This window comes from Anser anser, assembly GCF_964211835.1.
Source record: "Anser anser genome assembly, chromosome: 1".
In the NCBI taxonomy this organism is placed as follows: Eukaryota; Metazoa; Chordata; class Aves; order Anseriformes; family Anatidae; genus Anser; species Anser anser.
In genome coordinates this window covers 212092583-212162915 of record NC_139720.1, presented here as the reverse complement: position 1 = coordinate 212162915, position 70333 = coordinate 212092583, and the positions used below count along the sequence as shown (strand labels likewise).

Below are 70333 nucleotides of genomic sequence, written 5' to 3'. Positions count from 1 at the left end.
AATAAAACCAAACTCCTCACCAAAGAGAATTATCCGAGGGCAGTGGCCTTCCCTTTCCCGATCTCCACCCCAGCCCCAAGCAGAGGAGCTCATCAAGAGATCAGGTCCCCCCCAGGGCTGGCAGCTTTGCTGCTCTGCCCAAGGAATTCATCTTGTAAGGGGAAATTTTTCATATTACATGAAGATGAAGAATATATAGAAGGGGAGGAAGGCAGAAGATTTGGCAATGGGCTTCAGACGTTACAGCCTCACGTCAGACAGTGGCCACCCTGTAGCCTGAAGGATGGGAGAAGACACCAAAAAAGCAAGGGACCTTACAGGCTTTATCTACGCCTGTAAAACCAGTGCAAGGGCTGTCACGTATCGCAGAGTGAATGGGGAAAAATATATGTATATATTTCAATCACAAGCCCAGGGCAGGGAGGAAAGGACTGATCCAGCAGCAGGTGTCAGCAAGAAGCAGGAATGAGTTTCTGTGCAACACAAGTGCTTTGGGGAGAGGAGAACTGGATTAAACTCACCCTGGAAATGACCAAAGCGATACGTACAGAGAAAGCAAGATCTTTTATCCGTTCCCTCTGTGTGCAGTTACTCCTCTTCAGAGCCACTCGCTATCCCACAGGACTACAGAAGCTTGTATCACTTAATGCATCGCTTGTAAGCACCCAGTGACGATAACATGAAAACCCATCCCATCCGACAGAGCTGTCTGGTGACAGTGAATTCTCCAACCCTCCCTCAGCCCCGAGTTAAGAAATGCAGCAGTCCTTTTATTAAAAATCAGGATACAGTTCAACATAACGCCAGTGTTTACACCCGATCTCTCTAGTAGTTCCAGGATCGCTGTTGTTTTACATATCATTACCAACCAAAGGAGTCAGTAGCATAAAGATATCAGTTCACTCGCTCATTTCAAAAAAAAAATAATAAAATGAATGCCCCTATGCTTCCAAGGAAACACTGTCCATGATCAGTTTGTTTTCTGTTGGCCTTGGTCTAAGAAGCAAGAGTTTTCACCATCATCTTGCAGGCAGATCTTATCTTCCTAAGAGCAATTGTTCTGTTTGCTTTCTCTTACAGGGCAGGTCTCCACGAAGCCTGACAGCACTAATAAAATAACCCTAAAAGAAATCCCAGTTGATTTTTCCTGTGATTTTTCTAGAATATCAGAACTATTTGAAAGCTGTTTAATTACTTGAGTTGAAACGAAAGTGTGCGGGGAAGGACCTTGATTCACACAATTTGGCAAAAAGATCACGACTTGTCCAACAGCTGCAAGAAGCACACACAGGCTTTCTCCTTGCTCCCCCGAAGCATCCAGCGGTGCTGCGGGAGGGCTGCATGGTCCTGCCCTCGTTCCCCTTCCAGTTGTTTTAGCTGTTCCGATTGCTGCTGCCTGCTTCCTTCCCTCCTCAAGTCATCCAAAGCAGAGAGCAGCCTCAGTGCTGGAAGAGCAGCTTGGCAAAAGCAGGAGGAGTCCAGCCAGCAGAAGATTTACTTTATTAAGATAAACATGGTCTAAAGGCTCCACATTATCTTTAAAAATAAACACAGTAAGAAATACGAAAACAAACTGGCTTTGCTACGGGTAGGTCAGGTTCAGATGTTCTCAGAAGATCTTCCCAGCCATAAAATATACCCTTCCCCTACCGTGCCCATCAAGGAGGATGGAAAGACAGTTCACTACGCAAGATCAGCAGCGTACCTGTTGCGTGCCCTCCCACATTCAGCAAACGATACATCTGCTACCCTTCAAGGCAGATCAAAGTTTTAAGAACACCCCTGTGAAGGAGGAGCGGGAGGGGACAGGGACAGGTAATTCGGTTTCTGTAGGGAACATCTAAAAGGCTTGACACGACGGCTGTGCTGGCTCCCCCGCTTTAATGGTTGTTCTTTGCTGCTTCTTTAGCAGCAAGAATCAGAGGAGTGAGACTAGAAAGAGGCTTTGCAATTTTCAGGAACTGGTGCTAGGAAGAGGAAAAAGGAAAAAAAAAGGTTACATTTCTCAGAACATGTCCCAAAAGCCTGGTGTTTACACAAAATATCAGGACCTAGACCTGTATGAACTCCAACAACCTCCAAGCAGGCGAAACAAAAAAGGCACGATGAGCAAGAAAGTTCACCGTGACTTTTGGGCCTCACCTGAACTGATAAAGATCTTTGCACCCAACACATCCTAGTTTCTCCAATGTTTATACACTCTCAAGACTAAGCAAGTTCTCCCAGGAAATAAATTCATGCAAAATCTACAGTGAAATTCTTTGTGGAAGGGAGGTGTAAGTAAAAGCAACCTGTGCAGTTCCAAAACATTGCACAGGGCTTCCCGCAGCAATCATCTCTCCATTCTTCCTTTCCTGTCACCACAGATCTGCTGAAAACATTGCCTTGGCCTTCTAAAGCTATTAGAAATTTTCAGAACAGCTGGGACTGAGGAGCACAGCAGGGAATTCACAACAGGACCAGTCAGGCCATCTCCTATACCAGGTGCTCTGTTCTGTTAAACAATATTGATTATCGAGCACGCAACAAGCAGTAGGTGGTGTCACAAAGTGCTTCTTGCAGCACATGTGGTGTTTGTTTCGGGGGCAAGGTTTAAAACATAACATCTGGAACAGAGGAAGAAGTTTTCCCTGTGTTCAGGGTTAAGTGGAAAGCTTGCAATACTCCAGCCTCGCAGAGAAAGTCTAGGTTGGGGACAGAGACTGACACAAAACAGCTAATCAGACGAGTGGAGGCATGAAGCCCACAAGCCGTTCAGAAAACCCAAAATAATTAAGTCCCCCAGGACTTCTGAGCACCAGAAGGGATCAACCACCCAATCTGAACACACTTCAGAGGTGGAAAAATCCGAGGCTAAAAGGTAAAGGCAGGCAGAAATGCTGCAGTCCCAATGTTCTCCTGCCCCAAGGAACACAACCCTGCTGCTGTCTGATACTCTGGAGCTGGCAAGTCCAGGAGAAAAAGTCAGCTTTCATCTACTGCCATTCTTTCTGCCGGTGATTAATGCTTCATTAGTGTCTCAGAAAGGCAGCAGCACTCCCAAAGCTGAACCCAGTAGACAAACTAAAGGAAAGAAAGGAACACCAAAAAAGAGACAACTGTCTCACAGTCGACATCTGAGGGCCCCATCATCACCGATTTATTTTACAAAGAGATGAAGCACATTTTCCACCCCCGTGGGAGGTCTGACAAAAGGAAACACATGAACACTCCTCATCTGTGTTGGTAAAAAGCCTGGGAGCTTTGTCCTTCACTTTCACCACGAGTCCAGACAAAGACACCAGGTTTTCAGTGAAATAACTGAGGATTTCTCACAAGCTTGGTTCCATCACCTCTGCAGGAAGAGCTGTATCTGGCAAAATGTGTTAACGCCAAACTGCTGCAGGTAATGCCAGACGTGCCCCTTCCAGAAAGCTTTGGGAACTCTCCCCCAGAAGGGAGACAACCAGAGCATTCGATAGCTGGAAGCCCTCCTGTTATCCAAATGGGAACAAGCACGGCCAGACCGCAACACCACAGCCAGATGTTAGGGTGAGCTGCATGAAGAAGCCACGGGAATTAAGGGGCTCAGCAGTTGGCAGGCTCGGGGCACGGCAATTATTTGAGGTTGGTTACAGAACACGCTGCACAGCTGCTGCCAGTAGCAAGTACAGCACAAAAAGGAAAGTACTCTGTTAACGCTTCGTTAGGGATTTGGGGTTTTTTGGTTGGTTGGTTTTGGTTTTTTTTGCTCGTTTCTTCATGGTAAATTATCTCTGCTGTGCTTGTGACTTCAGATGATGCAGTATTTAAGACCCCAAATGACATTTCTCCGCGTGCCTATTCTCACTCTAGAATGCTTAATTCCGTCCTGTTCCCCAGCACTTACCTGGAGCAGCTCTTTTGCAGAACCTCTTTTTTCCACGTCCATTTCAAGACAGCGATTTAGGAAGTCTCGGAATATGGGTGAAAGCTTTTCTGGATTCTGCAGTTCCGGAGTCCCGTTAGTAGCAATGAGATACAGGGCCTAAAGCAAAGCAAGCACCAAAGAAACAGGAGGTTACGAAGGTCAGACTCCAGCTGCAGATTACAGAGGCACCCATTTTTCCTCTCCCTCCCCACAGTTCAATGGGGAAAAACAAAACCAAAACAAACCCTTATCACGGTGACTAATAAATGCTTAAGTTTCAGCAAAGAGAAGAGCTGCCAGCCCTATTTTTATGTGGATGGGATCCAATCCTTTCTTGCTTTACCCTCGTAATCTGGGTTTGGATCCTGCAGCCCTCTCAAGGGATTAAGAGGACAAAACCAGCAGTCCAGACTGTGTTTACATAGGGAAGTTGGCTGGCACAGCTCTGCCAGTGCTCGACTCCTGCAATAACTATATCCTCATGGGAAGGTACCCCTGAATAATCAGGAGGCTTTGTTCTCTCGATACTTTGCCCAATTGCACAAGGCCTAAAAAGTCAATACTCTAAAGATGCAGTTGGTCCTTTACAAAAGATGGCCAGTAGGTTCTCAAGCAGCACTTAACACCCTACAGAAACAAGTGGAGTCGTTTTGCTGCTTCTTGGGAATGAAGAATTCTCTAAGAATCAGGAAATTCAGAATTCATCCACTGCAAAATTTTACTATTAAAAGAAAATCGCTAGATGCCTTTTAAAAGGAAACAGACATCTGGCAGAGGCCTTCTGAGCTCACTGCTCATCACATCTCAAGGTAGAGGTCTGATAGCCTGGGAACTGCAACAAGTTAAGTTAAATGAGAGCAAAGCACCCCGTTTCTTAGCCATCCTCATTTAACTCCACACCAACTTTTTCCTTTCGCATTTCTTCACTGCTGCGCTTCTCTCCCAAAATCACCTCCAGTCAAAGAGGTGGAAACAAGTTAAACAGAACTGTTCTAGATCCCTTCGTCCTGTTTAGCTTAAAAAAAAACGAAAAACTGGCTTACACCAAGAACAGCCGCATTCCTACAAACTGATAGAATTTCCCCTTTCATTAAAGAATACGAAGGGAAAGACACCAGCAGGGGCAAAGCCTGATTAAAGGCTAGTTAAACTTGGAGCTTTATTTGCAAATAAATATTGTAAATAAATAAAATTTATTATTTGCAAATAAATAAAATTCTTTAATGCAAATAGGAACAATGCACCAGCAAGAAAAAGCCCTGTTTATAAAAGAGCAATGTGGTATTCTTTGAATTCAAGGACAGCTCTCTTCCCCACTCACGAGGATTTAAGAAGCCAGGCACTCTGGGGCCAGAAGGTGCCCCTATCGGCCTCTCCAGAAAGGGGGGAATTATGGATGCACCACATCATTAACTCAGACCCTACCTGAAGGTCTGCAACAGGAAGAGCCTGTGCCCTCTGCCACCCAGAACCAGCCATGGCTTCTAAGTTAAATGACCACAATCTTCTCACTACAGCATCTAAGGAGACGTGTAGCTGCATGTGATGAAACCACAGCGGAGGTTCACCTGCCTCCTCCAGAGCCTAGGTTAACCAGCAGGCTCAGCGAAGGCCTGAAGGCAAAAAAAGGCACTCGCTTACTCTCAGGGGGTTTTCATTGAGGTAGGGGGGTTCTCCTTCGATCATCTCGATGGCCATTATCCCCAGTGACCAGATGTCCACTTTGGGCCCGTAGGCTTTTCGTGTCACCACTTCAGGCGCCATCCAGTACGGGGTCCCCACCATGGTGCTGCGCTTGCTCTGTTCGGGAGTGATCTGGGCACAGAAGCCAAAGTCAGCTGGAAAAGCAAAGAAGGAGGGAAGAAATAGTTAGAAACCAGCAGGTTTCTCCAAAAACAACACGTACTGATGCCACAGCTGTGGTACAAGCTAGCCTGTTGCACTGCCTGCTACATTGCTGCTGCAAAGGAGGCCTGGTTTTGTGGTTAACAAGGTGTTCAGGAGTAAGCTTCTAAATCTGACTCGCTGAGGCCATCAACATCACAGAGCTGCTCACTTGTCGATGTGAAAGCTGGTGATCAGTAAAGAGCTGTACATGGATGCTGTGAAACGTGGCAGTGCAGCATTTGGCAGCTGTAATACACTGTGTAACACATGCTCTCAAGCCTGTTCCTGGGTCTGTGAAAACAGAAACCAATGCCCAGTCTGTCCTCCCTCCACCCACACCCACCAGTATTATCTGGTCGTATTTTCAGTCCCGGAGATAGTATTTCCCCAGAAGATGTACCATCTCTCAAACACGATTTGCTTTCTAGAGCAAATACTGTGTTCAGAATAAATTTAAGTACCTAATTTGGTACTTATTATTTTCTTTGAGAAGACAGAAAGCTGGAGAGCCTTCCTGTGGAAATTGCTTGGCCCTGTCTTATTTGCATTTGACTTTCCAAAAGATCACAGAATAATAGAATCATAGGAAAATTAAGGTTGGAAAAGCCCTCCAAGATCACCTGGTCCAACCATCCCCCTACAAACAATGTCACCCACGAAACCACGTCCCCAAGCACCACGTCCAACCTTGCCTTGAACACCCCCAGGGACAGGGACTCCACCACCTCCCTGGGCAACGCGTCCCAATGCCTGACCGCTCTTTCTGAGAAGAAATGTCTCCTAATTGTTTTAATTGGTGAAGAGTAGCACTCTTTGTTCAATTCTTTGTTTTAATTGTTGAAGAGTAGGCGCATGACGTTTCCATTTTTCCACTCACCAGTGACATCGCCCGACTGCCAGGACTTTTCAACTGTGATGGAGAGAGGCTTGGCAACCCCATCAGCCAGTTCCCTCAGGACCCTGGGATTCATGTCACCAGGTCCCATAGACCTGGACCTGTTTACATTCAGCAGGTGGTCTCGAACCTGCTCTGCACTTACAGTGGGTGGGACTTTGCTCCCCCAGCCTTCACCTACGGGTTCAGGGAAATGAAAGACTTGGGAAGCCCATCTACCAGTGCAGACGGACGCAAAGAAGTTGCTGAGTACCTCAGCCTTCTCCGTGTCTGTCGTTACCAATTACTCAGGTATAGAAACTCACTCCTAATATAAGAAATTAGCCACCTCTAATCACTTACACACTACTATTTTCACCCCTCAGTTTATTTTCACAAATGTTAAAGGCGCATGGTGGCCCCTGGGGACTCCTCCTGTCAGCCCAGCGCAGCAGCCCGAAGGGAGCTGGGTCCTCTCTTGTGCTCTTCCTCGAGGCTCTGTGCAGAAGGGCTGACACCTCTCACACAAGGGCTGGAGGATGCGAAAGAAACACGCACACAACCCCTGAATATCGGCAAGAGTTCTTTATTGCCAGGTGTTTGGTGGCTCCAAGCTAATGTCTGGGATAGAGCCTGCGCGACGAGGAGTAGGGAGCTCGCCGGGCCCTGCTGCGTAGCTACCGGTGTTCTCTCATGGCACGCAGCAGAGAGCTGCCGGGGTAGTCCCAGGTCTGATGTGGCCGAGGTGGATCCACTTCCATGGGTTCCTCCGCCTCTTCTTGTGGATCCACCTCCATGGGCTCCACGGTGTCAGGCAGGAGGACAAGCCAGTCCTTGCCTGGGACTGCCCACACGGGATGCCTCCCATCAGCTGTGTTCTCCGGCCAGGGTGCCGAACGAGGGGGTCGCCCAGTTCCATTGCCTGGTCCCATGCCACTCTCCACTTGATTTTCATTCGTGGGTTTCACGCCGCCATCTCTTTTACGGCCACGGCTGGGTCCCTCGCTGCGATCTGGCCGATGGGCACGCCTCTGCTCCCCACGGCTCTCCGCATCACGCTCCCGTCTTCGCTCCACACCACCACTGCACCTCTGGTTAGGCCCAGGCCCCCTGCTGCTGGATGTCTGAGGGGCCGGCCTGTTCCCCGCATCGCTGCGGTGCCAGTGATATCTCCGATAATTGTCTCTGGGCCGGGCAGCAGGCTTCCCCCAGGCACTGATGTCTTTTGTGCCGCAGGTGCTGTCCCTCTGCCCATGAGACATCTTTCTCCCATTAGCTGCCATCTTCTCGGTGCTTCCTCAGATCGCTTCGCGGTCCTCACACCGAGGAGGGCTGCCGCTCGCCTTGCTCCTTTCTCTGGCCTTCCTCCTGCCGCTTACGCTGGCTCTCAGAGGACCGAGTCGCTGAGCAAGTGGCGGGCCAGCGGCAGGGGGCCTCTTTTATAGGGCCCGGGGCAAAGGCGTGACAGCGGTGGCCACTGTGACCTCAGCAAGGCTCTGTGATGGAGTGGCCCGTGCGAGGCCAAAGGCGGCTGCGTTGGGAGAGGCCTGGAAGATGCCCTCATGTGGACAAGGAGGAGGGCTGGGGGGGCTGAGGGGCCCCTTTTCTGGGGCTGGCTCCCCCCCAGGCCATTTGGCTTGACAGAGAGAAAGGCTGCCCCATGCAATCCTGCCTCAACCCATTTTTTCTCCCCATCTCCAAGGCTTAGAATCTCTGGTTAACAAAAGAAAACTCCATCAACAAAACCAAACCAGACCCATTCAAAAGGCTAAAGCGGTCACAGCTGAAGTACCCATCTTCAGGAGATCTTTGATCTGTTTGAGGGCATCACAGCCCCAGGAATTGGAGGGGAGCAGCCAGGACAGCCCGGCAAGCTCACGGAGTTCAAGCTCTAAATTCTCCCAAAAGATGAGCCTCGGGACCAAAACTTGGGACCCTTCTGGGCAATAAAAATCAGGGATGCAGGAAAAACATCACTTATATAAAGTGCAGCAGTTTTCCCTGAAGCATGCGATAATAACCCTCTCTTCCTCTCTTGTACCTACCAGCGTATTGCCTCTGCTCCTGCTCATTCCCCCCACTTCGCTCCCAAATAATAAGACCCTGCAGAACTGTTCCCACCAGTGAAAACGCTAAATTTAGGTATGAAAAAGTAAAAGTTTAAAGATCCAGGGCAGGTTTTGTGTGTCCCAGTGCATATTTAGCCTTGGGACACCCCTCTGAGATAACCACAGGTACATTTCCCTCCCGTGCAGGTGGAAAAAAAAGGCAGCAGTGGGATGAGAGGACTGGGGTTGGGAAGCATTTTGCAGCCACGAGGTTTCAACCAGGACCTCTGCAGAAGCTCCTCTCCTTTGCCATGGGACTAAAAATAAAATAAAATAAAATAAAATAAAATAAAATAAAATAAAAACACTCAAGTAATGGTGTTGAGGGAAATACTGGCAGAGCCACCAGCCCCGTTACCACTTTTTCAGGCACTTTTGGGGTACGTTACCAGGCCCTCCGGTCTGCCTGGTGCCCGGCTTTGTGAAGTTTCACGAGGGGAGCAGCAGGATGCAGGATGACACAGTTTGGCTGCCGGGCTCTCATGGGACAAGGACATGGACATGGGATGCACATCGCAGCAGTGCCACCACCAACTAGTTTGCCAGCTCCCCCTTCCAGACGTTCCCTTTTTCTTCCCCCTCCGACGTGGGGCTCAGCACCCAAATGGCTTGTGAGAGCTCGGCAGGGCTCCCAGTGCCAGGAGGCTGAGCTGGGAAAGTCCTCTTCACGTTAGGCTTGGTTTCTTGGACTTCCAGCACCCAGCTCTGCCCTACAGCCACAAGCGGATAAAATCCTACAGCAGGGGGCTTGTGGGGGCACACGTGTCCTCCCCTTAATATTCCTTAATCCAAGCTGGGACGAGGCACTTGCACAATTATGTAGGTGATAAACTCCTGCTCTTGTCATCAGCCTCACCCTACTGACCCCACATGTAAAAGTGATGCTGGGGAGGGCAGCTTTAGGGACCGATCCCAAATCCTCCCCCGTTTCCTCCTCTGCACCTGGAGCCGCAGACACCAAGCTCTACCTGGGGAGACAGCAAGCAGCCAGGAGGGTCCATTTCATCATCTGCCTCCTCCTCTTCCTCCTCAAGCTGGGCTCTACATCCTGCTTCCACACTGGTGTTTCTCAGAGCATTAATGACTTCCAAACAGGTGAAAATAAGCAGTAGAAATAACACTTTCTGCATCAGCTTTCAGCGTAAAGTCACTTTGCTCTATCAAGTAAGATCTAATTAAAACAGATCAGAGAAACACAACTCCTTCAAGCACTCCCCAATTCATTTCTGCAAGCGTCATTGAAACAAAGGGGAGGAGAAGCAGGTCATTCATTCAGGTTTTATTTAAGGTTTCAGCTTTGCTTTCTAAATGGCTGAGCTGACCCTAACAAACCGGGCACTACCGGAGAGTTACACCAAGGCAGTACAAAGAAAGAGAAACACGTTTTCCAGCTGATTTTAAAATGGCAAATGCCCTTATTTCCCAGCAGGACAAGACACACAGACACCTGGCAGCAGGTCAGATTAGCTCCAGCTCACTTAGCACGAGTTGTTGCTCAAAGACATAAGGCTCAGTCCTCACTCTGAGCACCCCTTCATTGCACAGGAGCCCCCCGCTCCTTCCTGCTCCCAAACAGGATGCCTCAATCCACCGTAGGCTGCTCCAGCATCCTCCAAATTCCCTCAGCAGTTGGGAAACTGAGCTTTTACCTTTTGCTTCCACCTACACCTGCAACCATCCTCTTCCTCAGACCAACACCATCTTCTGTTGCCCTCCCACCCCTTCCCTGGGGGCATCCATTTCGGCTGCAAGTTTCCGTCCAGCCCCTGCCGGCATCGCTGTTCTGCCACCACCGGCAGCTCCCTGCTTCTCCAAGACCCCAGCCTTGATGCTGAGAGCTGTCATTAGCAGCAAACCATGAGATCCGCCCTAGGACATTATCTATATGCTCAATCCAGTGTGTTTACAACCCCAAAATACATCCACATGTTCTCTATTACTATCAAAATAAGCCACTGAAAAGTCTCCGTATTTTATGCTAGGGAGACAAACAGACTCAGCCTTCACCTTTGACAGCTTCCATATGAAAGATGCTGGGGAATCTGTAAGCTCGTAATTAGGAAAGGCGTTCAAATACGTACCATTCTTCTTGGACTTTGGGCTGGACCTTTCACTGCCAGCTGAGCTCAGCAAACTTGAAGTACCAGCAGCCTACAGGCCACTTCAGCCCATCCTTGCATGGTAAATATCATCTGGTGATACCAACCCGTGATACCTTGAGACAGACACGTTCGGATACTAACAGAGATCTCAGCTCAGAAGCGATCTCAGCTCAGCCAGCCCCTCTCACCCAAACTCTTGGCCCCACTGAACTTAAATCAATCATTTGTTTAAAGAAAACCTAGGGCTGCAGTAATCCAGCTCAATATCAGCTCTTTAAATATAGGAAGCTTGAAATGCACCAGCTGCTTCTTAAATACGATATTCTTCAGTGCTTTGGAAAAAAAAGAGATGAGTTTTACCTTCCGCCACCACCAGGAGCTCTGGGAGCTGTAGCACGTTGTGCCATTTCGGCACCTAACCTGATGGGGTTGCTGAGGATCCCATAAAAACAAAGCAGGTTTTCAGGATGGATAGTCAAACTGAATATTTCATGTTCTCATATAGAAGAGAGAATCTAATAATCAAATAAATAAGGGCTGTGATTAAAAATGGTTCAGACTCAGTAGAATTAGTTCATACTGTAGGTATATTAAAATATATTTTAAAATGCTACCAAATCAGTTCTCTTCTCTTGGAAGTTGCGTTCAAATCCCAGCAGTAAGGATGTTCTCAGAAAAAAAAATAAGAATTATTAAGTCAGACACTTGTGCTAACAGCTCTCTGTAGTGACCAGAAAGTGCTGTAAAAGGCTATGCAGCAGCTGCCACCAGTGCTGAAGCTGAGCGATGCCCAGATGAACCTAAGAGTAGAGAAAAGGATCCATCTCTGGACAAAAAAAAATGTATCTCATTCTCCTAAACTAACTACATTCTTTTATTTATCTTTTTATTTAAGATTTCTGAGACCATGAAAACACGATGCGTCTGTTAACTTGGAATTGGGGCTAGGTACAAAGTAGCAAGTCAAACTCTTTCGCATCACAGGTTGGTAAAATAAAAACAGGAGAAGATGACATGTCTACAACCGCTGTCTTACAGCTTCCCAGTGCATAGCTCTCAGTCCTTACCAAACCGGTAAGGACCAATCCACAGTCGAAGTCAATGAGACAGAAGCACATCACAGGCTTAAGAATGGGGAGAAACAGTCACTCCTGCAGATTCCTTTCCAATAGGCAACAGAGAATCCAGCAGAGTAACTTAAATACAAGTCACCCTTTTTACCATTTTTCCTCCTGCAGAAAAATAAGCTCACGGATTTGCTCGCAGGTAGGGCACATCTGCATTACCACTCTCACCTCAAAGGGGTGTCAAGGATGGAGTGGGAAGGGAAGGCGAAGGGAAGTCAGCAACATTCAATAAATTCATGGATCAGGTTTAATCCTGTGCTGTCCAAAAAAGTCAATTGGTGGGTCGGTAAAACCAGAGCCACATTAGATTTTAGACCTAGTGAGCTCTAGCCCATCATTCCTTCCACCGCACACATGGCATTTTGAGACTTGCATAGAAAATAAAACCAAACTCCTCACCAAAGAGAATTATTCGAGGGTAGTGGCCTTCCCTTTCCCGATCTCCACCACAGCCCCAAGCAGAGGAGCTCATCAAGAGATCAGGTCCCCCCCAGGGCTGGCAGCTTTGCTGCTCTGCCCAAGGAATTCATCTTGTAAGGGGAAATTTTTCATATTACATGAAGATGAAGAATATATACAAGGGGAGGAAGGCAGAAGATTTGGCAATGGGCTTCAGACGTTACAGCCTCACGTCAGACAGTGGCCACCCTGTAGCCTGAAGGATGGGAGAAGACACCAAAAAAGCAAGGGACCTTACAGGCTTTATCTACGCCTGTAAAACCAGTGCAAGGGCTGTCACGTATCGCAGAGTGAATGGGGAAAAATATATGTATATATTTCAATCACAAGCCCAGGGCAGGGAGGAAAGGAAAGGACTGATCCAGAAGCAGGTCTCAGCAAGAAGCAGGAATGAGTTTCTGTGCAACACAAGTGCTTTGGGGAGAGGAGAACTGGATTAAACTCACCCTGGAAATGACCAAAGCGATACGTACAGAGAAAGCAAGATCTTTTATCCGTTCCCTCTGTGTGCAGTTACTCCTCTTCAGAGCCACTCGCTATCCCACAGGACTACAGAAGCTTGTATCACTTAATGCATCGCTTGTAAGCACCCAGTGACGATAACATGAAAACCCATCCCATCCGACAGAATCGTCTGGTGACAGTGAATTCTCCAACCCTCCCTCAGCCCCAAGTTAAGAAATGCAGCAGTCCTTTTATTAAAAATCAGGATACAGTTCAACATAACGCCAGTGTTTACACCCGATCTCTCTAGTAGTTCCAGGATCGCTGTTGTTTTACATATCATTACCAACCAAAGGAGTCAGTAGCATAAAGATATCAGTTCACTCGCTCATTTCAAAAAAAAAATAAAATGAATGCCCCTATGCTTCCAAGGAAACACTGTCCATGATCAGTTTGTTTTCTGTTGGCCTTGGTCTAAGAAGCAAGAGTTTTCACCATCATCTTGCAGGCAGATCTTATCTTCCTAAGAGCAATTGTTCTGTTTGCTTTCTCTTACAGGGCAGGTCTCCACGAAGCCTGACAGCACTAATAAAATAACCCTAAAAGAAATCCCAGTTGATTTTTCCTGTGATTTTTCTAGAATATCAGAACTATTTGAAAGCTGTTTAATTACTTGAGTTGAAACGAAAGTGTGCGGGGAAGGACCTTGATTCACACAATTTGGCAAAAAGATCACGACTTGTCCAACAGCTGCAAGAAGCACACACAGGCTTTCTCCTTGCTCCCCCGAAGCATCCAGCGGTGCTGCAGGAGGGCTGCATGGTCCTGCCCTCGTTCCCCTTCCAGTTGTTTTAGCTGTTCCGATTGCTGCTGCCTGCTTCCTTCCCTCCTCAAGTCATCCACAGCAGAGAGCAGCCTCAGTGCTGGAAGAGCAGCTAGGCAAAAGCAGGAGGAGTCCAGCCAGCAGAAGATTTACTTTATTAAGATAAACATGGCCTAAAGGCTCCACATTATCTTTAAAAATAAACACAGTAAGAAATACGAAAACAAACTGGCTTTGCTACGGGTAGGTCAGGTTCAGATGTTCTCAGAAGATCTTCCCAGCCATAAAATATACCCTTCCCCTACCGTGCCCATCAAGGAGGATGGAAAGACAGTTCACTACGCAAGATCAGCAGCGTACCTGTTGCGTGCCCTCCCACATTCAGCAAACGATACATCTGCTACCCTTCAAGGCAGATCAAAGTTTTAAGAACACCCCTGTGAAGGAGGAGCGGGAGGGGACAGGGACAGGTAATTCGGTTTCTGTAGGGAACATCTAAAAGGCTTGACACGACGGCTGTGCTGGCTCCCCCGCTTTAATGGTTGTTCTTTGCTGCTTCTTTAGCAGCAAGAATCAGAGGAGTGAGACTAGAAAGAGGCTTTGCAATTTTCAGGAACTGGTGCTAGGAAGAGGAAAAAGGAAAAAAAAAGGTTACATTTCTCAGAACATGTCCCAAAAGCCTGGTGTTTACACAAAATATCAGGACCTAGACCTGTATGAACTCCAACAACCTCCAAGCAGGCGAAACAAAAAAGGCACGATGAGCAAGAAAGTTCACCGTGACTTTTGGGCCTCACCTGAACTGATAAAGATCTTTGCACCCAACACATCCTAATTTCTCCAATGTTTATACACTCTCAAGACTAAGCAAGTTCTCCCAGGAAATAAATTTATGCAAAATCTGCAGGGAAATTCTTTGTGGAAGGGAGGTGTAAGTAAAAGCAACCTGTGCAGTTCCAAAACATTGCACAGGGCTTCCTGAAGCAATCATCTCTCCATTCTTCCTTTCCTGTCACCACAGATCTGCTGAAAACATTGCCTTGGCCTTCTAAAGCTATTAGAAATTTTCAGAACAGCTGGGACTGAGGAGCACAGCAGGGAATTCACAACAGGACCAGTCAGGCCATCTCCTATACCAGGTGCTCTGTTCTGTTAAACAATATTGATTATCGAGCACGCAACAAGCAGTAGGTGGTGTCACAAAGTGCTTCTTGCAGCACATGTGGTGTTTGTTTCGGGGGCAAGGCTTAAAACATAACATCTGGAACAGAGGAAGAAGTTTTCCCTGTGTTCAGGGTTAAGTGGAAAGCTTGCAATACTCCAGCCTCGCAGAGAAAGTCTAGTGGGGGACAGAGACTGACACAAAACAGCTAATCAGACGAGTGGAGGCATGAAGCCCACAAGCTGTTCATAAAACCCAAAATAATTAAGTCCCCCAGGACTTCTGAGCACCAGAAGGGATCAACCACCCAATCTGAACACACTTCAGAGGTGGAAAAATCCGAGGCTAAAAGGTAAAGGCAGGCAGAAATGCTGCAGTCCCAATGTTCTCCTGCCCCAAGGAACACAACCCTGCTGCTGTCTGATACTCTGGAGCTGGCAAGTCCAGGAGAAAAAGTCAGCTTTCATCTACTGCCATTCTTTCTGCCGGTGATTAATGCTTCATTAGTGTCTCAGAAAGGCAGCAGCACTCCCAAAGCTGAACCCAGTAGACAAACTAAAGGAAAGAAAGGAACACCAAAAAAGAGACAACTGTCTCACAGTTGACGTCTGAGGGTCCCATCATCACAGATTTATTTTACAAAGGGATGAAGCACATTTTCCACCCCCGTGGGAGGTCTGACAAAAGGAAACACATGAACACTCCTCATCTGTGTTGGTAAAAAGCCTGGCAGCTTCGTCCTTCACTTTCACCACGAGTCCAGACAAAGACACCAGGTTTTCAGTGAAATAACTGAGGATTTCTCACAAGCTTGGTTCCATCACCTCTGCAGGAAGAGCTGTATCTGGCAAAATGTGTTAACGCCAAACTGCTGCAGTTAATGCAAGACGTGTCCCTTCCAGAAAGCTTTGGGAACTCTCCCCCAGAAGGGAGACAACCAGAGCATTCGATAGCTGGAAGCCCTCCTGTTATCCAAATGGGAACAGGCATGGCCAGACCGCAACACCACAGCCAGATGTTAGGGTGAGCTGCGTGAAGAAGCCACGGGAATTAAGGGGCTCAGCAGTTGGCAGGCTCGGGGCACGGCAATTATTTGAGGTTGGTTACAGAACACGCTGCACAGATGCTGCCAGTAGCAAGTACAGCACAAAAAGGAAAGTACTCTGTTAACGCTTCGTTAGGGATTTGGGGTTTTTTGGTTGGTTGGTTTGGGGTTTTTTGTTCGTTTCTTCATGGTAAATTATCTCTGCTGTGCTTGTGACTTCAGATGACGCAGTATTTAAGACCCCAAATGACATTGCTCCACATGCCTATTCTCACTCTAGAATGCTTAATTCCGTCCCGTTCCCCAGCACTTACCTGGAGCAGCTCTTTTGCAGAACCTCTTTTTTCCACGTCCATTTCAAGACAGCGATTTAGGAAGTCTCGGAATATGGGTGAAAGCTTTTCTGGATTCTGCAGTTCCGGAGTCCCGTTAGTAGCAATGAGATACAGGGCCTAAAGCAAAGCAAGCACCAAAGAAACAGGAGGTTACGAAGGTCAGACTCCAGCTGCAGATTACAGAGGCACCCATTTTTCCTCTCCCTCCCCACAGTTCAATGGGGAAAAACAAAACCAAAACAAACCCTTATCAGGGTGACTAATAAATGCTTAAGTTTCAGCAAAGAGAAGAGCTGCCAGCCCTATATTTATGTGGATGGGATCCAATCCTTTCTTGCTTTACCCTCGTAATCTGGGTTTGGATCCTGCAGCCCTCTCAAGGGATTAAGAGGACAAAACCAGCAGTCCAGACTGTGTTTACAGAGGGAAGTTGGCTGGCACAGCTCTGCCGGTGCTCGACTCCTGCAATAACTATATCCTCATGGGAAGGTACCCCTGAAGAAACAGGAGGCTTTCTTCTCTCGATACTTTGCCCAAATGCACAAGGCCTAAAAAGTCAATACTCTAAAGATGCAGTTGGTCCTTTACAAAAGATGGCCAGTAGGTTCTCAAGCAGCACTTAACACCCTACAGAAACAAGTGGAGTCGTTTTGCTGCTTCTTGGGAATGAAGAATTCTCTAAGAATCAGGAAATTCAGAATTCATCCACTGCAAAATTTTACTATTAAAAGAAAATCGCTAGATGCCTTTTAAAAGGAAACAGACATCTGGCAGAGGCCTTCTGAGCTCACTGCTCATCACATCTCAAGGTAGAGGTCTGATAGCCTGGGAACTGCAACAAGTTAAGTTAAATGAGAGCAAAGCACCCCGTTTCTTAGCCATCCTCATTTAACTCCACACCAACTTTTTCCTTTCGCATTTCTTCACTGCTGCGCTTCTCTCCCAAAATCACCTCCAGTCAAAGAGGTGGAAACAAGTTAAACAGAACTGTTCTAGATCCCTTCGTCCTGTTTAGCTTAGAAAAAAAGCCATAAAACTGGCTTACACCAAGAACAGCCGCATTCCTACAAACAGACAGAATTTCCCCCTTCATTAAAGAATACGACGGGAAAGACACCAGCGGGGCAAAGCCTGACTAAAGGCTTGTTAAACCTGGAGCTTTACTGGGAGCATGCAAAGAAGAACAATGCACCAGCAAGAAAAAGGCCTGTTTATAAAAGAGTAATGTGGTATTCTTTGAATTCAAGGACAGCTCTCTTCCCCACTCACAAGGATTTAAGAAGCCAGGCACTCTGGGGCCAGAAGGTGCCCCTATCGGCCTCTCCAGAAAGGGGGGAATTATGGATGCACCACATCATTAACTCAGACCCTACCTGAAGGTCTGCAACAGGAACAGCCTGTGCCCTCTGCCACCCAGAACCAGCCATGGCTTCTAACTTAAATGACCACAATCTTCTCACTACAGCATCTAAGGAGACGTGTAGCTGCATGTGATGAAACCACAGCGGAGGTTCACCTGCCTCCTCCAGAGCCTAGGTTAACCAGCAGGCTCAGCGAAGGCCTGAGGGCAAAAAAAAGGCACTCGCTTACTCTCAGGGGGTTTTCATTGAGGTAGGGGGGTTCTCCTTCGATCATCTCGATGGCCATTATCCCCAGTGACCAGATGTCCACTTTGGGCCCGTAGGCTTTTCGTGTCACCACTTCAGGCGCCATCCAGTACGGGGTCCCCACCATGGTGCTGCGCTTGCTCTGTTCAGGAGTGATCTGGGCACAGAAGCCAAAGTCAGCTGGAAAAGCAAAGAAGGAGGGAAGAAAAAGTTAGAAACCAGCAGGTTTCTCCAAAAACAACACGTACTGATGCCACAGCTGTGGTACAAGCTAGCCTGTTGCACTGCCTGCTACATTGCTGCTGCAAAGGAGGCCTGGTTTTGTGGTTAACAAGGTGTTCAGGAGTAAGCTTCTAAATCTGACTCGCTGAGGCCATCAACATCACAGAGCTGCTCACTTGTCGATGTGAAGGCTGGTGATCAGTAAAGAGCTGTACATGGATGCTGTGAAACGTGGCACTGCAGCATTTGGCAGCTGTAATACACTGTGTAACACATGCTCTCAAGCCTGTTCCTGGGTCTGTGAAAACAGAAACCAATGCCCAGTCTGTCCTCCCTCCACCCACACCCACCAGTATTATCTGGTCGTATTTTCAGTCCCAGAGATAGTATTTCCCCAGAAGATGTACCATCTCGCAAACACGATTTGCTTTCTAGAGCAAATACTGTGTTCAGAATAAATTTAAGGACCTAATTTGGTACTTATTATTTTCTTTGAGAAGACAGAAAGCTGGAGAGCCTTCCTGTGGAAATTGCTTGGCCCTGTCTTATTTGCATTTGACTTTCCAAAAGATCACAGAATAATAGAATCATAGGAAAATTAAGGTTGGAAAAGCCCTCCAAGATCACCTGGTCCAACCATCCCCCTACGAACAATGTCACCCACGAAACCACGTCCCCAAGCACCACGTCCAACCTTGCCTTGAACACCCCCAGGGTGTTCAACAGGGACTCCACCACCTCCCTGGGCAACGCGTCCCAATGCCTGACCGCTCTTTCTGAGAAGAAATGTCTCCTAATTGTTTTAATTGGTGAAGAGTAGCACTCTTTGTTCAATTCTTTGTTTTAATTGTTGAAGAGTAAGGGCATGACGTTTCCATTTTTCCACTCACCAGTGACATCACCCGACTGCCAGGACTTTTCAACTGTGATGGAGAGCGGCTTGGCAACCCCATCAGCCAGTTCCCTCAGGACCCTGGGATTCATGTCACCAGGTCCCATAGACCTGGACCTGTTTACATTCAGCAGGTGGTCTCGAACCTGCTCTGCACTTACAGTGGGTGGGACTTTGCTCCCCCAGCCTTCACCTACGGGTTCAGGGAAATGAAAGACTTGGGAAGCCCATCTACCAGTGCAGACGGACGCAAAGAAGTTGCTGAGTACCTCAGCCTTCTCCGTGTCTGTCGTTACCAATTACTCAGGTATAGAAACTCACTCCTAATATAAGAAATTAGCCACCTCTAATCACTTACACACTACTATTTTCACCCCTCAGTTTATTTTCACAAATGTTAAAGGCGCATGGTGGCCCCTGGGGACTCCTCCTGTCAGCCCAGCGCAGCAGCCCGAAGGGAGCTGGGTCCTCTCTTGTGCTCTTCCTCGAGGCTCTGTGCAGAGGGGCTGACACCTCTCGCACAAGGGCTGGCGGGTGGGAAAGAAACACGCACACAAGCCCTGAATATCAGCAAGAGTTCTTTATTGCCAGGTGTTTGGTGGCTCCAAGCTAATGCCTGGGATGGAGCCTGCGCGACGAGGAGTAGGGAGCTCGCCGGGCCCTGCTGCGTAGCTACCGGTGTTCTCTCATGGCACGCAGCAGAGAGCTGCCGGGGTAGTCCCAGGTCTGATGTGGCCAAGGTGGATCCACTTCCATGGGTTCCTCCGCCTCTTCTTGTGGATCCACCTCCATGGGCTCCACGGTGTCAGGCAGGAGGACAAGCCAGTCCTTGCCTGGGACTGCCCACACGGGATGCCTCCCATCAGCTGTGTTCTCCGGCCAGGGTGCCGAACGAGGGGGTCGCCCAGTTCCATTGCCTGGTCCCATGCCACTCTCCACTTGATATTCATTCGTGGGTTTCACGCCGCCATCTCTTTTACGGCCACGGCTGGGTCCCTCGCTGCGATCTGGCCGATGGGCACGCCTCTGCTCCCCACGGCTCTCCGCATCACGCTCCCGTCTTCGCTCCACACCACCACTGCACCTCTGGTTAGGCCCAGGCCCCCTGCTGCTGGATGTCTGAGGGGCCGGCCTGTTCCCCGCATCGCTGCGGTGCCAGTGATATCTCCAATAATCGTCTCTGGGCCGGGCAGCAGGCTTCCCCCAGGCACTGATGTCTTTTGTGCCGCAGGTGCTGTCCCTCTGCCCATGAGACATCTTTCTCCCATTAGCTGCCATCTTCTCGGTGCTTCCTCAGATCGCTTCGCGGTCCTCACACCGAGGAGGGCTGCCGCTCGCCTTGCTCCTTTCTCTGGCCTTCCTCCTGCCGCTTACGCTGGCTCTCAGAGGACCGAGTCGCTGAGCAAGTGGCGGGCCAGCGGCAGGGGGCCTCTTTTATAGGGCCCGGGGCAAAGGCGTGACAGCGGTGGCCACTGTGACCTCAGCAAGGCTCTGTGATGGAGTGGCCCGTGCGAGGCCAAAGGCGGCTGCGTTGGGAGAGGCCTGGAAGATGCCCTCATGTGGACAAGGAGGAGGGCTGGGGGGGCTGAGGGGCCCCTTTTCTGGGGCTGGCTCCCCCCCAGGCCATTTGGCTTGACAGAGAGAAAGGCTGCCCCATGCAATCCTGCCTCAACCCATTTTTTCTCCCCATCTCCAAGGCTTAGAATCTCTGGTTAACAAAAGAAAACTCCATCAACAAAACCAAACCAGACCCATTCAAAAGGCTAAAGCGGTCACAGCTGAAGTACCCATCTTCAGGAGATCTTTGATCTCCTTCTATGATCAAGTGACGCGCTTGGTGGATGAGGGAAAGGCTGTGGATGTGGTTTACCTTGACCTCAGTAAGGCTTTTGACACCGTTCCCCACAACATTCTCCTCAAGAAACTGGCTGCTCGGGGCTTGGACTGGCGTACGCTTCGCTGGGTTAGAAACTGGCTGGATGGCCGGGCCCAGAGAGTTGTGGTGAATGGAGTCAAATCTGGTTGGAGGCCGGTCACTAGTGGAGTCCCCCAGGGCTCGGTACTGGGGCCGGTCCTCTTTAATATCTTTATTGATGATCTGGATGAGGGCGTCCAGTGCACCCTCAGTAAGTTTGCAGATGACACCAAGCTAAGTGCGTGTGTCGATCTGCTCGAGGGCAGGAAGGCTCTGCAGGAGGACCTGGATAGGCTGGAGCGATGGGCTGGGGTCAACTGCATGAAGTTCAACAAGGCCAAGTGCCGGGTCCTGCACCTGGGCTGCAACAACCCCAAGCAGAGCTACAGGCTGGGAGATGAGTGGCTGGAAAGCTGCCTGGCCGAGAAGGACCTGGGAGTATTGGTGGATAGTCGGCTGAATATGAGCCAGCAGTGTGCTCAGGTGGCCAAGAAGGCCAACGGCATCCTGGCCTGTATAAGAAGCAGTGTGGCCAGCAGGTCTAGGGAAGTGATTGTGCCCCTGTACTCGGCTCTGGTGAGGCCGCACCTCGAGTACTGTGTTCAGTTTTGGGCCCCTCGCTACAGGAAGGACATGGACGTGCTCGAGCGAGTCCAGAGAAGGGCGACCAAGCTTGTGAGGGGTCTGGAGAACAAGTCTTACGAGGAGCGGCTGAGGGAGCTGGGCTTGTTCAGCCTGGAGAAGAGGAGGCTCAGGGGCGACCTCATCGCTCTCTACAGTTACCTGAAAGGAGGCTGTAGAGAGGTGGGGGTTGGTCTATTCTCCCACGTGCCTAGTGACAGGACGAGGGGGAATGGGCTAAAGTTGCGACAGGGGAGTTTTAGGTTGGATGTTAGGAAGTACTTCTTTACCGAAAGGGTTATTAAGCATTGGAACGGGCTGCCCAGGGAGGTGGTGGAGTCACCATCCCTGGAGGTCTTTAAAAGACGTTTAGATGTAGAACTTAGGGATATGGTTTAGTGGAGTACTTAGTGTTAGGTCGGAGGTTGGACTCGATGATCTTGAGGTCTCTTCCAACCTAGAGAAATCTGTGAATCTGTGAATCTGTGGGAGGCTGTGCTTAGTGGTCTAGTATTCCTTCCCAGTGATCCCTTACACAGCCTGAGACCACGTAGGCAGCAGGTGAATTACGTGGGGACATTTTCATCTCAGCTCCAAAGCATGCACCACTGCTGAATGTAGCTTACCAGACTGATCAAAAAACTCCCGCTCCTGTTTAGAGGGGTTGGCAGCCCATGGAGACAGACCAAGTCCTGTGAGATGTCTTCACCCTGGTGGGTTTGTTCTACTGGGCAATATTCTTTCATTGTTGCTGCCCATCTCCCTCACCACCCATTGCCATCACCCCTTCTCTTGTGGTTAGAAGCTTTTTTTTTTTTTTTTTTTTTTTTATTTCAGTAGAAAAGGTGCTTGGGTAGGGTCCAAAAGGGACTTTTCTGAGCCCTAGGAAAGGAAAAATGACTACCTTTGGACACAGCGGAAGACAGATACTCTGTAAAACTGTGAATAGCCACTTGGTGTAAGAGTTCTTTATTCTGGTGTTGTGAACAGCCTTCCAGGTGAAGCACTGGTTACACACAGTCCATTTTATCCCTGTAACCTCTCCACCTTTCCTTTTGCTTTTCCTTTGCCACCAGGCCACCACCCAAGCACACCCTGAGCAGGGTCATGATCACCAAGAGCCGTGGGAAGGACAAGTTGTGGTGTTACACCCGTGAGCCCATCAAACAGCCGTTGCTGAAGAAGATCCTGGGGAGCGAGGAGCTGTCCCAAGAAGCCTGCATGGCCTTCATTGATATCCTTCCACTTCCTGGGGCACCCCTTGGGCAACAGGGCTGACAGGCAAAGGGCTGAGCAGCTTCTTCAGAGACCCAACTAAAGCCCATAGAAAGGTTTCTGGTCCCTCTTAAGGGCTTTGGGACCATGTCATGGACTTGGAGATGGATCTGATCCCGAAATCTGTATTTGAGCATCCTTGAGAGCTGATGGGTGTCTTCTCCATAAGCAAGGTCCAGGGAGTAAGTTACTGAGTCTTGCAGGTACACATCGCTTAGCGGTTAACTCAACAGTTCTGTTTTGGCTTGCTTCAACTCTCCAGGATGCATCTGCTGTAGAAGGGAGTAGACCTAATCATTATGGATACAAACTAGTCCTCATGGCCTCAGGGACAGGGCTTGATGCCTGAGTATCACTTTCCTGGCAGAATAAAGACAGCATGGGAGAAAGAAGCTGAGTACAAATATAAATCTAACCTGTGGAAGTCGCCTTTGTGTTTTGGTAGGGTTTTGCTCTAGGATACAGACTTTAGTTCGAACAGTTCTGTTGGTATAAACCCGGTACTGATGCTACAGCACAGTTACTGCTGCTACAGTTTTCCTCCTAGCAGCAAATAACAGCAGTAGTAGGAACTAAAAGGACTGGTAAAAATTGAGAACATCTGCAATTTTATCATTCTCCTTTCCATGTTAAACACATTTATTCAGAATACTGTGACCTGTTGTCATGCAGAATAGGTACAATATGGTGAAGTGGTGAAGGTCATCATTTGGTTTATGTTACCACAGCTCCAGTGCTGTCTGCAGAGCTCTGCCTCATGACACCAGCTGAAAATCTGGTCTTTTATAGTGGTATCACTATGTGTGATCAGGTAACACAGTAGTCACAGAACTTCCCTAGGCCTACATCCCAACCACAAAGTGGTTCTTTCTGACCTGAGATGATGCATGAAAAAGAGAGAGAGCTCGCTGGACATCTCCTAAAGAAATTTAAAGCCTTACCACTGTGCCCCCTCCACCAAATTGCAGCCACTTCTGTAGTCAAATGTGGGATGTCTTTTATCACATCATCAACAGAAGGGCTTCTCCAGACCTCCCGCTTAGCTGATCCTTGACTCCTGCCTCCCACCAGTGCTGAAGTACATGGGTGACTACCCATCCAAAAGGACCCGCTCAGTCAATGAGCTGACAGACCAAATATTTGAAGGTGCCTTGAAAGCTGAGCCTCTGAAGGATGAAATCTACTGCCAGACCCTGAAGCAGCTTACGGACAACCACATCAAGTAAGAGTCGTTGGTTTTGCTTGGCCCAAAGACACTAGCCTCTGTTGGGCAAAGGAGATCTGGAGCCTAAGCATGTCTCCTCCCCTCTAGCTGAGAACCACCCACCCATGCCAAAGCACAGAGCAGTGTCCACGCCATAACTTTTTTCCTCCTGGATCTTTCCTCATTTAGGTACAGTGAAGAGAAAGGCTGGGAGCTGCTGTGGTTGTGTACAGGCCTTTTCCCTCCAAGTAACATCCTCCTGCCCCATGTCCAGAGGTTTCTGCAGTCCCGAAAACATCACCCGTTGGCAGCAGACTGCATCCAAAGACTCCAGAAAGCCCTAAGGTACAGCACCAAAAGACCTCCAGGTCCTGACCATGTCACAGCATCCAAATATGCATTAGAAATTACAAGTAGGAGATATTTTGGTAGTAGTTGGAGGGACACTGGAAGCTCACAGCCTTTCTCTGCATTCAGCCAAACTGAACTAAAAGGACTTTGGGTGGAGGATGTTGCTGATGCTATGGCACTTGCCTCTCCCTGTTTTGCAGGAATGGATCCAGAAAGTACCCTCCCCATCTCGTAGAAGTGGAAGCCATTCAACACAAAACCACCCAGATTTTCCACAAGGTTTACTTTCCTGATGACACCGATGAGGTAAATGGGATAGAAGGAAACTTCATTTTTGTCAGGATGGATGTCAATTTTCTTATTAAAATCCCAGAAAAGGCTACTGTTGTTTCTGATTCAGAAAAAATTCAGCCTTCCCAGAAGAGTCTGAAACAGCAACATCAGAAAGATCCATCCTTATCTACCTTGGTGAGGCAGGATAGAAGACTGGAGCTCAGGGGTCTGATTTCCTGCAATTCACCTTCTCCAGACATGGGTGCTGAGTCAGCCTTCACTGCAAATTTTGACCCCAGGAAGAGAGAAACAGAATGTGTTCATCTCCATCCATGCCCTCAGTGGTTCACAGGCCTTGGCCATCAGTTATTTGCAGCCTCAACTGACAGATTCAGTCCACCAAACCATACCCAGCTGGGTACCAGTCCCAGGGACTGGGCAGGGAGCTGGCAAGAAGGAAACTAAAATTATTCCCCATTCTGACCTGAGATGATGCAGAAATCATAACATCTGCACTCAGGAACCTTTCATTAATCATCTTAGACATTAATAAGGCATGTAGATAAATTGAGGCTGGAGCAGATAGGCATGTCCTTGCAGGTACTGCTCTCTCATGCTACTGATTAGTCTTCCAGTGAGGCTTGCCTGCTCCTCTCTTTCATCATGCCCTTGGGCACAACTAAATTCTTGTATTTCCAAGGGAGTTTATGTGAAAAGCAGTGCACAGCCACAAAGGAAAAAGAGTATTCTTCTCCAGTAGCTGTGTGTGTGCCCATGTTTTTCTGTAACGGGGTTTTACAGATCTCCTGGGACTTCTTATCACTCTGAGTATTTTTTCTGTGTGACCAGTAATAAGCTGCTTTATACACACGCATCTGTGTGAGAGCCAGTAGAAGGAGGCAGAGGGGACTTCGGCACGTGTCTGTCGTCCCTTTGACCATGGCAGTCACCCAGGTGGGCTGGCCAAGTAGTGTCCCTGTGGTACAACATGCATTTGCACTGAGGAGCAGTGGCACTGAGCTCCAGGCCATTCTCTCATGGTATGTGGAACGTGGGTTCTGGGGGTTCAGGCAAACGTGGCCATGCATGTGGTGGGCAGAAGTTCAAGTTCCCAATGATAAGTACCATGGCTGAACTTCTGCAAATTTCCTTTTCCCAAGTCCAGAGCCACAATCCATAAAATCACCGCTTTTGTTGGTGGTGGGCACTTACATCTTTTCACATATCTGAGCCTAGAGCTCCTCGAAGAGAGCATGAAGCAGAAATTAATCTTGAGGTAGCAGTGGTGACGATCTTCCTTTCTTTGTAGGCATTTGAGGTGGAGTCCAGCACAAAAGCCAAGGATTTCTGCCAGAACATCTCCAACAGGCTGCTCCTAAAATCTTCTGAAGGCTTCAGCCTCTTCGTCAAAATCTCTGACAAGGTGAGTGACCCACACAGAGGCTGGGGTAATGCCAAAACACTCGGTGCTTCACAGCAATCATCCCAAAGGGCTTAAAACACAAACAGGCAAAGGTCTCCTGTGTTGAGAGCAGGTGGCTTTAACGCCCGATGATAGCACTGTGGCAGCCTGCTGTGTCCTGCTGACTGAGTGATGCAGCCAGTGCCACCCTATGTGCAGGATCTCACACTAATTGCGGCCCACCGAATCCCTGTGTGATCCAGAGTGAGGCAAGAGTCACTCTTTTTTTGCCTTTGTTGTCATTTTTGTCATTTTTTGCCCAAAGAGGTCACTGCATTGCGAATTAATTGAATGTTAAAGAGCACATGGGGACTGCCAGATGGAGCCAGCCTGGTCCCCTCTGGGTAGCTGTTCCTGTGATGCTGCATTGATCTGGGGCAAAGGAGATAGGGTCCATCAGGAGAAAGAGGTAGAAGACCCATGTTGCTGAGACGGTGTCCTGGTTTTGGCTGGTTTATAAGGATTAAGAAAAATGTGCAAGCTTAGAGGTGCCTTGGGCAACTGGAAGAAATCTACAGAGATAGTCATCAGGAAGGGAAATTAATTGCTCCAGGGAAACAGGAAGGTGCAATAAGAATTAATGGGTGGAATTAGAGCGAGTTGTTGGCAATGGCTTTCTGGCATCAGCAGTTTGTAGCAGAGAAGTCTAATTGAGACAAAGCAGTGAGCAAAAACTGCAGGAGATGGGGCAACAGCCAGCCCTGCCTGTGGCCTCTCACTGCTTCCTCAGCCTTTGTAACCATGTGCTGTGCCCCCAGGTCATCAGTGTGCCCGAGGGCGATTTCTTCTTTGACTTTGTGAGACACCTGACGGACTGGATAAAGAAAGCAAGACCAGCGAAAGATGGTAACAGTGACTTTTCTCCCTTTGGGGTCACGCACAGCCCTCCTTGAGCCCTCCAGCCCTTTTAAAGATGGGCCACGCTGCTATGGTTGTGCTGTCCGTGCCAGCCCTGGGGGCAAAACCTGACAGATGACCTGGCTGGTGCTCTCAGCATTGCTCTCAGATCTGCTCCCTGCTTCCTTCGCACAGGTATAGTGCCTTCCCTCACCTACCAAGTGTTCTTCATGAAAAAGCTGTGGACCAACACAACGCCTGGAAAGGATTCGATGGCAGATTCGATCTTCCACTATTACCAGGTGCTCTGGGAACCTGAGATAGCAGCAGAGACTTTGGGAGGAATTAGGGTGGAAAGACTGTGTATGTGCAGATGCATGAAGTTTTACTTTTAACAGAACAAAGTCCTGCCTTCAACAGAGACCTATGAAGAACAGTTGGGTTGTATGGCAAGGACCAGGCTTCATGCACTGTAAGGCAACCAACTCAGCTGAGATTTGGGCCAGATGTTCTTGGGAAAGTAGCAAGAAGTGGGACACAGTAGCACTCAGCCTTAGCAGGGAGTACAAATTCACAAGCATTCTGAAGGTTTTCAGCTCCTTCATTCTTGGGCGTGAGCTGTGATGGTCCCAGCAGCCAGTCAAGAAGCTGCAGCTCTTCTGCACTTGTTTCATCTGGGAAGAAAGAGACACGTGCATGTCCCAAAGCTTTCTCATACACTTATGCAAATACACAGATGTTCCCTGTGTTCTTGCCTGGATAAAGCAATTATCCTAATATTATCATAGCCTCTGATGCTTTGATAGTTACCTGACACATTTTCAAGCATCTTTTCGTAATGGGGGAATAGATTGAAAAAAAAATGAAAAGGAAAAATAAAGGGAGGAAAAAAAACCCATTCAATTCCAATTGTCCATTACAAGGGTTGGATTTTCAGCAATGAGGGAGGGAGAACAAGACTGTAGGTTCACACATCTGATACCTACCACAGGGACCACCCTGTAACACGAGAACGTTTCAGGCCAGAGAGGATCTTTAGACATCAAGTGTGGTCTCAGCTGAGCAGCTGCCTGTCCACCACACTTGGTACAACAACTATGAGTGTTCCTAAGGCAGAGCCTCATATCCAGGAGCTGGAGACCTCCAAAAATGTGATTTAGCACCAGAGGGTGAAGGTCTGAGGTCACCCCCTCTATTTCTGAATGGCTTTCTTCCACATACAGGAGTTACCAAAGTACCTGCGCGGCTACCACAAGTGTACACGGGAAGAGGTCCTGCAGTTGGCAGCTCTCATCTACCGGGTGAAGTTTGAGGATGACAAATCCTATTTCCCCAGCATCCCCAAGCTTCTGAAGGAGCTGGTGCCTCAGGACCTCGTCCGGCAGCTCTCTCCAGATGACTGGAAGCGGGTAAAACAGCAGCTTTAGTCATAGGTCAGGCTTGGTGGGGGGAAACCCAGCATCTCGTGTGACTTGTCTGATGTTCAACACTGAAGTCAGGTTGCCAGAAGGAGTGACCCATGGTCCCTCTTGAGCCTTAAAAGGGCCACAATCTCTCCAACAGCACCAAGAGAAGGAATTGTACATGTGTTCAGACACACACACACGTTGTGGGCTTTGTGCTGCACGTTGCTGTGACTGTAGTGGTGGATGCAGTGCTGTATGGACACATCTAGGGGATGGTCTCATGTAAAGCTTTGTTGTTGAAGGCAGACTGCTGAGCAGAAAGGCAATTCTCCCCGCTTTACACAAGGAGAGCTGTGGCACAGGTACGGACAAGTCTAGGCCATAAAGTAATGTAGATGTCTCACTGCCAAGAAACAATCTTGTAAGTCCTTTCTGTTTGCTGGGACTTGAACTTGGCCATGTGTCTAACAAGCAAATTATTGGCTTCTCTGTGTCGAAGTCCCCTCAGTCCCTTCTGCTCCCAAAATTGAAAGATCAAAATTTATAATCCCTATAATGGAGTCATCAGTACAGCTTCTAAGAAAGGACCTACTTTAGTTCCAGGCTCTGCTCCAGTGACCCACCAACACTTCTGTGAAGTGTTCATTGGAGCAGAGACTAGAATAGATGTCTCCACCTGGAAAACTTCTCCAGCTACTTTCTTGGCCCAATTAATATTTACTCATCCCAAGAAACTTGCCATCTGAGAACAGCTAATAGGCAGGAAGAACTGATCACAGGTTCACCATATGCTGTGGTTTGTTAATGAATCTCAGCGAAAGCCCAGTTACCGTGAAGCAATTATGGTTTCTGGTAGGATAGTCCGTCTTTGTAGCATGATGCTTCTTTACCTGCAAAAATCTTTGGTCCAAGGTAATGCAAACCCTCCAGCTCTGCTGTCCTCTCTGTTGCAGTCCATCGTGGCATACTACAATAAGCACGCAGGCAAAACGAGAGAAGAAGCCAAGCTTGCCTTCCTAAAGATTATCTTCAAGTGGCCTACATTTGGATCAGCATTCTTTGAAGTGAAGGTACCTGCTCTGCCTGGGGGTTCCCTGGCAGCTTTGAGACAGTATCAGAAGTCCCGTATCATGGAGGGGTTCCAGGTATGCAGGGTTGTCCCAGTGCCTGGAGTGGAACAACCCTGATAAGACAGGGAAAGGATGTAAGTCTCTCCATCAGTAAGGGGCTGAGATACTCATTTATGGCTGCCCTGTCTCTTTACAATACTGGGGCATTGTAGAGCATCAACGTATCTCAGTCCTCTTCAGGTCTATCCTCGCAGCTGTACTGCTGAGGAGGCAAGAGCCATTCTCTGTTTTGTGAAGGGAAAGGGGAACGTGTAATTTTCACACACCTGCACACACTGTGAACCCAATCCAGATCACCCATCATGGCACCAGGTTCCCATCACAGGCAGGGGAGGCCAGTAGTGATGAAGTCCAAGAACTCTGGGCACCTTATTGCAACCCCCCATACTCAGGGACCATACATTAAGCATGGTGTGGAAACATGACGCTGAAACCGTTCATGATATCTTTGAACTTAGGCACCTTAATTTCTGTCATGTTCATTAGATGGCATAGTGGATCTGAATAATATCCTGTGATTTTTCCACCCAGAGTGATTTAGCTGCCAAATGTAAATGCAAATGCTGGCAGAAGATACTGGGTGAGGAAATAGGAAAGCACCTGATTTAGCACGACGCTTCCCCTAACCAGTTCATCTCATTTCCAACAGCAAACTACAGAGCCAAATTATCCAGAAATCCTTCTAATTGCCATCAATAAGCATGGAGTGAGCCTCATTGATCCCAAAACCAAGGTAAGCAAGACTGAGGTCTTCACCAGGTGCTCCTGAGCCAACTCCCCAACCCCTTACAGGGTTAATCCCAAAGGCTGTGCTATTCCACCAGCCACATGGACCTTCCAGTAGAGCAGTCCTCCACGAGAATGGAGGATCCGCAGTCTTGCACTTCACTGCTGTTCCTGTGAGGCCATGGTATATTCTCATTTCAGCAGACATCCTTGGTCTGCTTGAAGGAAAGTTAAAGGTTGAGGCTCTCGTGTTGAGTGTGAGTCTTGTGTTCCCACCAGGATATTCTCATCACTCACCCCTTCACCAAGATCTCCAACTGGAGCAGTGGCAACACCTACTTCCATATAACTATCGGCAACCTGGTGAGGGGAAGCAAGCTGCTCTGCGAGACATCCCTGGTAAGGAGTGTTAAAGATTGATGGGCACAGTTAGAAAAAATCCTGACTTTGGCAGGCTAAAATAAACTGCTTCCCATAAGCCATGTCTCAGGGATTCTCTGGACTGAAAGTGGTCTCATAGAAGACCCATCAATGTGTGTTTTTCTTTTTTTATTTTTATATTTTTTCCCCTTGATTTCAGCACTGTCTGGTTGCTATCTCCAGAACAGCTTTTCCTAGGGATGATTTAGATATTAAGTATGGGGATATGTTAAGTGTGTAAGGCCTCACCTCCTATGCATCCATGGAGAGCTTTATGGCAGCACAGAGTTCATCCAAGACTTCCCTGCCACTGCCCCCAGGGCAGTAGCACTGGACAAGCCTGTAGTAAGCAAACAAGCAGCACTCACACCATGGCTCTGCCCAAGCAACTGGGGCTCTCATTAGGTCCATCTTCCAAGTTACAGGCAAGCCTGAGGTTCTTGGGGCATTGCCGACCCAGGAACATGGGACACTGCTCCATGTCACTGGAGTGAAAAACGTATCAAAGCAGATGTGGGCTCAGGGGGTGTCCTTTTACCAAGATCCTTTGCCCAGCTTGTACCTACTAACAGCCACAAGGAAAAAAAAAAAGAAAACAAAACACTTCTGCTTAGTCTATCTTAAACTCAAAGCATGTAGGATAAAAAGTCCTGTCCTGTTATTAATTTGGGGCGTTCACATTATTTTTGGCCATTTGAAAAATCCACTCCCCTTCCAAAGCTCCACACATCCTTAGCCTCAGCAGCCTCCTGGGAGAGACTTGCACTGTAAATTGTGTTTGATCCTTGTGTCAGGGCCATATCACTCAAGGAGAACTGTGGAAAAAGGAAGAAGGAAAAAGAAAAAAAAAAAAGAAGGGAAAAATATACCTGGAAACATATATATAAGTTAACGACTTGTAGCAAGTGTGTTCAAGAGGCATGAGCCAGAGACCAAGCTGTGCTATAAAGGCAGGTAACATCTTCTCTCTCCTCACCAGGGCTACAAGATGGATGATCTTTTGACCTCGTACATCAGCCAGATGCTAACAGCCATGAGCAAACAGAGGAGTGCAAAGGGTAGCAAGTGAACTGCAAGAAGCCACTGGCAGGTGGCCATGGGGCTAATTCGCCAGCTGAGGGCTGTGGGGTACCCATGCAGCTGGGGGAGAACCTTTGCCTCCCAGATGTGGAAGATGAGCCGAACGCCGTCAGGGAGTTCGCTGGACTCTGACCTCGAAGGCTCCAATCCCACCTCCCCTTCGAGCGAGGATGACTATCTCTGACCCCCCCCCCCCGTCCTCCTTCCCCACCCTGCAACCCGACTCCACCTTAAACCTCAAAGATTTCCAGGGGACACCACTGCTCTCAGGCAGTGACTGAGCAAAGAAACTCCGGCAGGACGTTTGCCTGAACCCAACAGCTGGCATCGCAAAGGCTCTGGGAAGAGGATTTGTGTGTGTGTGCGTGTGCGTGTGGCTTGGTTTGGTTTGTGTTTTTATTTTAAGTAAAGAGAGAGCTATTGAGATGCTAACGGCTTTTGGTGAGCTTATGGGCATTTCAGGTTTGAAGAGGAGTAGCAGAGCCCCAGTCCATGCTGGAAAGGTGTCTGATGAACACTGCGGGGCTTGTTTTTTGACATCACAGAAGAATACACCGTGTTCTTAAGGACAGGAAGAAAAAGCAGGCTGGGAGGAGCACATTTTAACCAGGAATCAGAACAAACAAACCACTGATCGAACAGGCTAGAGTACTGAAGTGCTGTCCGTGCAATGCTGGAAATATTTAAAGAACAAATTTTAAAGTTCTGTTTCTTCTTCTATTTATTTTTTAAAATATTAAAAAGAAAAAAAAATATCCCGCAATTTGCGCTGGTATCTGGACGATGACTCAGGGCTGAGGGCGACCTGCAGGACAATTCCTCGCCCTAGGATCCCCCTGGCACCGTGACAGCCAGTGACTGGGGCACATCTTCCCCAACCTAAGGGCTCAGCTGGAAGTGAAGCTCAGAAGATGTCATCTCCTTTTGCCCCCCTTGTGTCCAGACAAATTAACCCTGGGAGGATCTTTACTGCAAGCTTCAACGTGGACGTAGGGATTTCGAAGTTCCTGCTCTTGGAAGATTGTGGCCAAGCCCATGTGCAGAAAGGGCTCTGATCTAAAGAGGGACTTGGCCATCACAGCTGGAAAAAACTTAATGATTTTGTTGTGCTTTTGTGTGTGTTGCTGTATAAAAGGGCTCTCTGCCAGTCCCGGTTGGAGCCTGAAGCACTCTCAGAGAGCACAGGCCCATGATTTCAGTGGGTTTTTCTCCATCTTTGGTTGGCCCTGCCGATCTGCTGGCTGGTTGTCCCATCGTCCACCCAGCACCACGCAGTGTGGAGCAGCTCCTTTGGACCAGAGCTGGGACCTGCCAGCAGAGAGGAGGCTAAAGGCATGTCGTGTCTGGGGGGAGGTAGGGGAAGGAGCATGGGGTACCTTTCCAAAATCCAGGCTTCAGAGGAGCACGTTCCTGGGCAGGTGGCATCAGGAGGGGTGAGAAGTGTCTGCTGAGAGCTGATGTTGGTGTCACTAACCAGTTAAGCTCAAGTAACCCTTGCTGGGCTTACTGGGCTCAGTCTCCCAGCGCTGTGGCACCAGGAGCACTACCTGCCAGGCCACCAGGAGCACGGCATCTGACGGGGATACAGCAGTGGCTTTGGACCTCGGTCTCTCCACCAAAGCAAACAAAATGCTGCTTGGAGACGTCCACCAGCCAGCCAGGGCTGCTAGGAGATCCCCCTTACCACCACGACGAGCCTCCAGCCACCCCTGCCGCCCACAACACGCTCAGTAGACGATGCAGCCTAGCAATGTTCTCCAGTGCTGGTCTGGGCCAGCTTTCCCCCACCGCCACCCTCGTCCCTTCGTTCACAGCTCTGTTGGCCTCCCGTGCACCCCACCATTTAGGGGGTGCTGGGGCTCTGTGTGCGTGTGCCTGTGTGTCATATGTATTAGCATCTGCTGGCCTCTTTGTATTCACACCGAGCAATGTAACACGAAAAAAAACGTATGTCCAAGTGAAATATTCTCATTAAAAGGCATAAAGTGGCTTGCGGGAGGCTGTCCTGCACTGTGCGGTCGTGGTGGTGGCTCCACGGGTGGGATCAGGGCCCCCAGGTCCTCAGCAGGGAGAGGACTTCTGGTGGAACGGGGCTCCTGGTGAGAATATCCGGCAACGGGGAGCGAACTGTCAGTGGACACAAAAATTAAGAAAATTAAGAAGGGGGGTAGGGAGCTAACACCATCATTAGGATCTTTTCTGCACGCTTCATAGATCTGGAGCTGCTCTACACCAATCCTTTTGCCCTTTTCCAAGGGAAGCTACTGCTTTTTTGCACATCTAGCCTCCAAAATACCTCAAAATTGCAAGCTTAGAAAATTTGAGTGCTTTTCAGCACAGTTAACTTTGAAACCCTGTACTTCCCTTTCACCTTTTATTTGTGATGATATGTTTAATCAGCAAAAACACACCTCTGAATGATGATGATCTGAATGCCACGTTCTTCCCCTTTCCCAATCCCCTGGAATAAGAACAAAACAGGATTGGAGAGCCAAACTGTATTTAAAACATCACCTACAATTTACAAAAAAAAAAAAAAAGTTTTTATTATCTGTTCAAGTAGAAATGTATGGCTTAAACCTGGAGATGTTCACATCTCCCTTGCAGAACAAGGCATGGAATTCCTTCCCCGTATGTGCCAGCAGCCACCGGGAGAAATGAAAATCGGAATAAATCCCAGGATGCAGAGCAGGTAACAAAGACCTTCCCAAGGGAAAAGCAAACAGGACCCCTCGTGGAACCAGTTCACACCCAGCTCGATGAAGAAGTGTTGTGCTCCTGGTTACTGTCCCGGTAGTCACATGGCCAAGGCACCAAGAAATCCTTTAGCATCTGTGGAAAATACTCCCTCACCCACAGCCAGGGTGAAGTCTGTCCCATTGGGGTTTACGGCAGGACTAGAGGAGGGGAAAGGAAAACCTAAGCTGTCCCTGCCTGTGTTATGGAGAGGCACAGACCCTGGTGAACCATCCAGCAGCACTTGACCGTCGTGGTGGGGCTGGGGAGCTCCTGGGGCTGGAGCAGACCTGAGAGGAGGAAGGGAGTGTGTGGACAGGAGACTGGAGAGATGTGGACAACCAAGGGCAAGGAGGACTAGAGGGTGCTCGGGTGTTTGCAGCGAAGATAAAAACAAAGCTGCACAAACAGAGGGCTTACACACTGCAGGAGGGCTTACAGGATGAGATACAAGTGGTCTCAGAGGGAAATGGTGGTTCCTACACGAATCCTGCCAGGGAGGTTTAATCCTTTCACCGTGGTGCACAGCTTCGTCATGGACACAGCCCCATCTGTGCTCCCTTACACCCCGGGGATCCCTGCCAGGCATGGGACTGAGAGGAAAGCAACAGGAGAACAAGGTCAGTGCTCATCTCCATCGGGGTCGTGGTGGCAAATGGCTCCCCCTTGCCAGGCAGGCTGCTGTTTGCACCGCAGGAAGGGGCAGCAGGGCAGGCTTTGCTCTCCGATCCTCCGCGAGATGGCAGGTCTGCACCTCCTCCTTGACCGCGTCAGGCCACGACAGCAGGCATGTTGCTGAGCTCTGCAACAGAAGACAAGCAGTGAGCTATTGACACACCTCCAGCTATTTTGCCAGCAGTCACAAGCAAACAGCTTGGCCAAAAAAAATCCTGCAGCCCAGGTTGGGTCATTTTGTCTGCTCCTTTAGTCCAGAAATCTGGCGCATGGGGGTATCCCCAACAGACCCCACCTTGCCGTGGAGATCTGAGAGTGCTCAGTGCCCTTCTGTTCCTTTTTCACAGCATCCCAGAGTAAAGCAGGTCAGAGGGGACCTCTGGAGCTCTCTGGTCCAACCTCTGCTTGAAGCAGAGCTCAAGGTTGCTCATGGCTTTGATGAAAAGTGATGTTCATCACTGGGGAGGAACCACAGCACTGCACCCATGCTGAGATAACCCATCCATCCTTCACCACGACATGGGCGTGACAGAGGTGACCCCGAGCAGGATCCATCTCCTGCCCCCCCTCACCCCGCTCACCTGTCCTGAACTTGTTGTAGGTGCCGCTCTCCAGCATCGAGCCACCATCGTGGGCACAGCAGGAGAAACTCCGCTCTCGCCACCTGCCAGGGGCAAAGTGCTTGGATCAGGCCACTGCTTGCTGTGGTTCGCCCCGCAGCTCCCTGGAGCCCCGATCACCCTTTTTCTACTTTGTCAGGGCAGGACCTGGCCTGGTACCTGAGGGTTTGCTCAAGTTTTTAGTGAGAAGGGATCCTGATGCACAGCTGTGATGTCTAAGTGTCCACGTTTCACGTGTAAAACAGCATTTTGAAGGCGCCTTTTTGACTAATCCCTCTCCAGCCTTCCAAAGCAAAACTATAGCTGTCTCTCCTTTTCCACACCAAAGCACTCCACATAACCACGCCATGCTTATAAGCAAGCCAGGCTGCTCACCCAGGATCTTCCTGATCTTTCCCCCTGCTGTGACCCGCAGCAGAGCTGTGCTCCCAGCACCCCTGCAGAAAACAGCCCCGAGCTGGCTGGTCTGGTCCCTCCACCCACCCACAGGCAGGTGAAGAGCTGAGCCCAGCACCTCCTGCTGTAGGAGCACAGCCTGGCTTCTGATCCAACCACGGCAGAGCTGAGCATCCAGCAGCCTGACCCCAGTTTCTCCGTTATTAAACATAGATAATGTCTTGGACAGCACAGAAAGAAAGAAAATAGTGTCTGTGACACTCAGGTATTTCTGGGTATATTTCATATTTCAGATAGTTCGTCTGGGAGGATGGATTCCTCAGTGACTCTGATATATGCAGACAGAGACATGAGGTGCACAAATGTTAACAATGAGAGCTCTCCTCCTAAGTTACATCCAATGTCCAAATAATCTAAATAGTAAAAAATAGAAAAATCAGTTCGTTTTCCAGCTTTGATAACTGGATTCTGCTGCTACTCTAAACACACCAAGTCTGCACTGAATCCTTCGGGTAGGTGATGTCTGAGTTACCAAAAGGAAAGGGAAATATATAGCAAGCAGGAGCAGTGCAGAGGCTTTTGGAGACTTTAAGGCCTTTTGTTTTTTTTTTTTTTTTTTTTCTAATTCTTCAAGAGGAAGATGTCCTCTAGAGCAGTTTTAACCCTTCAGGTCACTGAAAGCATCCCTTCGTTCCTCCAAGGGGGACAACAGATGAGGCTAGCACGGCCACTAGCAGCTCAGTAGTTACCAGTGCAGAGCGAAGATGAGTGAGATGAGGAGCACAGAGGCCAGGTCCGTCAGGATCCACATGATGTTGTACTGCTGCGGCGTCTGGAAGGGAACAACAGAGGACGTGTCCAACACCAAGGACCCCGAAATACGCAAGAAAGCTGCTCTAGCTCCTCCTTGCTTCTTGATCCTAGCAATTCAGCTCCCTGGTGTGCATGTGAAGTAATATCCTTACGGTGTTTAAGGTATTTGGTGGCATTTTAAAGAGGTCACCTGCCAGTGGGTGTTGGTGCAAAATCATCGGTCTCAATAAGGACAAGTCCGCTGGGTGGCCAAGGAGACTGGACCACATCACAGTAAATACAACAGGGACTTGTTTGGACAGGCAGGCCCTGTAGTTTCCTTTGCTTCCCTATGACATTAATATCAACAGATGGCATTTGGCTGCCCCTGGAAAAACTGTACTTAAGTGAAAACCAGAGAGGGGCTGGGTTGGCTCCTGCTTCAAGTCCAAGAGCATCTGAAGATTTGTCCTCACATCAGACCACTCCCGCCCTCAGAATGGACTGAAATGATGCGGTTTTCTGGGTGGGAGATGGAAGCACTGTAAAATCTACTTCAAGAGCGTGAAACCAGTCATTCAGAGTGGTAACCTGAATGCAGGGACTCTGGTGAGACCAGTGACCCAGGTGCTCCGTAGCCCTATAGGTTGTCAAAGGCACAGTAGAGGGCAGACAAGCAATGTGAAAAGTTCCTCACAGCAGGGTTTTTTTTTTTTTTTTCCCTTTGGGCTTGTGACAACAGACCAAGTTGAGAAGGAATGTAGGCGTTCCTGGGATTTAGGAACTTTTGACAGCAATAAGGTTCTTTAGAAGCTTAGAGATTGAAATCCTCATGCGATATCCACATGTACCCTCAAAGGCCCCTTCCTTTAACCCTAGACAAGTTTCAGTATGACTTATTTTCCCTCATGTCAGGCCTGAGTCTCCAAGTCCAGCCAACCAGGGTTCTTCTCCATGGACCAAGAAGAACCAGGAAATGAGGGTGATGATACCTGGTATGGCTCAGAGGAATGAGGTAAACCAGGTTCATGTTAAGTCTGTCTGCATGCAGAGGGACTTTATTCATGCACAAATCAGCCCATGGTCTCTAAAGGTAGCCATGAATATCTGCCCCCCATTTTGTACCCCGGGAACAAGGGAGGATCACTGCTTACCATGAGGAAGAGGGGCTGGCTGAGATTCTTCAGCGTGTGGACAGCATTAGTGGTCACAGAGTGTGCCCCCGAGCACCACGCCAGGGAGAAGAGCCACGGCTCGTTGATCACATAGAGGTTGGTGGTGATGTTTGCCTCAGCGTATTTCCTTTAAAAGACCAAGAGGCAATTGCCTTCATTAAGGAAAGCAAGGAGGTTAGTACTTCCTTTGGGCTGAATCAAGGAGAGCTGGCAATTCTGTATGGCAATTCTGTCCTAACTTGTTATAGGACGTAGGTCAGGAACAGAAAAAGGAAGCCCAACCAGCCAATAATCGGTTGATAATATCTAATTCCAACACCTACATGGGCAGGGACACCTCCTGCTAGGTCAGGTTGTCCAGAGCCCCTTCCAACTGGCCTTGGGCACTGCCAGGGCTGGGGCACCCCCAGCTCCTCTGGGCAGCCTGGGCCAGGGCCTCAGCGCCCTCAGAGGGAAGAATTTCTTCCCAACGCCTCCCCGAAGCCTCCCCCCTGCCAGGCTCCAGCCGGTGCCCCTCGTCCTGTCCCCCCAGCCCTGACAAAGAGTCCCTCCCCAGCTTCCCTGCCCCCCCTGCAGGCCCTGGCAGGCCGCTGGCAGCTCTCCCCGGGGCCTTCTCTTCCCCAGGCCCACCACCCCCAGCTCTCTCAGCCTGGCCCCACAGCAGAGCTGCTCCAGCCCCTGAGCATCCTCGCGGCCTCCTCCGGGCCCGCTCCAGCAGCTCCGTGTCCTTGTGCTGGGCCCAGAGCTGAACGCAGCGCTGCAGGGGGGGCCTCCCGAGAGCGGGGCCCAGGGGGACAATCCAGCTGGGGGCTGCCAGCTCATATTCAGTATTCCACCTAAAAATGCATTTGTCATCTCCCAATAGTGTGTTTAAAATAATCTTCAAGGTCATTATTCACATTTCTTATGTTTGCAGCAACAGCTGGCCATTTGTGATGTCCTTATAAGTTACTGAAATTTAATATGAAGTGATACCATTTCTCTGTATAACACTAAGGGAATGTATCATCAGTATGAGCATTTGTAAATTTATCTACAGTCTGCCCAGGATTTACCCAGATTTACCCAGATGGATCTAGCTAGCATTTTAAATGTTGGGAAAATTATCATTAAGAAAACATGAACATTATTATTATCCAAAGGGCTAAACGTTTTCTTATACTTGTTTTTAATTATTTTTCAATGCTTTTGAGCATGGGAAAGAACAAAAAATCCTGTTTACAAAAGGAGAGCTGGATAGGTAAGACATTTCATGTGTGTTTTTAAAAATATCTGTTTATGTAAGACAACCATTTTGGAGAATCCTTCAATAAATGTGGAGCTTTCCATTGGAGAGATTACACTGTTAGTGTGTCCCAAGCAACAGAGTACTGGTAGCAACAGAGACAATAATGAAGTCTCCAAAATACCATCTACAAGAGTGTTGTGTTCTCTCACCACAGCATTATGCACTCACACCGATGTTTGTGGAGGCCATAGGAGGTTAAATAGTTGTTTGTTCATTCTCCATGGTTCATTATTAGCAATACTGAGGATGGCATATGTAGAAACCTGGAGACACCTGCATCCTTCTAGTCAGCAAATCCTCAGATCCCAGTGAAGTAGATATGGACTTGGACAAGGAGGGGTGCTACCCTCCTTGCTACGTATGCTACCTCTTGGCCCTACACGGGGTATACAGTAGGAATGAAATAAAGTCCTTCAACTCCAAAATGTAACAGGGTTGGCCACTTAACCTAAAAGAGCTCTTGCCAAAAATGCTGTAGATCCTAGAGCTGGTCACTGGAGGGAGGCATTGCCACACACATGAAGCAAACATCCTCTAGACAACAGCACTTCGGGCTGAAACTGCAACCTACCGGATATCTTCACTGGACATTTCAGTGTAGGCCAGATTGAGTTTGACAATATTGTCCATCAATAGGTCTTCAACTGGGGCTTTAGTGCCCATTGTCTGCTGAAACCCGGGAGCAACAGAGTGAACAAAGGACCTCATATCATTCTCCAACCATAAGACCTGCAGGCAACAAGAGGACTTGGTGAATTCAGTGAGCTCACTAATATGCCATGCCCTTCACACAAATCCAGTAAAGATACGATCTTGAGGGGCTTAACCCAGCCTGTCAAATGATATATTTCTTGAAATGATCAAAGCACATTTAGATTCAGGGTTTAAATTTGCAAGTCACTTTCATCAAGAAATCAGTATTCACTGTTCCTTCTTATCGACTTGAAATCAGTGAGAACATTTCACACAGCCCAACAAAAGACGCGGTGTTTGAAATGAATGAAAAGGCAGCTTTGGTGAATGGGAAAGGCAACAGAAAATACCCTCTTCTCCCATTATCCTAGCATGGGAGCAGATATGGATCAGCCTAACTCTGGACATCAATGGATATAACCTGCTCCACATGGATTTAGCATCCATCCTAAGCAAGGAGTTAACAGTGAGGGAGGAAGGCAATAAAGCTCCCAGCTACTTTAATTTAAACCAGGAGTTTCTATGCAATATATAAAATAAGTATAGGTGGCTTATTAGGGTGTACGCTGACAATTATCACAATGATGAAAGGACACAGTTAGGGGCCTAAGGCATCACCGGGTATATCTACACTTTCTGATTTCCTGTGTTGCTGTAGCATTATGCCACTTTGTACCTGCTGAGGAACTGATAGTAGAAGTATATTCCAAATGATGCCTCTGAAAACAATTGGGACGCAAGGGGAAAGACTGCATGCTCGTGAAGTCACGCCAAGTATGACCCCAATTCAGAGAACAAGAAAAAGGGATACAAAGAAGAGCGGCCAGCCTACCAGATGGGGTCTAATCCCGGACTCATTGAGGATGACTTCCAGGGTTCTGTTGATCCACGAGTACCTGTAAGGATGTTTCTCTGGAGGGCGGTAGAGATCAAATATAACAAGTTTATTCTGACTGTCTGCGAGGCGCAAGAAATTACTTAGCTTGTAAATTGACTGATTCATTGCCTGGTTTTGATCTGCCCTTGACAGTGAGCCCATGCATGAAAAGGGTTTGTCCTAGAAACAAACAGATGTAAAAAGGAAATCAGTCAGCCAGTCATATCTAGGAGCAAGCTGCATGCAAACATTTCATACCTCTGTAAGCGAAAAAGTTTGGCATCAACCCTCAGTAGGTGAGGATATTCTATTCTGCTTAGCTCTTCTACCTGAGAAACATGGATAATTAACCCAGATGACACTGCTTCTGGGACATAAATTGTGTAGCTAGCTCTGCTGTTCTTCTCTGTCCCATCACGTAAACCGTATTACACACAGCACCTTGCACAAGTACCTGTTTTCTTCTTTCTCCAGACCATCTGTTCTGCTGCTGCCATGATAAGGAGCTACAAGAACACCCACCAGCCAAACAAAATAGGTCTCCTAGGCCTAAAGGACAAAAGGACAAAGCAAGGAGACCCCCAACTGAATGACTTCTACCAACTAAGTGTGGGCTCAACCAAAAGTTTCTCTCCTAACTTTCATACTAATAAGCTGTAGCCAGCCAGTGTCTCTTCTACAACATCACAGTCATTTATGGTGCTTGCCTTAAGGAACCATGCTCCAGCATTCAACTCCTTCAGGGTATCCCAGGAGAACAAGGCTGCATTTTGAGCAGTGTCGTTGGGATAGACCTCCCTGATGTTGGTTGTCCTCCTCAGGCTGCTGTCATGCATGAGGAAAGGAACACCGTCGTAGCTGTTGGAGAGCAAGAATTCAGGTCACCTGGAGTGGAGATCATTCATGGCACAAGCAGAGTCAAACCAGGTGAGAACAACGTGTGGGCCACCATGAATGCAGCAGTACAGCCTCCCTTAGAGCAGAGGGTAGGGTAGGAAAGAAGGCTGACACTCAAGATACCAAACTATTTCAAGCTTAAATATTTCTGGGTCACCTTGGTGAAGCTGTACCTCACTGTGACTCATTTTCCTCAGGGGCAAAGTGGAGATGGTGACATTTATGCCTGCCAGCCCCTAAAAGAAAATGGGTAGTAACTTGTGGCCAAAGGCTCTTTCTGCTGACACCAAAGTGCTTCTACAGGTTTCAGAGGACTGAAGTTTGAATGGATAGAAAGGCAAAATTCTCTTTTATAGAAAGGTCTTTATTAATAGAACACCTAAGTATTAGTATTTTAGTTACTTAGTGCCTGGAAACTGCTCATCCTGCCCAGTAGGTTAGAAGGTCATGGCAGAGTCCCATACACAAAGGTAATTAAAGGTCTAGTAATTATATCAATGATGGCACAGGTCTAAATACAATTTTCTGGTGGTTTCTAGGCCTGATAAGACCTTCAGTGAGGCCTGGAAGTCAGACTACAGTAGGAACTTGTCTCTGTATGTTGCAAAAGTATTTAAAATATACTGTAGAAATAATGACTGTTAGATAAGAGCTTATTGAGAAGAGCCATGTCCCACAGCCCTTAGCATCATGCAGCAGCTGAGGGACCCTGTCCCAGCCGTTGGCAGAACCAAATTGCCCAAAATTACATGGCAACTCTCCAAAGGCAACTCTTAGAAGAAGTATCTGCTTTGGGAAGTGTTATGTTTTCCCCTTACCTAATGGTGACATCTGTTTCAAGACCATCCCCACCATGTTCAATTGTCTTCTGAAATGACATCTCAGTGTTTTCTGGTGCCAGCTGGGGAAAAAAAATGGGCCATGAGCAGACTGGCTTTAGACACACTCTGGAGGACTCTGTAAATACTTTCTGTCTCCTTGTAACGCCTGTTTTGTATTAAAGGACCACCATTATCTTGTTAAAGTCTCCCGTTTGCTTTCTTCCACCTTAGCCACCAAACCCACCATGTCTCTCAGGGTTCCCTGTTAGCAAACGCACAGAGCGATCATTTGGCACACAGTTCCAAACGGAAAAGTCTCCCTTTCCACCCTCCATTGATTTCTTGGGGGGAAAAAATGATGATGATGAAGGCAACAGCACACAGGATGAAGAAATGATGTAAAATAGCTTCTCCAAACCTACCATCGGTGCTCCGCGGTGTCCAATGAGGGCTGGCTTTGGTCCAAGTGTCCCCTCCTCTCTGATGCAAGGAGAGTACATCCCCAGAGGTATCAAGAAAAGAAAGAGAAGGATAGCCAGGTATGGACCAACAATTACCACCTGAACAACTGCAAAAATTTGAAGGAGGAATGCTAGAGTTAATCCATTTGGTAGCACAGCGTTTGCCTTGCAGCTTGACTTTTAATACAGCCCTCCAGCTAAGTAACTGTTGGGCTTTGTCCCATCCCATTTTCCATCCCTTCTTCCCCTAATTTTCACCGTCTGTCCAAACAATACAGTCCAGGACGAAGAAGGATTTGGGCTGTTTAGGCTAGGATTGCAAGTTTTGTGCTGCACTTGCATCTCACTATGCCGTCCAGCAAGACACAGCCTTCATTTCTTTTTCATTGGAGATGATGCAATGCAATTTCCCCTACCTGTAGAGGAATGATCCTCAACAGAAGGATGCTTTTTTTTTTTCTTACTCAAATAAGAGCAGGCAACATTTTAAAGTTTCATTCCCCTCCAGGTGAATGCTTCCCTGGTTTCTTCAGACTGCTGTCACTGGCTTTCTGTACGTGACATGCAGTCTCCTACTGACACTGGCTGCATGGGTACTGCATCTCAGAAACCTGCCAACTCATTACCTATGGTCTCTGGAGTCTGTTGACATATTACTCAAGAGTCCCAGCGGGCAACCTTCACCTCAGAGAATGAAACAGTTCCTCTGAGAAGCACCTGTGCACCAAAATTCCTTATTTAGGTGTGTACCACCACCCCTCTGCACACTGTATTAGTGGCTCTGAAAGAACTTGGGGTTACACCAAGTCAATGTATGGAGTTGAGTGACCATTAGGCACAGTGGGTTGTAAAGTCTTGGGTCCCAACATGTTCCTCCCTACCCCCAGCTGCAGTTAAATGTAGAGAAATTCCTAGGTAGGAAACAAAATGCTCCCACCAGCACATTCTGTCTGAAGTCAATGGTTTCTGTTACAAATCAACATCTGCAGATGGGTGTCATGTAGACAACACTGGATATATGGAGAAACTGGGTCAGAGAAAAAGAGCCAGAGCCAGGCTCTTCTGCAGTTGTTCTTGACTCCTTGCCCTTACACTTCCTGGAGCTCTCAAAGGGATAACACCAGGAAAGGAAAGCAAAATTCCTTAACAACCAATCTGAAAGCTCTTTTCCCCATCTCATCTGGCTTCTCCTAAGATCCTCTAGTATGGACTGACTTTCTGAGACAGTGAAACTGAGCATAGCAATTTTGGACACTGGTTGCTCTCTCCTGCAAAATTCTGACCAAATTTTCACGCATGATCTAGAACTTGGGGACTTTTGCTAATCTCCTTATCTTTAGGGCTTGTCACAACCTTGGTATACACCAAAACTTTGCAAGGTAGCATGCAAATCACTAACAAATATGGACAGGCCCAAGACAGTGCATAGGCTAAGCCCCAGCCCTGCTGATTTCTCTGGAATACTCAAAAACTAAAATTCAACTCTAGCTGGAATGTGGATGTGGGAGGAAACAGCTCCTGCACGCTTGATTTTCCACACTGATATGTGTCTTTTGTCATACAGGGAGCAGGAAGCAGAGCTACTGTACCTTTCTTGTCTGCTCTGATGGCATACAGAGCCATGGGCCAGGAGAGGAGGACCATGATAGTTATTGCCCCTATGTGGAGATAGGGGGCTGTGATCTGGAAAGGAGAAAAAAGGATTTTATTCAAAGGATGAAGTGTGGATACAGACAGAAACAAGCCCCAACACAGCTGCAGCCTCCCACATAGATGGGCTCCTGCTGTGGACATCAGCAGTTTATCTTCTCTCCCACACCCAGGTTGGATCCACAGAACACCTCTTGAGTCAGGGCAGAGAGATGTGCCTGGCTGGTTCCCCGCACTGAGGAGTGCTCCTCACTTCAGTATAAAGCTCTCCTTTCCTCTCAACCAGCCAAAAGGGACAAGTCTGTCCTTGTCCAGGATGGTTTGGCAAACAATCACCTTTACTACTACGTCATAACCTGTGAACATCTTCCAGAGAGCACCAGTTTTAATCCAATCTAATCCAGTCCAATCTTATCCATGTAACAGTCATCTCCACTGCAACTAAATCATCAATCTAATGTCAACAAACCGGAATTTCCTCAGCCTTTCCTATCGCTTGGCCAACTCTCTAAAATTTAAGGGTTGAAGAAAAGCAGAAGTCATTGAGAGATGTCATTGTGTGTGAGAACGTCTGCCCTGGATACCTGGTCCCAACTTCTTTTGACCAGAAGCAGGATGCAGTTGCATAAACAAAGGTGCCACCTGAGATGCCCAGGATATTTGAGATAGTTATGCAGGGCTAGTGGACAGAACACAGGATTTGTTAAAGACTGGTGTCCTTTGGGAACAGCAGCTGAAGCATCTCAAAGGGCATGAACACCCAAAATAAACCACACCTGTGGGAAACCCAAAAGATTTTGTGTCTCCTTCTCCCCATCCTCTTCCCCTAGAGTCTGAAAAGGGGAGGAAAAGCTGACACTTTCTCTTAACCTTTGCCAGTGCATTAGCCCTGATTCCCATCCTCAGGGGATGAAGCTCTTCTGGGTCGCAGGAGACTGAAATTGGGCTAATGCTAAAAGCTGCTGAGCTGGCATGAGCTGAGTAGGGAGTGAGTTCTCACTCCAGTAACCCCACCAGCCAAACGGATCTGATTTACCTGCCCTCAGCACCTGCTAATTAACAGTGCACTTAAAACAAGTTTGCCAAAAAAAAGGGAAAAAAAGATACGACTTCCCCAAAGGAGACATGTTATATCAAACAAATAGCTTGATACCAAACCTCAGGTCTTGGCTTCCTTCCTTCCTACGGGAAATGTTAAGTCTTAATAAAAGTCTATGCAAAACTGCACAGACTGCCAGGAAAACCCATGTGAAAAACATTTACCATATGGAATATTTTCCACTGATTGCCACACAATACTTCAAGAAACCAGTTGCTTTTTTCAAAGAACCTCCTTTCAAACAAACCTCTTACCTGGAATGAGAGGCGGACTGTTTTCCACTGATCTCCCCAGAGTACAGATAATATGAAGAGGGCTGTGATAGAGAAGCCCAGGACAAGAAAAGTCCCAATCTGGGGAGATACAAAGGACATTAATAAGCTTTGGTATTTCTGCATAGGGTGTGCAATCTATTTGCCTAACAGGCTTCTTTAATCAGCTTGGACTCAATACATTCGGGATGCACAAGCTTGGCTGTGCCACTTCATAGACAAAGAGATCTAATGGGACTAAAACCAGACCCACAGTGCTATAAATTGGATTTTCTGTATGGCAAAACTGATTTTACAAGTTAAGTACCTAACCTGAGTCAGCCCTCAAGGCTCCCTCTCTAGTCACGGGAGAAAGAGAGGAATTTACAGAGGTGATCCATTTCCACTTGCTTTACGATGAGAGATGCCTCTCTCTGTCTGTTGACGCAGATGGAGCCTAGATGAACAACTATCGTTAAATCCTGTAGTTGGCTGAACTCAGAAGCACCAAGTTAAACCCAAAAGAGACATCAGCACAGCTTCCTTATGCTGAGTTGCTTTGGAAGAGGCTTCAGCAACTGCAAACATTTCTGTAGTTCAGAAATAAGAATTTAATCTTTAACTAAAAAAAAGTGAAGGGGTAGCTCATGCTGTGCTGTGGCTTCTTGTCCAGGTTGGTACCAAGCAGTTATGATGGCAGGCTCTTCCTGGAACCTTATTTGTCTGCTGAGAACTAAACACAAGTAGAAACTGGAACCAAGGCCCTAACTAGTCTTCAGGGAGATCCTACAGATCAGCATCCTAATAATCAGTCCCTAATCTCTTCCACATAGGGACGCAGTGTTGGTATTTTCCACAAATTGCTCTACAGCTTTCTGGATCTTCTGGAAGCCCATTTTTGATAGTAAAATTGATCATTTCCACTGTGTAAATGAAGAAACAGAGGATGGAGTATTCTGACATTCAACTATTCCCCTTCACAGCAAGATTTGCAATCTTATTACACTTTCCCCTAAGCTTCATGGCTTATTTTTTAAAAGCCTCACCTGGCTTTCAAGAAGTTCTTAAGAAAGGTGGTTTCTAAAGCATCATTTTGCAGCAACAGCTCCCTGAGGAGTTGTTTCTATGCCTTCCAAACTCCACGTGGCTTTTCCAAAACCACCCCAAGACCAAAAGACACGGGGCACCAGGATGCCTTGGAAAAGCCAGGTTTCTGTTCTGCAGAGGAAGCAGCCACCGTTTTTAAAGCTGTTGGGTCCTGCTACAGGGACTTACGCTGTGCTCCTCATGGAAACTTTGCCTTTGTCTACATGCAACCACATGTAGGCATGTCAAATGCAGACATCCTCACCTCAGTGAGTCACCACGGGCTCCTTTTAGAGCCAGTGGGGAAAAAAGGTACTTTAGGTGTGATTCATCTCATCTCAATTTAAGTGTCTATGACCAGCTGGATGATTTGCATCCTCGGAGGGTTCATTTCCCTCATCTGACTGCACAGGGAGCTTGGGGTGATTAGCTCACTTGGAGATATCATTAGTACGGATATTTAAAGCCTCCTAAGATTAACCTCCTCCCTCTCTCCTATGATCTAAGCTGTTTTGCATGCAGGGAAACACCACAGGCTGATGGTTTAAAGCATGGTTAGGGTTACCAGAAAACTCTCTCCCCACCTTGTGACTCCAGTGCAGGTACAGCTGCTGACCTTCTGCAAGCAAACACATCGCTAGGACCTGGGAAAGCAAGAAGAGATTGTTTGCATCCTGGTACAAAATGACAAAATGAGGCATTTCTGGAATTATTTTTGCATAGGGAAGTCACTTTACTCTAGACCTTTGTGCACAATGGCAAGGCAGGACAGGTGGATGGAGAGAAGCGGTTATTGCTACAGTAAATATGTTCCTGAAATGGCCAAGCACTCACCAAAACTGCCTTGTAGGGTCAAAACCTTCTCATGGGTGACAGATAGTTGAGCATTTTGGGGTACACACTTTGTGACTGCACTCTGATATATAGAATATGGCCTGGGCCAGCAGCCATGACATGAAAAATAGAGCAGCAACCTTACTTTTTTTCTATGTATTTGTTGTCACTAAAGGCACATCATCCATGGGGGACAGCTCAGGGAATAAAAGTCTCAAAAAAAACCCAAAAACACAAAACAAACAAACAAACAGAAAAACAGAGCAGAGAGCAAAGGAAAGCACACAGTGACAGTAATTGCAAGAAATGCAAGAAATGCACATCTCAGAATGTGGAAAACTGCCTTGGAGATTCAAAACCTCTGGTTTGTATTAGGTTAATTTTTAATCCCCAGCTGTGGCCCTATGGCTGGTGTGTTCCTTTCCCTGCTGGCAGGTTGGAGCCCTTGGGGATCAGGGTCCCTTAAGGACAGCAAAAACCCCAGCCAGGGCAGGGGACAACCTGAGATGCCCTGAACACCAAGTAAAGGATGAGGAAAACCAGTCCGTGGCTCTTCTGGAGACTAGCTTCAGGTTGTCACAGACAACTGATGAACCTGGTGACGAGTTTCACCAGCCCAGGTGCCTTGTGATGAGTTTCACCAGCCCAGACGCCTTGCTGCTGTGCAAACACGTGGGTCTATGCTCAGGTGCATGGAGCAAGCTTCCCAACAAGTGTAAGGGACGGTCTGGGAACCAGTATCACCAGATATGAGGGTTTAGAGAAAAAACATCTGTTAGCAGTCCTCAGTACTCCACTGAGATGATAATTTATGATCCAGGTCCTTGCAGACTGTAACACAGTGGGACTGTGTGAAAGCAGGACAAAGAGATTTAGGGCAATAATGTGTTGGGAAGGGGAGCTGTTCTCCTGAAACCCAACTATAAAGGAATGTAAGGTGATTCCGACCCAGCTACAAATACCCTCTCTTTCCAGGATGATGCTGATTTGAGGCAAGATAAGCTCAGCAGAGAATACAGATCAGCCTTTAAGTGCTACTTGACATGTCAGCCTCCTTCAATTGAATCCTACACCCAGGACATGATGAGTAACCGCGGGAGCAGTTCACAGAGAACTGAATTACTGCTGAAGATCTTAAACCAGGCACATTTAAATAAGCCATTTTAGAAAAATGAAGGGAAAAGACACTTTCAAAATCTCCCCTTTTCGGCAAGCAATGTTACGAAGACTTGGTCCTTGCCTAAGGTGCATCCAAACACCTACTTCAGAGGCCGTGCTCAACTAGACTCTCCCCTGCTACTCCTGTGTAACTTTCTTACAAAAGATGCAGCATATTTGGGGATGCCATTGGAGGAAAAGCTCGTTTTTATGGATAGAGGTAACAGCTCATTACCAGCTTACAAGAAGTATAATCACCAATTTTCATCCCCGGATGGTGAAGGAGGAACTCTCGCAGTTGCCCCACTGGTCACTGGAGGAGAACACGTCTTGATGGACCGGTGAGATGATGTGATGTGGACAAGATCTGTCCTCTGTGTGCTCTGGCTCCTCAAAAGCTGCCTCAGGACCTGTCTGATCTGCTCTTCCATGGAGAGCAGCTGTGTTTAGCAGTGTCTCACACGGTTCCACCTACAGCAAGACTTCTTCAGGCCAAAGGACAACCACCACCAGCAGGTCTGGCTCCTCCAAACTGCTCCTACACATACCCTGGGATTCACTGCAATGGGGGCTTGACAGCACAAGCCAGGTTTCTACATTCACTTTCTGGCAAAAAAAAAATGCAGGCTTTCAGAGCTTCCATGATACCCCAATCTCTCAGGGATGAAGACTTGAGGTCACTCTTTGGACTTCAGTGCCAACGTACAATTTTGAGTCGTCTTCTTAGCGTATGAATGCAGAGGCCCCAGCACATCTGAACCCCTTTACATTATACAGTCAGGAGTTACCTCCTCAAAAACCCCTTGGAATGAATGTGTTTAACTGCAGAGAGGCAAATATCATCTTCTGTGTTTGAAAGACTGAACAAGAAAGTATTTTTCTTCTCCCCTGAGCCTGAACTGTCCTACAACAAGACCCCGCAGCTTAACCTTTTAGCTCTAATGGGGATGAGAAGATTGCCTTGGGAGTGATAACAATTAAATTAATTGAAACTGATTGTCTGAAGAAAATTACACTGATGCATGCAGGCGGAGAGAGCCTTTGCACAGACAGCAAGTGCTTTGTTGTGCAGCACTTTGTTCAGCCACTGGTGGCTGCTGGGCAGAAGAGTGTTTGCTTCAGTGGTTCACAATAAGGACGTGGAAGGAGGCCTCCAGGCCCCAGTTGGGTGGAGGAAGAGACTACGATGCTCACAAACAAAACCACGCCAAGCACTGCTTGCTGTAAAAACTCTGCTCCAGCAAGGGCATCAGTGTGCTCAGCTTTCTGACATGTTGGGCTGCTGATGCAAAACATCACAAGGAAGCATTGCCTGGGTGAAGATCTCTGGTCCTTCCTGCAACACGTGGAATCCTCCCTCCTCCACATCCCCATCCCATGTCCCTGCAGGTCAGGATGTCTGTCCCAGGTGATTGAAATTGGCTGATTCAGCCAAAAACTGTTGAGAAATAACAGGCAGGCAGCACAGCCAGCCTCTTAGGAAACAAGGCAAAAGCAAGTTTTCACACGGAGCCAACATGGTCACAGCCCACCATGGTTCAAAAAGGGTTTCTACGTGTGCCTAAGACCTGGTGAAGAACAGACCATGGTTTAACCTAAGTCTAGCTACGATGTGTGATACCAACAGTCTTGTAGGGAAGTCACACATCACAGGAACCACCAGTGGCTCAATGCAGAAGGTATTTCTGCTGTGTTACGCCCCCTGAACATCACTTGGGTAGGAGGGAGAAGTGCTCAGGGAAGTGCCAGCTGGCTGTGGTTGCTCAAGAGTGCTGAACCTCTGGAGATGAATGTTTTTGGTGGGATAGCAGTAGCCTGATGCACCCCAAGGTGGGAGGTCCCTGACTTGCTGTAGCCATGCCCTGCCTCTTTTGCCTCTGTGGAAAGCCACTGCACATTTTGAGATAGCAGGAGCACGAACAGCCTTGTGCCTCCCAGAACTTAACATCAGTGCATGCAGGAGTCTTGCCAAATTAGGCACGATGGACATAATGATGCAAGCAAGAAGGGCAAGTGCCCTTAGAAATACCCAGTGACTTTAGGCGGGTTACTTAACAGCTTCATGAAGATGAGGAGCAAATGGATCCTGACCGCACATGCATCTTTGGCAAAGCTCAGAGTTGCCCAAAGTAACATTGCAACCACCAAACTACCCACACTGATCCATTAACACCAGGAAAGCTAGGTAGACCTAGCTAAATAACAGAGATTAAGCTCTACAGCCACCAGCACACCTCAAAATCCTTGTAATTAAATATTGTTATTTGACCTACTTAGAGATAAGTTATTCCACAGCTTTTATAATGCTATTGATTGCTTGTAGCATGGCCAAGCAGCTGTCCTATTTCTCACTTTGTTATTTTATTGCTAGCACTGAAATAAAATCACTATTTATTTGTACTTCAGCAGGGACAAAGGACCTTGGAAATCTGTTGTGTTGGGCACTGCGTGAGCAAGGCTAAGAGAGGTTCCCTGCCACGGGCAATTTACAGGCTGGCTATATGATGAGACGTCAATGAACGGGTAGGAGCAGCAGGAACTGATGATAAAAGCCAGTTGCCTTGGTCACAGAGGTGAGTCAAAGCCCCAGCGTCAGCCCCAGCACCTGGCATCTCAAAACGCAAGCTGGAGCAGGAATGAGACTGAAAGTGGGGAAAATTTAATGCAGTTTGGAAAAGTGAAGACCTCAGGAACATAAACCTCTTTGGGCATAAACTTAAGGAGTGTTTTGTGACCACATCTGCGGTCTCCAACTGGAGACAAACCCTCCAGCAAGGCAGAGAGAATCAAGGCAGCTTTAGTGATAATGTTTCCCTTCTTCTCGTGAGTTTTACAGTTCAGGGTTAGAGGAATAACTCTACTTTGACAACACATCACCACTACAAGACTCAGATCTCCATACTTCCCTGCTGTCAGATAACAAAACTCAGCTTCCGCATAACCAATACTGGCACAGCTTTCCTTGTGTTGGTGGAGAAATGGGTCAAATTCACCAAAGGGAAATCACTGAGGGAAATCACAGAACCTACATCTAGCTCAGAGACACCTGTGTTGAAAATGCTCATCCGCAGGTGGGAGAAAGTACCACAAATGCTCATTGTGTTCCCAGTCCTCCCCAGGTAGCTACTGTCAAGTGTCAGGGCTAGGCTGAACTTTGGTCTGATACATTAAACCATCCCTGTATTTATTTTCTAGGCCTGTAACTCACTCCTTAACAGGAGCCTTACTTACCAACAGCAGCGCGATGTACATGAACAGGATTGCAGCCACTACCAGGAGAACAAGAGACCAGAGGAACCAGAAGCCCAGGTTCCCATAGTTATACCTAAAAAGCAATAAAACCTTATCATAGCATTTGTGGCACGTTAGCAGAAGGGGCTGCAGGGAAAATATATTTGAAGGAGAAAACGCCAGAAAGCTGGAGGAGCTACAGAGGCGTATCCCAAGGAGAGAGAGGGAAGCTTTCCTTTTTATCCAAAGGCTCAATAACATTATTACACCTGAATAACATTATTACACATTATTATATATTATTATATATTACATATATATTTTATATGTTATATATATAATATAATTATTATTATATATTTGTATTATATTATATTATATTATATTATATATTTATATATACAATATATAGCATTATATATATATATTATATTATTATAACAATGAATAACATTATTACACCTCCCCTTCTCATGGTATTTGAGCTATCTGGATGGCATCTAATTTTAGGGGCCAGATTTACATAACTGCTACCTACACAGTGCAGAAGGAAAGGATTTGCATAAAACCACACTGGTTATTTCTCTGTCTCCAGACTGGGAGCATGCGATTCTCTTTGCTCTGAGATAGCTGCTGCAATACCTCTGATGCCAGCCACTATGCTTCTTCGGAGGGAACAGGAAAAAAGATGACCAAGGGAAGGAAAGAGCCATTTAGTCCCTTTCATTCACCATTTTTGCAACAGCGGTTGTTATCTTTCTCACAAATCCACACTTAAACCTGTACACCGTAGCCAAGCAAAGGGCAGAGCCTCAGCACCTCTGGAGACCCTGGGAGTTCATTTTGGGTGCCAGAACCAAGATGTGAAGGGACCAAAGCTTTGGCTCATGACTGAAGTGCCCGGCCTACCTGGGGTGTCTCATTAAAACCCGAGTGGGAAAGGAGGAAAACGTGGCACTTACCAGTCAAAGTTGTTGTAGTCATTTTTCGCTTCACCCCACATGTACAGGAAGACGAGAGAAAAGCAAAAAGCTCCAACAAGCAATGGGAAAAACACGCATTCCCGCTAGAGAGGGAGAAGAAGGACAATCGGTCAGAGCCTCGTTCACTCCGAAAAAAGCAGAGCAAACAGCAGTCACTGCTTGCTTCTAGGCTGTCCGTGAAACACGTGGCTTGATGCTGGACCTTCTGAAGCCGACCTTGTCCTACGAGGAGAGGCTGCGAGAGCTGGGGCTGCTGGGCCTGGAGCAGAGGAGGCTCCGGGGGCTGCCAGCCATGGCCACCAGCACTGCCGGGAGGTGCCGAGAGGCCGGAGCCAGGCTCTGCTCAGGGGTGCCCGGGGCCAGGCCCAGAGGCCCCAGGCCCAGCCTGGAGCCCAGGAGGTGCCCTCTGCCCCTCAGGAAGCACTGCTGGGCTGGGCGGGTGCTGGAGCCCTGGCACAGGCTGCCCAGAGAGGGGCTGGGGGCTCCTCCTTGGGGATCTCCAGCAGCCGCCTGGACGTGGGGCTGGGCCCCCTGCTCGGGGTGGCCCTGCTGGAGCAGGGCTGGCACCACAGGGACCCGCAGCTGCCCCACACCACCAGCCACACGGGGACACTCTCTCCATGGTGGCACAGACAAACTGAGCCTGCCAGAGAAGCACAGCAAGCCCTCCAGCCCCAGGAGCTGCCATCTAGGACACCAAGAGACCGCGCTGGGCTCTAAGGGAGGTCAGGCCTTTGACCCACAGCATCAACTGCTTCTCAGCTTGGACTGACTTTTCCCAGTGCAGAAATGAATGTCTTTGCTGATTCTGAGCTAATTTACCGTCTTGCAGCAGCATTTCCCAGGCTCGGTCCTTCTGCGTTGGTACCGCTTCCACCGGCAGCTGTAGAAACCCGCCAGGCAGGAGATGAAGGGCTGGTGCTCGTACCTCTGCAGCAAGTGCCGACGTACCACCTTCAGCTTCCCAAACTTGATCCTCTTGAGGCTGGTGGAACTGGCCTCCATCTGAAGAGCTTTATCTCATCTTCCTCCTGAAATGAGGTCACAAGATTGATGTGAGTCTCCTTGCCTTCGGGGTAAGCTTTTTGTGTCAGAAGGAGAGGAATTGTTCCCAAGAGGATGCAGAGACCAGCAGGAAAGGTGGCTGAGGACACCCCACCTAACTTTATACCCCTGAGAGAGATGTCTAGAAGAAAAGTACGGTCATTTCAAGTCCCCTGAGTGGTCAGTGGTTATAACTTTGGTGCTCTGCATCACCTCTGAGGGAACCTCTGCCTCCCTTTGACTCTACAGGGAGCTCTGGGAAAGGAAATCATTAACTTTAGCCCTCCATGCAGATTCCCAAATAACGTCAGATGAACCTGAGATGAACTTAGCCATGGGAATTAGCTCAATATCGCTGTGACCTCTCTGCAACCCCTTACCAGTTTAAGTAGTTCAGGTAGGAAAGGGACCAAAACTCTCCCAGGACACAGCCCTCTTATCCCAGAAAAACTGCAGTGCTGCAGAGACCGATCCCTGATGGAAAAACTATTTCCTGACTCAAAGAGCTCTACTGGCAGCGTGTTGGAAGGCCAGAAAGAACAGCTGTAAAGATGCACACATGGGAGATCTGTTCATAATCGGGACTTTAAACAAAGACTCCGGTGGTAAATTGCAGCCGGTGTTAGCAGTGAAGCGAACAGCACAGGGGGTGTGCCAGCAAAGAGCAATTTGCCCAGCAGGGCACTGTCGAGACCACAAGGAAACATTAAGGAAAAATAGTCCTGTGTTGGCAGACGAACAGGCACCGCTATCCATCGCTTCTTTGGAGAACAGAGATAGCCTGAGATGCTCTCCGAGTGCCATAGTGCCCCTGAGTCCGTACCGGTCATGTTCAGATGCAGGCATATCTGCTGCAAAGTCCCAGCTCAGGAGTCCAATCCCCTTAATTTATCTGATGTAATAACAGTAATTTAAGAGCAAAAATGAACAGATTGCTGCACTACACACGCGGGTAAAATGTACACGTAAATAGTTTGCAAACAACTCCAAGTCCTGCGTTTCTTTGCAGAAATGAATGGATAACAGCTTGCAAATTGACACTACATAAAAACAACCCCAAAAATCCAGCCCTATGATCAGTTTGCAGAAGGCACAAATAAAACAAGATGCAAGTTAAAACGGAAATGATGCTCTCCTCATGTATTTCCTGCTATATGTTCCCAGCCTAACAGCAGCTGGGTTGCAAAGGAGAGGGGATGGAAATGAAGCACAAGAGTTGTCAGTTCAGGCTGCTCCTAACCAAGAAGTGCCCGCGTGTGCCATGCCCTGAATGCCTTCCTGAGACAGAGGTGTTTGCCCATCCACGACACTCAGTTCACCAGCATCAGATCCGGAGGCAGCAGGAGGTCACCCCCTGGTAAAAAATTGATGCTGCTCTCACATGGCGACATGGTGAGCCTGCTCTTGAGTAACCCAGCACAGGCGGTTTGTGGGCTCTGTGCCACCGGTGAGTGGTGTAGATGACATTTGATCCTGCTGTCCTAGTCACCTGGACTAAAATATACCTGGCATAAGCCCAGCGATTGCCAAATTGCCCCAGCTGTGTCTTCTGAATACGTTTGAACCTTCAGAGCTCTTACCAGAAGGTTTACATGTGCCATGCGGGTGCAGTATTTGTTACCTTCTAGTAGGATCCCTAGACCATGATTTTCCCCATCAGTGAAGCACAGCATCGTTTTTTTCCCCAGCCCTTTATTTAATGCTTCATCCTTTCCCTCCAGCAATAGCAATGAAGACACTGGTTCAAAACCAGCAGCTTTGCTGTCAGAGGACCATGAAATTTGCTACTGCATTCTTAATGGAGACACGAGGCTCACACATCGATATTTATCCATCAGTGTGTAGGATTTGACAGGAAAACTGATGGCAGAGACCTCAGCACATTGTCCTCTCCATCTGGCTGGCGGGATGTTAAATCTGGATGTTAGTCGAGATGTTAGACTAGCTCTCTCATAAAAAGGGTGATGGAGATACCACCAGCTCCCAAGACAGGCTAATCCTCTCTGAATTTGCTCTACCATTAACAGTTTTTTTTCAGTGCCTGGCCTCATGTCTAACAGTTTAAGCCCACCACTTCACGACCTGATCTTGATGGATCTAGAGAGGAGAGTAAATGTTTCCTCTGTTACGTATTTCACAACTGTTTGGATGACTGCCGTCTCGCTGGAGCTTTTGGAACGGGTAAGCACAACATCTCACATAATGGGAAACATTCACGTAGCAGCCTTTAAGAGAGCTTCAGTCTTAACCACGGCCAAACAAACCAAGAAATCCTCTTGAGCATCCACTTCCTGGCAGCATGAGGTGGGTTTGGGATGTCCACGTGCAGATCGCAGAGCCCTCGGTGCTCAAAGGGTTCATCTTGTCTCACGGCTGAGCCCCGGGACCCCGGATAATGTCCTCAGGGGACAGTGGCACCCACTGCTTGTCATCCTTTTGGGAAGTGACACTTAGGAAGCTGAAGTTTCGGAATCTCAGTTTGCAAATTCTGCACCGAGGAACATCTGCAACCCAGGAAACATCTTCAGAGCTGTTTATAAGAAGGAGCCCATCATCCTCAATCATCCTCTACCATTCTTCCTCTCCAGCATGGGCTGACTAGGGGATGAGAGCTCCTGGGGCTGAAATCCTATCCTGCCCAAAAGAGAAACAGCAATGCACAGAAGACCTTGCAGTGACCTGCCAGCCCCATCCAGAAGTACAAGAGGCTGCCGGAGGTTAGAGACCAGGGATGCCAATAAAGCCATTATATCACAGCTGGTGGGAGCAGAAAGCTTTCAGCCAAAGCTGAACGTGCCCTGCCAAGCCCCAGATCATGACTTGCCCCACAGCTGCTCCTGCTCCCACTGGGCATGCGGGGCTCACACTGGAAAAGCAAATGGGAGACTTGGAGCCCCACGGCTGCAAGGGACTGCTGGGTCCACTGGGGAGAAAAGCACAGGAGATGCTTGAGATATTGAATAAAGAAGGCATTTATGTGTAAATTCAAAGGAAAGGGTTGATAGGGATAAAGAAAACCAGGCCTTTCACACAAGGGCAGGCAGAAATGTCCCTCTCAGCTCCAAATGGGTTCAAATCCTCAGCCTCCCCGTCCTTCTCTTTCTCTGTGTCCTCAGATATCGTGTTTAATTTAATGCAAGCTTCCTCACACCTCTGCCCCCCTTCGCTTTCTCCATGACCCTCCATCCCACAACCTCATCCTTGCTCCCAAATTTCCAGCCTGCTGTTACAGCTGCACTGGGGCGTTCAGAAGCCACAGAAACATCTCTCCCAAGGTATGGCCGAAACTGCAATGCCTCAGACCACATCAAGCACTGAAGCCTTTGACTTCACTAGCACCTGATCCCAACAAAGATAATATCCCGGCTTCTGGACCCAGCAACTGGGATAAAGGGGCAAAGAACATTGCAGCATATGGTGGGTGCAGAGTCCAAAAGACAGGAGGGCCACACGAGGATCTGGAGCAGTTCAGCCATTGTTAGGACACAGCAAGAGACCTCACAGTGCTTGGTCTAGATTTGAAGCAGAGTGCTCCTAAAACTTGGAGGCTGCCTGCAACCCCTCCCCAGCTCCACCAGGCAAAAGTAAATGGCTGGAAAAAGGGGACAGCATACCCCAAATCCATTCACTGGGAAAGCCATGGGAGCAAAGAGCAAGCAGGAAAACATGCATCAGCAGGAGAGCAAAGTTTAGGGCTTCAGCAAGTGAGCCATGACAGCAGTAACACATGTTTTCCAGCTCCATAATCCCAAGAGACCTCAGGTCTTTCCCTTGCAAACAGAGACTGTTTGCTCACAGATAAGAGTCCCCGTAATTGCAGGCATTTGAGCGGGGCTGCTCATTTCCCACTGCTCGACAGAGAGGGAGGAAAAGCATGAGAACTAGCCCGGGGGGTGGTGGAGAAATGAGCTGGAGAAAAAATTGGGAAATATATTCAGCTGCAAAGCCTGGATGCAGAAGGTAGTGCAAGCAGAGCTGGCTGGAGAGGCAAGTGCACGAGCAAGGAGAGGATCCTTGCCTTATTATTGTTATTATTATTATTATTTGATGCTTAGAGCTGGGGAACTCATCTTCTGAGTGGTAAACAGGTACAGAAGCCAAACCTGGCATCACCTGTAGCTTTCTCCTTGAGGCTTTTAAGTCCATGCTTTCTCCTCAGCATCATGATGCCTTGTGGAGCCTGATGCAGGCAGCAGGTAGGGGTGATCCCTGCTTTGCCCATCCCATTTCTAAGGGATTTGGACAGAATTTGGAGAGAAAGTAAACCCTGTGCCAAGGCTGAGCCTTCCCAGCGCCTGCAGCTCCTTCGCCTGATGGTGGAGATGCCACTGAAGTCGCCTGGCACAGGGACCCCCAGTGCCATCCCTCTGCTCTCTGGGGACATCACACCCTGCCCCTCCACCTGGGAATCTTCAACATTATCACACCAACAAATCAGAAGGACTAAAATCAACATCCAGACATGGTGCTGGTTGGTCACCGTCCCCATGAGCTGCACACAGACCTTGCCACCAGCCAGAAAACTCAGCAAAGAGCCTCCCTTAAACCTGCATTTCCAGCTCACGGTGTGCCCAAGGATCTGGATCACAGCCTTGGTTTCCTCTTGTTCCACTGCCATCAGCCTTCACTTTCTTTTCAGAAAACAGAAGAGGTTTGACACAGGGAAGGAAGAAGGTTGATATGAAACACGACTAGTCAACACCTCCCTGTGATACGGGATATACATCCTTTCCTTTCCCTGGCAGGTGATAATTATAATTTATCAGCAAGACATTCAACAGCTTCTTTATTAGCCCTAATTATGCCTTGCTTCTGCGTGGGATCCCAGGGAGGATGTGCAGCTCGACTCGAGTGTGTGCAAAGTAGCCCTGAGGACTGATTAGCTGTTGGTTTGAGGCAGATGACAGCCCTCAGCACACAGAAATGCTGGGCCTTACCCCAGAAAATAATGAATGAACATGGAAAGAGAAGGGGTTAATGAGGAATAAGTGCTCCCATGGCTGCAGGAACAATACTCGTTTCATTTTGTGTGCTGTTGTATACCTCCAGCATGCAGTGGCTGTGGCTCTCAGAGCTCTGGGGAGGTTTCCAGCAAGGTTAATGTCCCATGTTTTGCAATATGCCTCCGCAGTTTGAACGGTCATAAATAATCACGCCTGCTTCAGACAAATGAACCTGAAAATACAGATGAAGCTTTGCATCTCTTCGGGTTGCAGAGGGACTTACAGTGGAGTCGGTGCTGAGGCTCAAAGGTCAGCCATCCAGCATGAGTTGTGCTGGGAAGGGGTGCTGTACCCTGCTCAACACGAGCCACACTGGCTGGTTAGACCAGGATTCATCTGAGGATGCAGGCAAATGGATTTTCCGAGGCAACCAACCATGTATTTTGGGGTGGAGGTGGGGGTCAACTTGACAAGCCCTACAGGAACCCCAATTGATGAGGATGATCGGCGCGGTTTTGGAAACACTTCTGCCAGCTCCAGGCTTCTGCACATATCCCTGCGTGGAGAAGCAGACATCACTCCGATGGTGATGGGCTCACCTCAGAGCAAAGCCAGGCATCATCCATGAGAGTCTGGAGCAGAAAAGGTACCTTAATCCCTGCCTTTATTTCAGAGGGCTCATCATAGGAAGGAACGCTTCAAAGTTGAACCACGTTTTAGCCCAAATTACTTCTTTTTAAACCTCTCCTTTCCCCAAAAATTGTTTGGTCTCCCTTCACTTCAAGAAACTCTCACAGTACGCTCTCATGTTTTGACCAAGTTTGTCCCCAGCCCCCCGGGGTTGACTCATTATCCACAACCTCTTGCAGAACCCTCGTCTAATCCTAATCATCATCATCACAAATCACAGCTGGTTTTCTTCATCTTCAAAGCACTTTGCGGGCTGCCTCAGCGAATGCGTGCCTAGGAAATTATTGGCCAAGCCTCAGAGCATGTGCGATGGATTTTGTGCAAATGCTTTCAGTTTTGTGTTGAAACAGGCAAGGGGAAATTGTCGTGTTTGTCAAAGGGCCTCACAGCACTACAATAGATTTTTCCCTCTTTCCTGCTAGGAGCAAAATGAGTGTTTAGAATAAAGGCAATGAATAGTAGCTTAGTGGCTTGACATAAAAATAAAAATAAAAGGAAGAAGAAAAAGAAGGGGTGGAGAAAGACTTCCCAAGTGCCACAGCATTGGCTGGACTTTTGGCTGGAGCCATCCCTCGTTACACGGAGACTTCCCAAAAGGGCCGCGTGGTTTTGGGTCTGCAGAGGTTCGCCTGCTGCCCCAGTCCCTCCATCTTCGAGGAGCAAAGGTGTAGGACTGGCACGTATGGGGATGCTTTCATCTACAGAAATTTTCCTTTGAGGGGGAACAGGAGGTAAATCCCAGCATAGCTGTCCCGTCGGGTCGGGGTTTGAATTATTTTTGCCTGCCAGTTGCTTGTAGAGAGGTTCCAGCCCACCTACCTTTCAGAAAGGTCCACCCAGCTCACCCCGCTGTCCTTCTGGGAAGTCCTGCCCGCCCCAACCCTCCTCACGGAAGGTTCCACCAGCCCCAACTGTCCTTCCAGAAATTTCCGCCGCACCACTCGAGTGAAGGCCACCCCCAGCCTTCAGCCCTTGTCAGTCTCAGGTCTCCAGGACCCCAAGGACTGAAGCTTCAGCCCCTCCATCATGGGGGGACAAGAGGAGGAGAGGGCAGAAGCTGCACCGACCCCTGCCCTGGGGCTTGTTCCTCCAGGGAGGGGATGCTCCAGGGCCAAGGGGAGAAATGGGGGAGAGAAAATTCTGGCTGAGAATAATAAAGTCCTAAACTCTGACATCAAGTGTTGACCCAAACGTAGCAGGTTTTTATGCTGTGGTGTCTCTTTCCTGTAATTTGTCATGAGCTAAAATGTGGAGAGGGTCCAGTTCAGCCATGGAAGGGCCTGAAAAACATCAGAAAACTCAAGTAAAATAAAATAAAAGGTCGACATTCACTCATAGGACATGGCTCTTTCTTTCTCCTAGAAGACGAATTATAAGGCCTGGAAACAAGGTGGGACTATGTAGGTGCAGAACCAGGGGTAGTGCCCCAGGAGAGCCCAGATCTGCACACCAGGGCTGCCAGATATCGGGGTGTTAAAGGGCTCCACTTGCAACGAGCCCCAGGATCGCATCGCTTCCCAAACTTCCCTTTCAGGCTCGTTTCATTCACGCCCACGAGAAAGCTGAAGGGTTGAGAAATCCCCCGCTGAGCAGCCAGCATCTCGCACGCGATGCTGGAGCAGCAGCAGATGAGGCGGGATGTCCCGGCTGGGACAGGAGATTTTTTTTGCTTAAAGTGAAGAGGGAAATGCTGTGTGGCATTAAATATCCATTAATGCAGAAGCAAGGCTTCTTTTTGTCCTGTGGTACTTTGCTGCATATCCCTAGAGGCATGATGCACTGCACAGCATCAAATTTGGGGTTAAAGGACCTTGTGGGGGTTATTACCTGCTAGACCAGAGCTTGGGGTGGGCTTCGAGCCTCCCTACATGAGACTCGTCCCCCCTAGAACCAGAGGACACTCCCTGGGCAGCCATTCCCGGTGTCTTCACCTGCCCTGCCTCTTCAGGCCACTAGCCACCATGGTGGCCAGCCCCCCAAAACACCCTGGAACAGCCACGGCATTGCCCCACCACATGTGGGGTGGCACACAGGTAGCTCTGGCCCCATTGCTGGGCCATCAGCAGTTCCTTTCTTCTGTTTTTTACCCTGAGAGCCTTCATATAGCTGATTTGTAACCCATGAGCTTGGGCTACAGCCCCACATTGCTCAACATGTCCGTTATATGGATGTCCAGTCTTTTGGGGGAGCTGGATTCCCTCCTCTGGGCACTACAGGTGGGCAAAGGCAGAAATTAGCCCCCAAAAGGGTCGGGAACTGTGAGCTTCCAGCTGTGAGCACAAGGAGGTGGTTGAAGCCAGATGTCGGCCCCAGTCACAAGGCAGCCGACAGCCCCGAGATCAGGGACACGGTTTGGTGGGTGACATTGGTGGTAGGGGGATGGTTGGACCAGATGATCTTGGAGGGCTTTTCCAACCCTAATGATGCTGTGATTCTATGAGATGTCCGTGTCCACATGTCATTTTGGTCATGCCAAGAGCGAATGGGGAGCACTGGGGAGATCCTACCTACAGGTCAAGCCTGAAAACAAGCCTGAAACTCAAAGCGACTGGTTTGAGAGGAAGCTGCTCCCCACATTTCGGCGTGGTCAACAGGAGGGTTTTGTCCTCACCTGGCTCATAGCAACTTTGCAGGTGGTGCAGGGCATGGGGCTGTGTTCAGCACGGTCTCAGGTCACACGTGGAGCTCAGCCTGGGGCTGTGCCCCTGGGTGGCCCCCAGCTCTCCAAGAAGTCTCCGCCACCCTTGAAAAGTGGCCACAGCGAAGAAAAAAGGGCTGGGGAAGGAGGAGGAATAAATCCCTTGGAAGCCAAAAAAAAAATAAAAAATTAAAAATGGTGCTCAGAAAAGGGGGGAAACATTCCTTTGAAGATAAATCCCACTTTGTGCAGTTCAGCACATCCTGGCTCGGCTCCCACTCTGCTCCTGGGAATTCCTAAGCGGCTCTTTGTGCCCTACTGCTCAGGGGAGATGATGAGATGGGGACGCAGCGTGGGGGACCCCCGCCGGCCCCCCCCAGCCCTGCTGAGGGCAGCGCAATGCCGCCAGCGCCATCTCCAAGGGAAGACTTTGTCAGTCGGCCAAAAGGGGGAGAAGAAAAGAGGTCTGCAGATCACATACCTCCGCCGGCGGCTCTGCAGAGCCCTATTCAGCCAGGACAAAGGACGGGGGCCCTGGACGGTCACCGCCCGAAGCCCCCAGCGCCAGCCCTCCCGTGGGCTGCCCGTGTTAAAGTTCAGGGTTTGGAGCAAAACAGCCCTGCAAGGAGGGGAGGAAGGGACGCTTTCCACGCCGTCGGCCGGAGGTTTCTCTATTCAGCTATCCGCAGCATCCATATGCATCAGGGCTGGCCCGTTTTTACCCCGTAACAATGCCGCCCCACTGTTCCCAGCGCACCCCCCTTTCTGGCTAATTCAGTGCTACGCGTTTCTGCATAAGATCCCCATCCTGGTTCCAGCCTCCCAGTGTGGTGGAGCCATCACCCAGAGCCTCCTTTTCCCCCTCATGAACATCTCCATCAGCAGTCATTCCCTGTGCCATTTTCCATGGGGCAAGTGCGTGCTGAAAGCACGGTGAAAGCAGCAGATGACGACTTCACAGCTCATTTCTTTTTCACCCATCGTGAAAATCTCCAGGGCCTGCTCAGCAAGGCAGGTGCATGGTGGTTTTCATCGCATGGGCACCACCTCGTGCAGAAAACCAGCGTGCAGGACCCCGATGGACAACCTCAGGACCTAGGGTATGGTTGGCTCTGCGGGGTCAACACCCAGCAGCGCTCACATCCCAACAGATCAGAAGAGGGTAATTTATTTAGCCGTAGAGTCTGTGGTGGGTGTTTCAATTCCTCTGTTTTAGTTCCTCTAGGACCCATCTCCTCCGTGTTTGAGTGGTTACAAGGAGTGAAGAGGAATGGGTACAACTCAACCCATCCAAGAGCAGGCATCTTGAACAGGTTGGATGAACACAGCCAGAGTGCCAGGGCATGAATCCAGCCCAAGACATAAGGACATTCATCACTCCAACCCAAAAATCCCAAGCACCATTTCTTGGGCCTCCCAGGTTGCCTCGATTTAAGTATGGCCCTTGGGCACCAAAGCCCATTGCTGCCTGGAAACCCTGCCTTTGCTCTGGGTCTGTCCCCGCTGCAGTAGGAAGAAATGCAGGATTTCTCCATGCATGGTTAAAGGAAGCAGTCACGGGGACCACAGAAGTTCAACAGGCTGATTGAAGGCGGTAGTTCCCAATGCTGTAGTGCCTCATTCTTGTGGAATGGCCCCAAAACATCAAGCCCCAACCAACAGTCACCATAACACAGTAACACAGGCACAGCCTGGCAGCAGGCGAGGGAAGGAAGAGGTAAAGCACTGCTTGTGTAGTTTGGGGGAAGGGGAAGAAAAATGGATCAGAGCCGTTCACCTGCATTTCACGCCCAAATTGGGATTTGCCTAAGCAAGAAGCTTTAAGAAGTTTTCAGAGAAACGGAACACTTCGGAGAGCGCTGACCCCGCAGAACCTCTCAGACCGCTTTAAGGCATGAATCAATTAAAGCAATCACGGAGCAAAGGTTAATCAGTAGCAAGTACATCTTAAGAAATAAGTAGCCTTTTAAAAAGCCATTGCTCCTGCCAATTCCTCCCCCCTCCCCTTCTTTTCTAAAGTGGCTTTTAGTTCTCGGACTCTGGAGACCTTCCAAAATAAGTCCTGTGATTAAGAGCGGCTGCAAAATTGTGCAGCGGCAGGGGATGGACCCGAGGTAGTCACAGCAGCTCGGTACCACGGGGGGCTGAACACCTTCCAGAGGCCTCCAGCTTAATTAGAGCAGATGGAGGCGGGAGGGATGAGGGATTGCTTTTTGCAGTTAGTTTTGAGAAGGGAGGAAATGAGGCGGGAGGGTAAGGAGGGGACTGGCTCCACAACAGGTCTACGCAAGCAGCGAGGCTCCAGCCCGAGCATGCAGGCACACGGCAGTGCTTCGAGCTGTTCCCGTGCCGTGTCCTGCCTGCAGAGGTGTTCCTCCTTCGGGCAGCCTCCTCTGCTCCCCTGCACAGGGTGTCCGAGCCGAGCCCATGCTCAGCCTGGTGTGAAGCCCATCGCAGGCATCCTCTCCGAGCTGCTCCATCCGTTGCCTCCCTTCCTGTGGGATCTGGAGCCCAAAGGATCTTCCCAAATTCTTATCCTATCCACTCTTCTCTGAAATAGTCCAAGACCTTCCCGTCCCAAGCCACCAAGAGGTCACTTGGGCAGGATTTGCTCCACGTGGGGAGGATGCAGGAGCCCATGTGCCGGGTTAGGGCACCTCAGCTGATGGGTGATGCCTTCAGAAGCCGCTTGCACACAATTATTACAAATATTTTTCTGAAGCTTCTGGGTTCTTGCACAGCAAGCAAACAAAGCCTCATTGCCCCAAAGCTACAAATGTAGAGAAATAATGCTTCTTGTGTGTCTTGGCTGTTATTTTATCACACTAAACACCACCATACATCAACTATTTGCACAGAGGAACTTGCTAAGACACACGCAGTCCCGCAGCAAGTGATCACCAAGATTAAAGAGCTGCTTTTTCATCACCCCTAATGACACCTCAAGCCCAAAAGACACCATCCAGTCACCTCCTCGGTCCAATGCCATGCCATATTCTGTGATTCTGTGGTAAGAAAGCCACGGGACCGGCTGTGAAACCCAGCTTTCTATTTCTCCGCAAAGTTTCCAGGTCGCCCTGGAAACCCTGCACACCTTTTAAACATTTCAATTGCAAAGTTGCAAAGAGGCAGCTTTGGCTCCCTTCGCATGCAGAGCATTTTTTCAGTTAAAATCCATCTGGTCCCACAGCACATTCTGCATTTTCTTTTGTTAAATGCAGCTAAACTCTTTGAGCAGCTGTAGGAAATTATTTCCCTTCTCCTTTACCCTTCCACCTGGTGTCATGTGCCAGAGAATAAGTCCAGAGAGAGACTCCCTTGGGAGACCTGGATTCCCAAAGAAAAAGTAGGAGGGAAGAGAGGGTGATGTACACCCTCTGGACCTCCAGCCAGATGAAATCTGCGTTATCCAACCCCAATTGGTCCCCGCGTTGACACCAGCTAACCGAGCTGCTCCTGATTTACACCAGCACGCAGCCCTGCACCAGGGCACGCAGCCTGGGGAAGGGAAGAGGTCGCCCATCCGAGCTGGCTCGCAGCGGGTGGCAGACCCGAGAGCCTTTGCCCCCTTCCAGCCATCCCTACCAGGTCTCTATGATTTGCAGCTCTTCCCAGATGTTTGCCCTTTCACGGGTTATTTGCTCCCGGGACGACCTCCCTGTTCACACGCCGGGCAAGCTCGCGGAAAGAAAGAGAGGCTCCTTTCTCCCGTTTACTATGGAAACAGCCCTTTATCCGAGGCATTACAAATGCTCAGCCGCCAGCTCCCTCCCACCAGCCCCCGGCTCCAGCAGCCCCACCGGCCACCCACCGCTCACGTCTCTCCCCAGCTCCCCTTCCTCCCCTCAACAGGTGACGGCAAACTTCTCTGGCAGGGGTGCCAGAGCGAAGCCGGACTCCTAAACTCCTTTTTCTCTCCAAGAAGTCACCGGGAACACCCCCCTTTGCAAATAATCCCCTTTTGTTCCCGCTTCTCCCCATCCTCCTGCTTTTCGGGCTTTGTTTCTCTGCCACCCAGGCAGCAGCTGCGACAATCGCCCCGCTGTCGGACGCCAACCAACACTCTCAAAACTCCGAAGAATACAAGAAAAGTCCTAAAAATCCACCTTCCCCCTCGCAAAGCTAACTTTTAGGGCAGGCAGGAACGGGCAAGGAGGTATGCATTTCACATAGGTGGGGGGAATCTTTAGCACGAGGACGTTGGAGGTAACTCACCTCGCCGGGACGCACATGGAGGGGTTATTTTTTGCTTTCTGCTGCTCTTGGATCGCTGTGTCCTCTGCTCGTGACACTCAGGACTCGAATGGTGGCACCGCTGTGTGACACCCAGTGTTAGGGAGGCTGCCGGAGCCGTCCCTCCCACCGTAGGAGGGGCCACGTGAGGCTTCATAAATTCAGCCCCCCGAGGCTGGGAAAATTAAAATCCCATCATGGGATGGGGGCATGGCTCCTGGAGGAGCTGGGGACTCGTGGGTGAAGCCGGGTTTGATCCGTCCCACGCCCTGCCCACCCAGAATGTGAGAGGCTGGTGTTAAAACGCTGCCCTGGCAGAATTATGTGTCCGCAGGGTGGGATTCGAGGAGATATCCCAAAGGCGATTTGGGCAAGACATTGCTGATCTTCAGAATTAAAACTAACAAGCTTCCTCCTGGAAAGCATCTCCTGCAGCCATGAGCCCGGGGCATGAATCTGTAGCACACAATTTCTGAGCAGCCCCAGATGCAAACAGTGCTTATTTTATTTTATTTTATTTATTTTTTATTTTGCAATGGTTTTTGGCTTTAAGATCTTAATCCTATTAGAGACATAACTCCCTTGGGAGGGGGTGAGGGGCAGATCAGTGCAACAAAAGCAGTTTGTGCGGTTGAATTTTGTAACTTCCAATGCATGGTGGCCTTTTGGAGGGATATCCGTGAAGTTTCTCAGGCTATAAGGCTTACCTTACACAGCTCCAACTTCTATTTAGTTCTCCACTGCACAAGAGACCAAAAAAAAAAAATCCCCCCTTGCCCCAAAGGGCTGCCTGAAATGCCACCACTGCAGGCTTTTCATCCCCATCACTTTTTACACTGGGATTTTTCCTGTTGGATGAAGAGAAGGTCCCTGAAAAGAAAATTCAGCAAACTGCTGTCTAAATGGAGAGGAGAAGAAGGGGGCAGAAATGATGGCCCAGTGTTTTTTAGGCAGATCACATTACAAATATAAACTTTTGATTAGAAGATGGGCCACAGAGATGACAGCCTGATTCACTCTGAAACCTAATGACGAGCAAAGGGCATATAACAGTTCCACTGTAAAAGCAGTACTGGTAATCCTTGGATAGCACTAGATCCTACAGTACCATCATTTTCCTTTGGAGTTAGAATATTAAATAATGAGGGAGCCACAAAAGGTTGCCGAAGGCAGAAGCAGCTGTTTCTGTTGCTGCTTGTTTCTATTCCTGACCACCTTCAAGCTAACACTCAGCTGGCTGGGGTAGAGGCACGGCGTGGGGCTGTGTGCAAGCCTGTAGATAAATTACTTGGTTTATGGTCTGATTTCTGGAAAACTGATAGCGAGGGCAGGGAAGGGTGAGACTGAGAAGCCTGATGGCACTGATACGATGCAGGGAGCAGCAAGAGCAGCTTCCCCAGGTACCTGACAGGTGGGTGTCCAGCAGTTTTAGTCTCTGGGGTTGATGTGCTGGGTTATCCTCCTGAGCGGTGTGCTTGTGGCTGTGCTGAGCCCAGTTTCACTGCGGTCCTTGCCCGGGCTGCCTTTCCTCCAGCTGCTGCATCCTCAAGGTGTGGACAGGCTCCATTGGGTATGTGGGGAAAAAGGGGACAGGGCTGAGCAACATCATCAGCACAAAACTCCTCCCTGCAGCAAAGGGCAGACCATGAAAAAGGAAAGGACCATCACTGAAAACACAACCAAAGCCCTACCCCAAACCAGCAAATATCCCTGCTTCCCCCCCCCCTCCAAAATACCAGCGTGCTTTTGCATCCTGCCCTTTCCTCTGGGTGCAGAGACGCAAAGCCCTCGGTTTGCTCTGCGATCACCTGGCAGATGACGTAGGGGCAGGGCGGGGGCTGCTCTGCCTGCGGTATCTTTGGCTCAGAGTTCAGCAGCTTATCTCAACCAGAAAATCCTTGCCCGGTGTCCCGGCCGGTGTCCCAGCCCTTCCAGCAGCTGACATTGAAGGGAGAGCAAGCGAGCGGGGTTGTTATCACGCTCCACGTGATGGACCTCATCCAGACCTGCTTTGCACCAGGACCTGCTGGAGCCCTGCCCTGAGGTTTATGAGCCCATAAAGAGGGCATCTGCGGGGGCCGGAGCCGTAACAGCCCGGCTCGGGGATATCAGCCTTGAACTCCGCTGAATTTTGCCTCTATTCGTGTCAGGAGAAGATAAAACCGCGGGGGAACGGCACAAACAGGGAGCGCCGGGAGCAGGGACATCTCGGTGCCCAGGTGCCTGACTAGATGCAGAGTCCCGGGCTGCATTTTGGTGAGAAATAATCACATTTTCATCCTACCACTGTCCCCCAGTGGCTTGGGACATTTGTATCGATGGGGTCGGTCACCCCCAGGCTGAGCTTGTGTCCCTGCTCCGTAGGGTTGCACAAGGAGCTGCTGCGGAGCCTTGACAGCAGGTGACTCGTGCAGGGAGCGAGGTCCCCGTAAGATTAACCACAGAAACTGCAGTGTTTATGGGCAGGAACGATACAGGAGGAGGGCAGGAGGGGACTTCAGCCCCTGCTCTCCCCTGGGGTTGTTCTCCTGTGGCAGCAGGCAAGTCTGCCTTTTGCAGGGAGCTGTGTCCCACCGAAAGGCAGACGGTCCAGTTAGCGATGGGCTGGGGGTGGAAAGGAGCAGGGGTTCAGTAAGGAGAAGCACAAAGTCCTGCAGCAGGATGTGCTGGGGGCCCCCAGCTGGGCAGCAGCTCTGCAAAAATGGACCTGGGGGTCCTGGTGGGCACCGGGTGGAATGGGAGGCAGCCACGTGCCCTTGGCACTCAGAGGCCTCGTGGTCTTCTGGGCTGCCTGGGGCAGAGCAGGGCCAGCAGGCCGAGGGAGGTGATCCTTCCCCTCTGCTCAGCGCTGCTGAGGCCGCCCCTGCAGTGCTGGGCCCAGCGCTGGGCCCCCCAGCCCCAGCCAGAGCTGGGCACCCTGGGGAGAGCCCAGCGCAGGGCCCCCGAGGTGCCGAAGGGCCTGGAGCACCTCTGCCGTGAGGAGAGGCTGCGAGAGCTGGGGCTGCTGGGCCTGGAGCAGAGGAGGCTCCGGGGGCTGCCAGCCATGGCCACCAGCACTGCCGGGAGGTGCCGAGAGGCCGGAGCCAGGCTCTGCTCAGGGGTGCCCGGGGCCAGGCCCAGAGGCCCCGGGCAGAGATACCTCCAGACCCTCAACACGGGGCATGTCTGAATGTAAAGACTCTGAGGGCAGCTTCACGCTGAGCAAAGGAGGAGCAAAGCCCATGTAGACGTGCCAGAGGTTTCTTCTAGAGCCCGTGACCTGCTGGCTGCACACCTTACCCAAAGCGACAGAATTTAAACTCAAAAATCAGCTTTAGGCAGCCAGGCAGTTTCTCCTGAGCCCTGGGACTTACAGCTGGGCTTTGAGCATCTTCTCCTAATGAGCT

The 70333-nt window shown here is 49.0% G+C and overlaps 2 protein-coding genes and 1 long non-coding RNA gene across 3 annotated transcripts; 1 reads left to right on the top strand and 2 right to left on the bottom strand.

Annotated features, from left to right (window-relative positions):
* The first annotated feature begins 22439 nt into the window (after positions 1 to 22439).
* Positions 22440 to 33664, top strand: LOC310885068 (unconventional myosin-VIIa-like). The gene is made up of 12 exons (XM_083807910.1): positions 22440 to 22746; positions 23856 to 24009; positions 24181 to 24336; positions 24543 to 24648; positions 25925 to 26038; positions 26836 to 26923; positions 27110 to 27216; positions 28138 to 28323; positions 29274 to 29390; positions 30100 to 30183; positions 30456 to 30575; positions 31576 to 33664. The coding sequence occupies exons 1-12, from the start codon at positions 22620 to 22622 to the stop codon at positions 31663 to 31665; spliced, it is 1449 nt and encodes a 482-aa protein (XP_083664036.1). The 5' UTR covers positions 22440 to 22619; the 3' UTR covers positions 31666 to 33664.
* Positions 33665 to 35225: 1561 nt separating this feature from the next.
* On the bottom strand, positions 35226 to 46504 carry LOC310893124 (glycerophosphodiester phosphodiesterase domain-containing protein 4-like). The gene is made up of 10 exons (XM_083821696.1): positions 46111 to 46504; positions 44697 to 44790; positions 43069 to 43214; positions 42644 to 42726; positions 41636 to 41786; positions 40884 to 41108; positions 39930 to 40087; positions 38050 to 38197; positions 36853 to 36935; positions 35226 to 35751 (listed from the first exon to the last, which is right to left on the bottom strand). Exons 1-10 carry the CDS (start codon positions 46252 to 46254, stop codon positions 35505 to 35507), a joined length of 1479 nt encoding a protein of 492 aa, XP_083677822.1. The 5' UTR covers positions 46255 to 46504; the 3' UTR covers positions 35226 to 35504.
* Positions 46505 to 53463: 6959 nt separating this feature from the next.
* LOC310893126 lies at positions 53464 to 67087 on the bottom strand. The gene is made up of 3 exons (XR_014578721.1): positions 66930 to 67087; positions 54222 to 54430; positions 53464 to 53482 (listed from the first exon to the last, which is right to left on the bottom strand). It is a non-coding gene; the product is annotated as an uncharacterized lncRNA (long non-coding RNA).
* Between the last annotated feature and the right edge of the window lie 3246 nt (positions 67088 to 70333).

What these genes read in the sequence shown, in the direction of transcription:
- LOC310893124 (XM_083821696.1), bottom strand. Translation starts at nt 46,254, where the DNA reads ATGCAGAAATACCAAAGCTTATTAATGTCCTTTGTATCTCCCCAGATT. An exon ending in GAAACAGATGTCACCATTAG is followed by an intron (nt 41,787 to 42,643) that starts GTAAGGGGAAAA and finishes GCTCTCCAACAG; the next exon opens with CTACGACGGTGTTCCTTTCC. An exon ending in CTGGAGCATGGTTCCTTAAG is followed by an intron (nt 41,109 to 41,635) that starts GCAAGCACCATA and finishes GTTTGTTTCTAG; the next exon opens with GACAAACCCTTTTCATGCAT.
- LOC310885068 (XM_083807910.1), top strand. Translation starts at nt 22,620, where the DNA reads ATGATCACCAAGAGCCGTGGGAAGGACAAGTTGTGGTGTTACACCCGT. An exon ending in TCGTCAAAATCTCTGACAAG is followed by an intron (nt 26,039 to 26,835) that starts GTGAGTGACCCA and finishes CTGTGCCCCCAG; the next exon opens with GTCATCAGTGTGCCCGAGGG. An exon ending in CTCCAGATGACTGGAAGCGG is followed by an intron (nt 28,324 to 29,273) that starts GTAAAACAGCAG and finishes TCTCTGTTGCAG; the next exon opens with TCCATCGTGGCATACTACAA.